General features: G+C 45.7%; 1 protein-coding gene across 1 annotated transcript; it reads right to left on the bottom strand.

Moving 5' to 3' along the window:
• Window positions 1–31534: 31534 nt before the first annotated feature.
• Window positions 31535–71352, bottom strand: CCT2 (chaperonin containing TCP1 subunit 2). The gene is made up of 16 exons (XM_040409798.1): window positions 71212–71352; window positions 69486–69560; window positions 69242–69307; window positions 64146–64257; window positions 63871–63947; window positions 62751–62863; window positions 58948–59150; window positions 56021–56121; window positions 55808–55935; window positions 52928–53031; window positions 48084–48203; window positions 47038–47166; window positions 46844–46947; window positions 43118–43217; window positions 41582–41723; window positions 31535–31846 (listed from the first exon to the last, which is right to left on the bottom strand). Exons 1-16 carry the CDS (start codon window positions 71212–71214, stop codon window positions 31816–31818), a joined length of 1608 nt encoding a protein of 535 aa, XP_040265732.1. The 5' UTR covers window positions 71215–71352; the 3' UTR covers window positions 31535–31815.
• Between the last annotated feature and the right edge of the window lie 737 nt (window positions 71353–72089).

The following is a 72089-nucleotide window of genomic DNA, read 5'->3' as shown; positions in this document are numbered from 1 at the left end:
CATTCACTGCTAGTCTAACCCAAGAGGTCTGGAAGATGGTAGGGTCACACCTTGGCGTATCTACCCCATACAGGCCCCAAACCAGCGGCAAAGTCGAAAGATTGATCGGGGTGTTAAAATCTAAATGCTGAAGATGACCAGGGAGACAGGGCTTAATTGGGTTCAGTGTTTGCCTATAACCCTCTTTTCAGTTAGGCATTACACCAAGGCCCCCACACAAACTAACCCCATATGAGATCTTATTTGGAACAAGGCCAAGAATGGGACAGTATTTCCCACAACAGTTACAATGCATTATGAATCTGTTGCAAAATATGTGATAGCCTTGAGCAAGCAATTGTCTAATATAATGCACAAGTTTTCTCTTCCATTCCAGATCCTAACTCCCTGGAGGGAAGCACCACTCTCCAAACCTGAGAGAGTGGGTGGTGGTCAAGAAACACGTCAGAAGCACCCTCGAACCACGATTCGACGGGAACCTTACCAGGTGTTGCTGACCACCCCAAACCTCTGTGTAACGCGAAGGGTGACCCACCTGGATCCACGCTTCACATTGTAAAAGAGTGTCAGGCTGTCCCCACCCGTCCAGGAACCATAAGCCATGAGGATTCACATACTGATCAAGACTTTGACAGTGGGCATATCTGCAGTATTCACGCCACTGGGTGATGAATGGGACAATTCACTGATACGGCACCATCAATTTTAGTCCAGGGGTGAAGGAGACTGAAACTCTGAGAGATTGTTGGATCTGTACCCACAGTCCCGTGAGTTCAACAGTATGCCTTATTTTGCAATACCCCTGGGACCTTTCTGAACTGATTGACCTGTCTAATTCTACCATCTTTCTCACTAGTATACACCAAGTTAAATCCAGATACAAACAAGGACAGGGAAGTAGCCTTTACATGTGGCAGGGTGGGCAGATGCCCCCTTGGCTCATGATATAAACAGATCAGGACCCTCGGCAAGAGGGACACTGGGCTAATGTCACATGTTTTCTAGCAGGACACACTGTTATTGTCTCAAGTACAAACCAAAGGTATGACATTTAGTCCACACATACACTCAGGTTGCAATGATTCAAAAACAGACAGCCACGTGCAGTGTATTGGTGTAGATGCTGAGAACGGAAAAGGATCTGCCCTGTAACAACCGTACTGTACAGGATCTCCGGACAGGTTTATTAGCTAACGACACCGAAAGTCAGTCAAAAGGATATGAGTTGGCGAAAGGGACACAATTAGCCAAACTAATTACCCGATTATTCAATGGCACAGCAGTATCAGTTCCAGACGACATATACTTAGTTTGTGGACACAAAGCATACAAATGGTTATCCGAGAATGTCACAGGACTGTGCACCATCGCCAGGCTTACTCCTGCTACCTTTATAGTACCACACTCTGAAATTGACATAAATGCAGTACCAAAACACACCTTGTATCGTAGGGCCAAAGATAACACACCCAGACCAAATGGCAAGCCACATGTAGTAGAGATGAGCATTACCAACAAAATTGTTAGTTCCATCTTCATATATCCCATGATAATGCAGATGTGGGATCATCTGGTAGTAGCAACAGACTACCTGGATGACCAAATATGGGAGGTGATGAGACTTATGAATACCTCAAACATTGTGCAAAACCAGTTAATCATCGTCACCAACCAACACACATTAGTTCTAGATTATGTTACAGCTAAAGATGGAGGTATGTGCCAGATTGTGGGACCCTCTTGTTGCCATTACATAGACCCGCAGGGTAATTTGCAAGTTAAGGTAATTACCCGATTATTCAATGGCACAGCAGTAACAGTTCCAGACGACATATACTTAGTTTGTGGACACAAAGCATACAAATGGTTATCCGAGAATGTCACAGGACTGTGCACCATCGCCAGGCTTACTCCTGCTACCTTTATAGTACCACACTCTGAAATTGACATAAATGCAGTACCAAAACACACCTTGTATCGTAGGGCCAAAGATAACACACCCAGACCAAATGGCAAGCCACATGTAGTAGAGATGAGCATTACCAACAAAATTGTTAGTTCCATCTTCATATATCCCATGATAATGCAGATGTGGGATCATCTGGTAGTAGCAACAGACTACCTGGATGACCAAATATGGGAGGTGATGAGACTTACGAATACCTCAAACATTGTGCAAAACCAGTTAATCATCGTCACCAACCAACACACATTAGTTCTAGATTATGTTACAGCTAAAGATGGAGGTATGTGCCAGATTGTGGGACCCTCTTGTTGCCATTACATAGACCCGCAGGGTAATTTGCAAGTTAAGGTGGATATAGAGAAGATGGCGGATTTAAGAGATAAATGGCTGGATGCACATAAAGCTGATAAAGATACATGGTGGTCTGATACCTTCTCTTCCCTTAACCCCAATAACTGGTTCAAAGGTATTGGGGGTTGGCTCATGGGAATTGTCCAAGTAATATTGCAGGTAGCCCTAATAATATTGTTGATATATGTAGTGATTAAGCTCGTTCTTATTTGTGTGACCCGCTTTTCAAAAAGAATGAAGAAAACTGATGAACAACCTATTATGCTCCTCTACGATGAGGAAGGACAGAAGGAAACATCATTCAACACAGCTCCCCCTCCTCACAATGATGCCTGGCTGAGATAGGGTGAGATGAATCCCAGGGAATTACCACAAGTCCGAGCAACCGGGAGCCTACCTATAAGGGGTAGGTTGTCGCCACTGCGGGTGAAGAGGATACGAATGGTATGCCCAGGGGATTTGCTAGGCGAAGGGAAAGTCTACAATCAAGTTTCCAAGGGGGGACTGTTATGGACTATTGATACAAAATGGATACTTGCTTGTTGAGACTATGTTTAGCTAGATGGCGGCCAGGCATTCAGCCTACACACTATAAACTAGAATCTTACTTTGTGTTTTATCATGTGTTTCTTTGTGGTTTCCGTTCAGCTCAAGCAAGCAGTTACAAAGAAAGAAGAAGTAACGGTTTCACCCACTAGCAAGGGGGAGGGGGGAGGAATTTCTTCTGGCAGTCAAGGTTACAGAAAAGTATAGAGTTCATAGCCAATAGAAAAGATATACTTTATCTTTCACTCACCCCCCCTCCCACTTCTCCCTGTCGTAAAAAACTATGTATTGTCTGCTGTTTCCAGAAATAAACCAGAGATACTGTTTAACTCTGAGCTGTGGGTTGACTCAGTTTTGATCTCTCCGTGCACGTACATTAATTAATTTGGAGCAGTACATCAACCGAACTGGCAGCTTGGCCAGAACCAGAACATTAATTCATAGTTTTGATGCCTTCAGTGTGAATCTACAATTTTCATAGTCATGAAAATAAAGAAAACTCTTTGAATGAGAAGGTGTGTCCAAACTTTTGGTCTGTACTGTATATAGAGGGACAAACGCTATTGGAATAACAAATTGCAACTGGTGTGATATACCTGTTGCCCAAAAAAAAATCTGATTGAGGGGTGTGATATACCTATAATATACTTTCTAACATAGAAAGTATATTATAGTGCATTTGTATTGTGCAGCAGTTGTGTGCGGTTCTTCTACGATACCACAGGTATATAGAGGGACAAGTGCTATTGGAACAACTATTTGCAACGGGTGTGATATACCTGTTGCCCCCCCAAAAAAACTATTGAGGGGTGCGATATAAATGTTTCCACATAATACTGATTAAGGGGTTTGATATACCAGCTTCCACAAAATATTGATGTGAGGGTGCGATATACCTGCTTCCACCAAATATTGATTCAGGCGTTCTATATACCGAATAGAAATATGTATAGGAGAAGGGCACTCACTATATGGGAATATATGGAATTTATTGTACGGATATCCACTTAAAATACAGGAATTAGCACCAATATCACACAATAATACAGTTAAAATGGCAGAAATAAAATCACATAAAATTGGATAAAAAAGCCTAGATGGCCAACCTGCTGACTAGATGTAACAAACCATATATCCACCATCTGATATATAGTCCGTAAGTCCACACTTAAGATTATACAAGCCTGTTGCGTCGAACAAGCTCCAAGTTGTAGGTAGATCGACAAAAAACAGGATAATTGTAGTGTCGGTGAACTTCAATAACGCAAATGATGCGATATCACTAGTATATTCCAGAGCCTGTTATGTGGCTAATGAGTCCTCACTTAATACAGTGTTTCCTCTATGTTCCAGACCCCTATTATGTCCCAAGCACTCCAGATATATGGGCAAACAATGCAACTGATAAGTAGCGGGATAAGTCTAATCGGTCCCAGGAGACTGAAGACGTCTTCCAGGAAGCGGCTACAGAGTCACGTGGGACGCTACGTTTGACTCGGATATCTCGCGGGACGCCGCGACAGCTAACAGCAACACTGCAAGGCTGTTCCGGACGGGCTGACATAGGAGATAGCTGGAGACTCCAGGAGCGGTAACGTACACCGTGTATTGCAGGATAGTCTATTGCTCCAAATTAGACTTATCCCGCTACTTATCAGTTGCATTGTTTGCCCATATATCTGGAGTGCTTGGGACATAATAGGGGTCTGGAACATAGAGAAACACTGTATTAAGTGTGGACTCATTAGCCACATAACAGGCTCTGGAATATACTAGTGATATCGCATCATTGCGTATTGAAGTTCACCTACACTACAATTATCCTGTTTTTTGTCGATCTACCTACAACTTGGAGCTTGTTCGACGCAACAGGCTTGTACAATCTATAAGTGTGGACTTACGGAATATACACTCACCTAAAGAATTATTAGGAACACCTGTTCTATTTCTCATTAATGCAATTATCTAGTCAACCAATCACATGGCAGTTGCTTCAATGCATTTAGGGTTGTGGTCCTGGTCAAGACAATCTCCTGAACTCCAAACTGAATATCAGAATGGGAAAGAAAGGTGATTTAAGCAATTTTGAGCGTGGCATGGTTGTTGGTGCCAGACGGGCCGGTCTGAGTATTTCACAATCTGCTCAGTTACTGGGATTTTCATGCACAACCATTTCTAGGGTTTACAAAGAATGGTGTGAAAAGGGAAAAACATCCAGTATGCAGCAGTCCTGTGGGCAAAAATGCCTTGTGGATGCTAGAGGTCAGAGGAGAATGGGCCGACTGATTCAAGCTGATAGAAGAGCAACGTTTACTGAAATAACCACTCGTTACAACTGAGGTATGCAGCAAAGCATTTGTGAAGCCACAACACGCACAACCTTGAGGCGGATGGGCTACAACAGCAGAAGACCCCACCGGGTACCACTCATCTCCACTACAAATAGGAAAAAGAGGCTACAATTTGCACAAGCTCACCAAAATTGGACTGTTGAAGACTGGAAAAATGGTTTCTTGAACATGATAATGAGTTCACTGTACTAAAATGGCCCCCACAGTCACCAGATCTCAACCCAATAGAGCATCTTTGGGATGTGGTGGAACGGGAGCTTCGTGCCCTGGATGTGCATCCCTCAAATCTCAATCAACTGCAAGATGCTATCCTATCAATATGGGCCAACATTTCTAAAGAATGCTATCAGCACCTTGTTGAATCAATGCCACGTAGAATTAAGGCAGTTCGGAAGGCAAAAGGGGGTCCAACACCGTATTAGTATGGTGTTCCTAATAATTCTTTAGGTGAGTGTATATCAGATGTGGATATATGATTTGTTACATCTAGTCAGCAGGTTGGCCATCTAGGCTTTTTTATCCTATTTTATGTGATTTTATTTCTGCCATTTTAACTGTATTATTGTGTGATATTGGTGCTAATTCCTGTATTTTAAGTGGATATCCGTACAATAAATTCCATATATTCCCATATAGTGAGTGCCCTTCTCCTATACATATTTCTATTCATTCCATAGGACGGGCGAGTCTATTTGAAGTGTGCACCCATTTTGTTGTGCTCTATTGGTGAGCCACCTAATATAGTATGTTCTATATACCGGTTTCCACAAAATACTGATTGAGGGATGCGATATACCTGCTTCTACAAAATACTGATTAAGGGGTTCCATATACCTGCTCCCACATAATGCTGATTGAGGGGTGCGATATACCTGCTTCCACCAAATATTGATTGAGGCCTGCGATACACTGGGTTCCACAAAATACTGATTGAAGGGTGCGATATACCTACTTCCACCAAATATTGATTCAGGGGTTCTACAGGGAGTGCAGAATTATTAGGCAAGTTGTATTTTTGAGGATTATTTTTATTATTGAACAACAACCATGTTCTCAATGAACCCAAAAAACTCATTAATATCAAAGCTGAATATTTTTGGAAGTAGTTTTTAGTTTGTTTTTAGTTTTAGCTATTTTAGGGGGATATCTGTGTATGCAGGTGACTATTACTGTGCATAATTATTAGGCAACTTAACAAAAAACAAATATATACCCATTTCAATTATTTATTTTTACCAGTGAAACCAATATAACATCTCAACAAATATATATTTCTGACATTCAAAAACAAAACAAAAACAAATCAGTGACCAATATAGCCACCTTTCTTTGCAAGGCCACTCAAAAGCCTGCCATCCATGGATTCTGTCAGTGTTTTGATCTGTTCACCATCAACATTGCGTGCAGCAGCAACCACAGCCTCCCAGACACTGTTCAGAGAGGTGTACTGTTTTCCCTCCTTGTAAATCTCACATTTGATGATGGACCACAGGTTCTCAATGGGGTTCAGATCAGGTGAACAAGGAGGCCATGTCATTAGATTTTCTTCTTTTATACCCTTTCTTGCCAGCCACGCTGTGGAGTACTTGGACGCGTGTGATGGAGCATTGTCCTGCATGAAAATCATGTTTTTCTTGAAGGATGCAGACTTCTTCCTGTACCACTGCTTGAAGAAGGTGTCTTCCAGAAACTGGCAGTAGGACTGGGAGTTGAGCTTGACTCCATCCTCAACCCGAAAAGGCCCCACAAGCTCATCTTTGATGATACCAGCCCAAACTAGTACTCCACCTCCACCTTGCTGGCGTCTGAGTCGGACTGGAGCTCTCTGCCCTTTACCAATCCAGCCACGGGCCCATCAAGACTCACTCTCATTTCATCAGTCCATAAAACCTTAGAAAAATCAGTCTTGAGATATTTCTTGGCCCAGTCTTGACGTTTCAGCTTGTGTGTCTTGTTCAGTGGTGGTCGTCTTTCAGCCTTTCTTACCTTGGCCATGTCTCTGAGTATTGCACACCTTGTGCTTTTGGGCACTCCAGTGATGTTGCAGCTCTGAAATATGGCCAAACTGGTGGCAAGTGGCATCTTGGCTGCTGCACGCTTGACTTTTCTCAGTTCATGGGCAGTTATTTTGCGCCTTGGTTTTTCCACACGCTTCTTGCGACCCTGTTGACTATTTTGAATGAAACGCTTGGTTGTTCGATGATCACGCTTCAGAAGCTTTGCAATTTTAAGAGTGCTGCATCCCTCTGCAAGATATCTCACTATTTTAGACTTTTCTGAGCCTGTCAAGTCCTTCTTTTGACCCATTTTGCCAAAGGAAAGGAAGTTGCCTAATAATTATGCACACCTGATATAGGGTGTTGATGTCATTAGACCACACCCCTTCTCATTACAGAGATGCACATCACCTAATATGCTTAATTGGTAGTAGGCTTTCGAGCCTATACAGCTTGGAGTAAGACAACATGCATAAAGAGGATGATGTGGTCAAAATACTCATTTGCCTAATAATTCTGCACGCAGTGTATATACCTGCTTCCACATAATACTGATTAAGGGGTTTGATATACCTGTTTCCACAAAATACTGATTGAGGGGTGCAATATACCTACTTCTACAAAATACTGATTAAGGGGTTCTATATACCTGTTTCCACTAAATACTGATTAAGGGGTTCTATGTACCTGTTTCCACTAAATACTGATTGAGGGGTGAAATATACCTGCTTCTACAAAATATTTATTAAGGGGTTCCATATACCTGCTTCCACCAAATATTGATTCAGGGGTGCTATATACCTGTTTCCCACAAAATACTGATTGAGGGGTGCAATATACCTTCTTCTACAAAATACTGATTAAGGGGTTCTATATACCTGCTTTCACAAAATACTAATTGAGGGGTGCAATATACCTGCTTCCACCAAATATTGATTGAGGCCTGCGATACACCGGCTTCCACAAAATACTGATTGAGGGGTGCGATATACCTGCTTTCACCAAATATTGATTCAGGTGTTCTATATAGCTGTTTCTACAAAATACTGACTGATGGGTGCTATATACCTGCTTCTACAAAATACTAATTAAGGGGTTCCATATACCTGCTTCCACAAAATACTGATTGAGGGGTGTGATATACCTGCTTCCACCAAATATTGATTGAGGCCTGCGATACACTGGCTTCCACAAAATACTGATTGAGGGGTGCAATATACCTGCTTCCACCAAATATTGATTCAGGGGTTCTATATACCTGTTTCCACTATATACTTATTGAGGGGTGCGATATACCTGTATATACAAAATATTGATTAAGTGGTTCTATATACCTGCTTCCACAATATACTGATTGAGGGGTGCGATATACCTGCTTCCACCAAATATTGATTGAGGCCTGCGATACATGGCTTCTACCAAATACTGATTGAGGCCTGCGATATACCTGCTTCCACAAATACTGCTCTTCTCTAGGGACTTTAGCACAGCGTCATTTTGAAAATGACAGGCAGAGGAAGAGGCAGGCCGTTCCGCAAAGGTGGTAGGGGTAGGGCAGGTGCACCAGGCCGGAGCCTAAGTGGGAAGTTGGAGAAGGTGCGTGCGATTACATCAAAGGACGCACCAGAGTTGGTTGAGTGGCTCACTCAGCCTTCCACTTCTGCACCCTCCTAATCCTCTGTATCTGCACCCTTCTCCCTCTCTGCTGTGTGCACTCCCAAAGACATATATTACCAAATGATCCACTAACCCAGGAAGTTAATTCAATTGTTCCAATAGCCTACTGACTATAATTTCCCGTTTCTGGTCCTATCATTAAAATATAACTTTTATTTTCCTTTTAATAAACTATATTCAACACAGAAAAAACACACTTTTAAAAGGTATATGGAGGACTTGGACCTGTGGGCTCAGTGTCTATATCCTCAAAAAGGACTAATGTTATATTGTGTTATTCAGGAGGACTTGCTCTTTCCCACATATATATCATACACAGGCTACTTGTGTCTAGCCCGTGTAATTACACTTGGATGTCTATAGGTGTCGCCTATTACCAGGTCTATGACCCATCACGCCGCAATTGTTGCTGATTGTTTCGTTTTAGTCTCAACCTAAATAGTATGTCCTACACTGCCTATTTTCAGACTACTTGTCATACATATATTCCTGCTCTGGCCCTCAGGGGGATCCGGCGTCTGCAGATCGCCTTTCCCTAAGTCATTCTCAGCCCTACTATTATTATTAAAATATTAGAGACACAGCTCCCCCAACATGTTTCACCGCATCAGCGGCGTCTTCAGGGGAATGGAGCTACTATCAACACGAGTGTTTACTGACTCCACCTCTTTATATCAGTGGGGTGGGTCACAGTTGAGAATCGCCTATCGCATTGCAACCTCGTGTTGACTGATGTCTGTTGTGGCCAATCACATATTCCTTCCGAGTAGACACTGCGCTTGCATCTAATGTCTACTGATTTCCCTGGGTATCATCTGCGCATGCGTCCGATGTTTAAACTTTCTCCCACTACTATGAGTTTGTGCGCGTGCGTGACAACATAGACTAATTTTCAAAAGGTATTCTGCGCATGCGTCCGATGTTTAAAACTTTCTATCTTACTGTGAGTTATGCGCATGCGTGAAGACATAGACATACTGTCAGCTAGAACTCAACCTCATGTGCGCATGCTCTGGGACTTGGGTTTCCTTATTTCCCTATCTTCTGCGTCCGGTGTTTGCTGGTTTTCACTCTATAAGCTTGTGCGCATGCGTCGGGACATTGGTTTAGGTTCGTGTACTTCGGGACTTTAATTACCTTCTCTCCATGTCCTCTGCGCTTGCGCCTGGTGTTGGAATGCATTTACCTCTGGTGAGTTTGTGCGCATGTGTTGGGAAATAGACTTATTCTCGATTCTTATTTCACCGCCGGTCAGGGGGTATCCGAGCTTGAACCTATTGTTCTGTTCTTTCCATTAATGTGCGCATATAAATGCTAATATTCCTATGCTACTAGATATCATTAATATGGTGCCCCTATCATATTTCCAATCTTTATAGGGCTGCATTTCGACCTGTATCACCTCATTTATGTGTATGTTATTGTACATCACACACTATGATATTAATATTTTTTTTAAAATATTTTTTCTCCCTGTAGCCCAGCATTAACCCGAAACCACCAGACCACCAGGACAGAGGTCCCTCACGGCGACCAGTCATATCCCACACAATGGATCCCCCCGGAGCCACCAAACCACCCGCACATAGACAGACTTCCAAATCCCTAAGGTCAGTTATAATATGACCATATTTATTCATAATTTTATTATTGTGGAGATTTTATTTCCTTTTTTATTTGTTATTGGTTTTTAGGATACGCTCTCAGATTCACCCTTGAATATGTTATGGCCAGTATTTTTTCTGATCAAACCCTTGATCTAGTTATTTTTATATATTTATTGTAGTCATTTCCTACAGTCTTTCCTTGTATCTAGAGAGAGGAATATGTAGAGGATATACTTACCATACAGGTCTATGACCTTTCTACCATTTATTTATTGCATTTAATTTATTCTCAAATTCAGGTATCATATGAATGCTGCATATGTGAAGCCCTCGTTCAGGCCAACTGGACTCATTGTGTTGAGTCGTTGGATCCATCTGGCTTCATTCTGTAACAATTTTTTGTCAAGATTGCCTCCCCTAGGGCCCATAGTTACTTTCTCTATGCCCCAGAAACGTAATACTGATTTATTATTCCAATGTACATATTTTATATGTCTTGCAATGGGTGTATCTTTCTCTGTTTCTATTGAGCTTAAATGACCTGATATCCGCCGCCTCAATTCCTGAGTGGTTTTGCCCACATATAATCTAGGGCAAGGGCATGATGCTATATACACCACTCCTTGGGTTTTGCATGTGATCAGTTGTCTGATTTCATACACCCTTTTGTTGGCTGGATTGATAAATTTTTTAATTCGTGGGATGTATTTGCAAAAGGAGCAGTCTCCACACGGTGATGACCCTTGATACTTTTCTCTATTTAAAATGTTACCTGTTCCTTTTTCCTTTTGGTAGCTGTGCACCAATTGATCCTTCAAGTTGGACCCTCATATGTACGTTATGCTTGGATTGCTGGTAAGTACTGATCTTAAGTCACTGTCTGACTGTATTATATACCAATATTTCTTTAGTATATTATGTATCTCTTTATTATACCCGTCAAAGGTGCCTATACATCGGATGAAGTCATTCCTTTTTTGAGGTGAGGGTTTCAGGAGGTCTTCTCTGTTTACAGTCTTGGCTCTATTATAAGCTTTTTTAGGGGGGCAGATGGATATCCCCTCCTTTTGAACCTCTCAAAAAGATGTCCACTTTCCCTCTCAAAGGTCCCTTCATCAGAGCAATTCCTACGGGCCCTTAGATATTGGCCCGTAGGTATTCCTCTCCTAAGTGGCTCTGGATGCCAGCTAGTTCAGTGTAAATAGCTATTGGTGGAAGTTGGCTTCCTGTACACTTCTGTATTCAGACGTCCGTTCTCCAGGATTTTGATTTTTAAATCCAGGAAGACTATCTCCTTTTCCTGTATTTCATATGTATATCTCATCCCTATATTATTAGTGTTTAGTGTTTGAGTGAATTCTTTAAACAGTGATTGTCCCCCATCCCACAGGATAAGGATGTCGTCTATATACCTGCCGCAAAAAAGAATGTGACAGGTATATGACGACATCCCCTCCGTGAACACCAAATCATTTTCCCACCACCCCAAAAATAAATTAGCATAAGTGGGGGCACATGATGTCCCCATAGCGGTTCCATTAATCTGCCTGTAAAAGTGCCCTTGAAATATAAAAAAATTGTGCTCCAAAACAAATTCTAACATAGATAGAACAAGGTGATTGTGTTGGTGAAAGTTCCTACTTCTTGTACTGAGGAATTGGTGAACAGCTTTAAGCCCTAGTGAATGTTCAATGTTACTATATAAGGATTCGACATCCAAACTTTATTCATAGTATTTGACGTTATTGAGATTTCATAGATTTTCAGGAGGAGGTCTTTTGTGTCCTTAATATAAGATGGAAGTGTAGTGACAAAAGGTCTCAGTATCTGGTCAATATATTGACTGATCCCCTGAGTCAGATTGTCATTTCCGGACACTATTGGTCTTCCAGGAATAGGAATTTTATCCTTATGCACTTTGGGCAGTGCATAAAAAGTGGAGATGGTTGGGTCTTTTTTAAGAAGATACAGATATTCATCTTTTGATATTAAATCTCTAGATCTGGCATCACAGAGTAGAGTTTTCAATTCATTTGCATAGGCCTTAGTGGGATCGTTCGGGAGTATTTGATATGTTTTTTTATCCCTCAGCAATCTCAGTACCATTCCAACATAGTCATCCCTATTTTGGATGACTATGTTTCCACCCTTGTCACTAGGCTTAATTATGATATTTTCATTCTTGATGAGTTCTTCAAGGGCCTCCAGTTCCTGAGTGCTTAGATTGGGTATAATCTGGTCTTTCCTCATTTTCAGAGATTTAATATCCTGCGTCACAAGATTCACAAAAGTGTCAATCTCTTTAAACTGTACAAAAGAGGGGGTGATTTTTGACTTGGGTTTAAGAGACGAGAAAGGGGGGTCTGGAATGATACATTGTCCCTCATTTTCTTTTAATAGGTCTTCCAGTGTCTGGACACATCTCCTTTCATTTTCATACATCTTTTTTAGGTCCCATTCTTCCTGTTTATGGACCTTATGTAAGGCCAACTTCCGTGCGAAAAGATTAACATCTTTTATCCATATGAATTTATCACACTGTGGAACAGGTGAAAATGTCAGGCCTTTTTTAACCACCTCAGCCCCTATGGCTTAAACACCCTGAAAGACCAGGCCACTTTTTACACTTCTGACCTACACTACTTTCACCGTTTATTGCTCGGTCATGCAACTTACCACCCAAATGAATTTTACCTCCTTTTCTTCTCACTAATAGAGCTTTCATTTGGTGGTATTTCATTGCTGCTGACAGTTTTACTTTTTTTGTTATTAATCGAAATTTAACGATTTTTTTGCAAAAAAATGACATTTTTCACTTTCAGTTGTAAAATTTTGCAAAAAAAACGACATCCATATATAAATTTTGCTCTAAATTTATTGTTATACATGTCTTTGATAAAAAAAAAATGTTTGGGTAAAAAAAAAAATGGTTTGGGTAAAAGTGATAGCGTTTACAAACTATGGTACAAAAATGTGAATTTCCGCTTTTTGAAGCAGCTCTGACTTTCTGAGCACCTGTCATGTTTCCTGAGGTTCTACAATGCCCAGACAGTACAAACACCCCACAAATGACCCCATTTCGGAAAGTAGACACCCTAAGGTATTCGCTGATGGGCATAGTGAGTTCATAGAACTTTTTTTTTTTTGTTACAAGTTAGCGGAAAATGATGATTTTTTTTTTTGATTTTTTTTTCTTACAAAGTCTCATATTCCACTAACTTGTGACAAAAAATAAAAAGTTCTATGAACTCACTATGCCCATCAGTGAATACCTTGGGGTGTCTTCTTTCCAAAATGGGGTCACTTGTGGGGTAGTTATACTGCCCTGGCATTCTAGGGGCCCAAATGTGTGGTAAGGAGTTTGAAATCAAATTCTGTAAAAAATGGCCAGTGAAATCCGAAATGTGCTCTTTGGAATGTGGGCCTCTTTGCCCACCTAGGCTGCAAAAAAGTGTCACACATGTGGTATCTCCGTATTCAGGAGAAGTTGGGGAATGTGTTTTGGGGTGTAATCTTACATATACCCATGCTGGGTGAGATAAATATCTTGGTCAAATGCCAACTTTGTATAAAAAAATGGGAAAAGTTGTCTTTTGCCAAGATATTTCTCTCACCCAGCATGGGTATATGTAAAATGACACCCCAAAACACATTCCCCAACTTCTCCTGAATACGGAGATACCACATGTGTGACACTTTTTTGCAGCCTAGGTGGGCAAAGGGGCCCACATTCCAAAGAGCACCTTTCGGATTTCACAGGCCATTTTTTACAGAATTTGATTTCAAACTCCTTACCACACATTTGGGCCCCTAGAATGCCAGGGCAGTATAACTACCCCACAAGTGACCCCATTTTGGAAAGAAGACACCCCAAGGTATTCGCTGATGGGCATAGTGAGTTCATGGAAGTTTGTTTTTTTTGTCACAAGTTAGTGGAATATGAGACTTTGTAAGGAAAAAAAAAAAAAATAATCATCATTTTCCACTAACTTGTGACAAAAAATAAAAAATTCTAGGAACTCGCCATGCCCCTCACGGAATACCTTGGGGTGTCTTCTTTCCAAAATTGGGTCACTTGTGGGGTAGTTATACTGCCCTGGCATTCTAGGGGCCCAAATGTGTGGTAAGGAGTTTGAAATCAAATTCTGTAAAAAATGGCCAGTGAAATCCGAAAGGTGCTCTTTGGAATGTGGGCCCCTTTGCCCACCTAGGCTGCAAAAAAGTGTCACACATGTGGTATCTCCGTATTCAGGAGAAGTTGGGGAATGTGTTTTGGGGTGTCATTTTACATATACCCATGCTGGGTGAGAGAAATATCTTGGTCAAATGCCAACTTTGTATAAAAAAATGGGAAAAGTTGTCTTTTGCCAAGATATTTCTCTCACCCAGCATGGGTATATGTAAAATGACACCCCCAAAACACATTCCCCAACTTCTCCTGAATACGGAGATACCACATGTGTGACACTTTTTTGCAGCCTAGGTGGGCAAGGGGCCCACATTCCAAAGAGCACCTTTCGGATTTCACTGGCCATTTTTTACAGAATTTGATTTCAAACTCCTTACCACACATTTGGGCCCCTAGAATGCCAGGGCAGTATAACTACCCCACAAGTGACCCCATTTTGGAAAGAAGACACCCGAAGGTATTCGCTGATGGGCATAGTGAGTTCATGGAAGTTTTTATTTTTTCTCACAAGTTAGTGGAATATGAGACTTTGTAAGAAAAAAAAAAATCATCATTTTCCACTAACTTGTGACAAAAAATAAAAAATTCTATGAACTCGCTATGCCCACCAGCGAATACCTTGGGGTGTCTTCTTTCCAAAATGGGGTCACTTGTGGGGTAGTTATACTGCCCTGGCATTCTAGGGGCCCAAATGTGTGGTAAGTAGGTAAATGACCAGTGAAATCCGAAAGGTGCTCTTTGGAATGTGGGCCCCTTTGCCCACCTAGGCTGCAAAAAAGTGTCACACATGTGGTATCTCCGTATTCAGGAGAAGTTGGGGAATGTGTTTTGGGGTGTCATTTTACATAGACCCATGCTGGGTGAGAGAAATATCTTGGCAAAAGACAACTTTTCCCATTTTTTTATACAAAGTTGGCATTTGACCAAGATATTTCTCTCACCCAGCATGGGTATATGTAAAATGACACCCCAAAACACATTCCCCAACTTCTCCTGAATACGGAGATACCACATGTGTGACACTTTTTTGCAGCCTAGGTGGGCAAAGGTGCCAAAATTCCTTTTAGGAGGGCATTTTTAGACATTTGGATACCAGACTTCTTCTCACGCTTTGGGGCCCCTAAAATGCCAGGGCAGTATAAATACCCCACATGTGACCCCATTTTGGAAAGAAGACACCCCAAGGTATTCAATGAGGGGCATGGCGAGTCCATGAAAGATTGGACAAGTTAGCGGAAATTGATTTTTTTTTATTTTTTTCTCACAAAGTCTCCCTTTCCGCTAACTTGGGACATAAATTTCAATCTTTCATGGACTCAATATGCCCCTCAGCGAATACCTTGGGGTGTCTACTTTCCAAAATGGTGTTATTTGTGGGGTGTTTGTACTGCCCTGGCATTTGAGGGTCTCCGCAATCATTACATGTATGGCCAGCATTAGGAGTTTCTGCTGTTCTCCTTATATTGAGCATACAGGTAATGAGATTTTTTTTTTTCCGTTCAGCCTCTGGGCTGAAAGAAAAAAATGAACGGCACAGATTTCTTCATTCGCATCGATTAATGTGGATGAAAAATCTCTGCCAAAAAAAGAAAAAGGAGGGAAAGGCGTCTGCCAGGACATAGGAGCTCCGCCCAACATCCATACCCACTTAGCTCGTATGCCCTGGCAAACCAGATTTCTCCATTCACATCAATCGATGTGGATGAATAAATCATTGCCGGGATTTTTTTTTTATATATACAAAGTGTTTGCCAAAGTATATGAACACCGCCACCTCCTCAGCTCATATGCCTCGGCAAACGTATCTTTTACTGCAGAGGATAAATCTCGTCTTGCAGCGCCGCATACAGCGACTTGCGTGTAATCTGACAGCAGCGCAATGCTTCTGTCCGAATTCACATCAGTGCTGCAGCTAGTCGATCGGTTGGTCCACCTGGAAGGTAAAAAAAAAAAAAAAAACAGGCCGCAACGCAATAAATTTATTAACTTTTGAACAGAACATATAAACTTTTTTTAACTTTTTTAACTGAACGTTAACTTTTTTACTTACCGGTATTTTTTTTTTTGTTTAGTTTTTTTTACCTTTATAGAACAAACCTCTCCTTCCCCATGGGACAATGTGCAAAGCGCAAATCGCCCAAAGATGTGGCGAAGTACGTTATGCACTTTATCCCAGGTGAAAGGAGAGGTTTGCAGCAGCTGTGAGTAAAAGGGCCCTAATAGCCCTGTGTGCTTGTCCTGTGAGATGCAATCCCTATGCTAAGTGTACCTGTGTGTGGTACTTCCGGAAACACTCTCCATAGCATAGGGCAGGGTGGTCAGGACAGTCAGGACAGAAATAGCGGGTGTCACGCCTTATTCCACTCCTGCTACAGACACAACATCTTTTTTGGGGTGACGGTTGGGTTGAGGTACCAGGAACGACACTGGGGAAATGTCGCTCGTGTAGACGGCTAACTACACTGGTGGATGGGGCCACGGAACCTCCTGGATAAAGGAGGTTCTCGATGATCTCTTCCTGGAATTTGAGGAAGGATCGTGTTCTCCCAGCCTTACTGTAGAGAACAAAACTATTATACAGCGCCACTTGAATTAAATATACAGACACCTTCTTATACCAGCGTCTGGTTCTGCGGGAAACTAAATACGGAGACAACATCTGGTCATTGAAGTCCACCCCTCCCATGAGCGCATTATAGTCGTGGACACAGAGGGGATTTTCAATGACACGGGTTGCTCGCTCAATTTGTATTGTCGTGTCTGCGTGAATGGAGGAGAGCATGTAAACGTCACGCTTGTCTCTCCATTTCACCGCGAGCAGTTCTTCGTTACACAAGGCAGCCCTCTCCCCCCTTGCAAGACGGGTGGTTACAAGCCGTTGGGGGAAGCCCACGCGACTAGTTCACGCGGTGCCACAGGCGCAAATCCGTTCTAGAAACAAATGCCTAAAGAGGGCCACACTTGTGTAGAAATTGTCCACATAAAGATGGTACCCCTTGCCGAATAAGGGTGACACCAAGTCCCAGACTGTCTTCCCACTGCTCCCCAGGTAGTCAGGGCAACTGACCGGCTCCAGGGTCTGATCTTTTCCCTCATAGATCCGAAATTTGTGGGTATAGCCTGTGGCCCTTTCACAGAGCTTATACAATTTGACCCCATACCGGGCACGCTTGCTTGGGATGTATTGTTTGAAGCCAAGGCGCCCGGTAAAATGTATTAGGGACTCGTCTACGCAGATGTTTTGCTCTGGGGTATACAAATCTGCAAATTTCTGGTTGAAGTGGTCTATGAGGGGCCGAATTTTGTGGAGCCGGTCAAAAGCTGGGTGGCCTCTGGGACGGGAGGTGGTGTTGTCGCTAAAATACAGGAAACGGAGGATGGCCTCAAATCGTGCCCTGGACATAGCAGCAGAGAACATGGGCATGTGATGAATCGGGTTTGTGGACCAATTTGACCGCAATTCATGCTTTTTAGTTAGACCCATGTTGAGGAGAAGGCCCAAAAAAATTTTAAGTTCGGAAACTTGGACTGGTTTCCACCGGAAAGGCTGGGCATAAAAGCTTCCTGGGTTGGCGGATATAAATTGTGTGGCATACCGGTTTGTCTCTGCCACGACTAAGTCCAAGAGCTCCGCAGTCAAGAACAGCTAAAAAAATCCCAGGGCCGAACCGTTTTGAGCCGTCTCAACCCGAACTCCAGACTGGGCGGTGAAAGGGGGAACTAATGGTGCGGCTGAAGTTGGTGACTGCCAATCAGGGTTTGCCAGCACCTCAGGGATTCTAGGGGCTCTACGGGCCTGTCTGTGCGGTGGCTGCGACGGGGTAACTACTGCACGTGCCACCGTACCAGCTTCAATTGCCCTTCTGGTGCTCGCCACGTCACCATGTTGTACGGCAGTGCTGGTACTAGGTCCAAGGAGGGATGCGCTGCTGGTGTATGCCTCACCACGTGATCCGGCAGCGACAGCCCCACTCTGCTGCTCTTGAAGCGGATCCTGCACAACCTGTAGTCTAGCGACACGGGGCCTGGTACGCCTGGTGCTATCAGGGACCTCCACCTCCTCGTCCGAACTTTGAGTCAGAGAGCCACTGCTTTCTACAGGTTCATATTCTGACCCGCTAGATTCGTCAGATGAGGGTTCCCATTCCTCATCCGACTGGGTCAGAATCCTGTAGGCCTCTTCAGAAGAATACCCCCTGTTTGACATTTTGGACTACTAAATTTAGGGGTATTCCCTGAGACTACCCAAGAAAAAAAGCAAGCCTGTCTTACAAAGGGGAGGCTAGCGAAGTACCGGAGGCCGCTGCGGTTGATAAAAAATATCAAAACAGATTTTTTTATCGCCGCAGTGCGTGTAAAATGAATGTGCAGTGATCAAAAAAATATATATTTTTTGTCACTGCGTTGGGGCGGGCGTGGGTGAACGCACGTGTGGGCGACCGATCAGGCCTGATCGGGCAAACACTGCGTTTTGGGTGGAGGGCGAGCTAAGGTGACACTAATACAATTATAGATCTGACCGTGATCAGTTTTGATCACTTACAGATACTATAAAAGTACAAATGCTGATTAGCGATACGCTAAACAGCGAATAAGTGACTGCGGTGCGGTGGGCTGGGCGCTAACTCACGCTAAACTACCTAACCAAGGGGCCTAAACTAATCCTAAAACCTAACAGCCAATACTAGTGAAAAAAAAAAGTGACAGTTTACACCGATCACTTTTTTTCCTTTCACTAGTGATTGACAGGGGCGATCAAAGGGGTGATCAAAGGGTTAATTGGGGTGCAGGGGGGTGATCTGGGGCTACAGTGTAGTGTTTGGTGCTACTCACAGTTCAGTCTGCTCCTCTGCTGGATCCAACCGACGAAAAGGACCAGCAGAGGAGCAGAGAAGCCATATAACAGATCATATTTACTAATATGATCTGTTATATGGCTTGTGATTGGACTTTTTGAAAATCGCCAGCCTGCCAGCCAATGATCGTTGCTGGCAGGCTGGTGACGAACTTGTTCTTTAACTTTTGCCGGCCCGCGTCTCGTGAGATGACGCGTATATGCGTGACTGTGCACAGCGCTGCCACCTCCGGAACGCGAATCTGCGTTAGGCGGTCCGGAGGTGGTTAAGGAGTGTTTTCTGTGCTGTTGTTAGTACATGTCCAGATAAGTTGATAATTTGTCTATCATTCACTTCCTCAATTGTTGTTATATCTTCTATTTGCTGTAACCCCATTTCTCTCGATCCCTTAATTGGATCCCTGCCTGTCCTAAAAAAAGGGGGGCTATTGGTGCATTTGGCTGAATATTCATCTGTTTTGTCGATGCATGGCTCACCGTTGTATTCTGAGCTGCATTGACTCCAGCATTTGCTGACTGACCAAAGGAGAAGGGTTGTGTAGATGTGGAGATAGATGTTGCTCCCAAAGATGAATTTACATCCATATTGGTCATTGTGTGGCTTAATCCCATGTAGGGTTGTCTTATGGCTACTGTGGGGCATGATTGTGAATTTGATCTATTTTCTTGGGCAGGCCTTTTGGGTTGTTGATATCTCCCTTTCTTTATTTTTCGTTTATTACCTGTTCTTAAATTGGGGAGACCACTACCCTGTACTGATCCTTCTGTGCCTGATGTATCTGTATCAGAAGTCTCTGTCTGACTCCCAAAGACACCACCACCACCATAGGCCCTCCACTCAAGTCAGAGGAATTATTTTCCCAACCATTCCCAGACCTTACTGATGCGCAGCCATTCTTGGCATCGGATGAGGAAGAGGAGGTAGCAACGGCCGCCACCCAGCAATCTGACGACAGTACCCAGATCAGCCCAAGGAGGGTGGTCACCGCTCTTGCTGCCTACTCCGAGATCTCTAATGTCAGTGGTGGAGAAGGTGACGATGATGACGTGTCGATGGACGTCACGTGGGTACCCACAAGAGAGGAAGAGGAGGGGAGTTCAGAGGGAGGGACGGAGAAGAAGATAGGGAGGAGAAGGAGGGGAAGCAGGCAGAACTCGCAGTGCACAGGAGGCAAAAAGCAGACTGCAAATCTATCTGGAGCGAGCCATCCACCATGCACGGTCACATCTTGCGCTCCCAGGACACCGGCACATGGCTCCGCATAAGTCGTGGTAAGCCCAACACTCACCTAGGGACGACCGGCCTTAAGAAGGCACCTGGCTTCCCATCACCGAGCCCAGTGGGAGCAACGCCATCAGGACCCACAAAGCCACACTCCCAGAGCTCCACGTACTGCCTCTTCTCCTTATCCTCTCTCCTCCCATTTGTCCTCCGCTCCACTTTCCACCGTGCCGTTGTAAGGTTCATCTGGCAGAAGGTAGGCTTCCGTGGCCCAAATGTTCGAGCGTAAAAAGTTTATGATGCCAGATAACCCTCTTGCCCAGCGGCTGACCGCTGGCTTGTCGGAACTGCTAGCCCGCCAACTACAGCTATACAAACTGGTGGACTCGGAGGCGTTTTAAAAACTTGTGGTCATTGGCACACCGCAATGGAAAGTCCCCGGTAAGGAAATATTTCTCCCAGAAGGGCATCCCAGAGCTATATGGCTACATTCAGCGGCAAGTGAATATATCTCTTGCACACAGTCGATGCCAAGATACATCTGACCACAGACACGTGGTCTAGCAAACACAGGCAGGGAAGGTACATAACTTTTACTTCCCACTCGGTGAACCTTTTGACGGCCGTCAAGCATGTAACCCGTGGCACCCGTGTGGATTTGGTGTTACTGCCACGAATTGCATGCAGGCCTGCCTCTTCTTCTCCTCCTCCTACTCCATCCTCTGTCTCCTCCTTGGCTGACTCCTCCTTTTCCACTGCTACTGCCTCTTCCGCTGCACCCCCCAAGCTCCCCATAACCTATTCAACCTGCCAGGTGAGACGTTGCCATGCTGTGCTGCGGCTGTTGTGCCTGGAAGCCAAGAGCCACACCAGTTCTGCACTGATTTCAACTCTGCGGTCACAGGCCGATCAGTGGCTAACCCCGCTCAATTTGACAGTTGGTAAAGTGGTGAGCGACAACGGTGCCTATCAGCTGAGCGTGCTGAAACAGGGCAAAATGACATACATGCCGTGCATGGCACACGTCCTGAACTTAGTCGTGCAGCGATTCATTGGCAAATAACCCGGGGTCCAGGACGTCTTGCGGCAGGCCAGGAAAATCTCTGGCCATTTTAGAAGATCTTACACAGCCATGGCTCGCCTTGCTGAAGTGCAGTGGCGGCACCACCTGCCCCTCAGACGTCTGATTAGTGACAGCCCGATGCTCGATAGGCTGCTCCAGCAGCAACGTGCCATTAACGACTACCTGTACGAACTCTGCAGCAGGACAGGTTCTGGGGATCTTGGTTTCTTTTCACCGTGCCAGTGGCTGCTCATGCACGATGCATGCAGACATCTGCGGCTATTTGTTGAGATCACCAAACTGGTTAGTCGCAGCCAGGGCGCCATGAGTGACATCGTACCTTAAGGCCTTCTTTCTGAAGCGTGCATTGCGTCAAGTTATTGATCAAGCCGTCGAGGAGCAGGAGCTGGAAGATAAGGAAGTCGCAATGCTGAATGAATTCCCAGGGGGAACTACTCCATCTGAGACAAGTCAGCAGGAGTCTGAATAGGAGTCAGAGTAGGATCGTGGCTGGGGGGAGGAAGAGGAGCAAGAAGAGCAGGCTTTGAGGGAGACTTTAAACTTTTCGGGGATCGCTGGTGTTGTCCGTGGCTGGGGGGAGGAGACCGACGACGACATTCTCCTGTGCGATGAGCAGGAGCCAGGGCGTTCCACCGCTTCCAATTTAGTGCAAATGGGGGCCTTCATGCTCCAGTGTTTGAAGAGGGACCCCTGTATAAAAAGCAAAAAGAGCAAGAACCAGTACTGGGTGGCAACGTACTTAGACCCCTGGTACAAACACAAAATTGCAGACATGTTACCAGCATCACAGAGGGCTGTCAGAATTCAGCATCTCCAGGCCTTGCTGCAAAAGATGCTGCATTCTGCTGTTGCGGGCGATGGAAGATGAATTTCCATCCACAGTGAAACAGGTGCGGGTACCAATCCTACCGCGCCTGCAAGAAGAGGGTGGTTTAAACATGTGTTGGTCACTTCGGATATGAGATCATTCTTGCAGCCAACCCATCGACAGCTGCCCTCCGGATCCAGCCTCAGGGAACGCCTAGACCGACAGGTGTACGACTACATCGGGTTAACGGCCGATTGTTAATTGTTATTCAGTGACCGCCTAATGTACCTCCAGCCACATAATCACTTGTTCTTTTCTGTCAGAAGAATGCCTAATTTTTGGGGCCTGTACTGGCCTACAGTAAAATTGTTATCCAGTGACCGTCTAATATACCTCCAACCACATAATCACTTGTTCTTTTCTGCCAGGTGAATGTCTAATTTTTGGGGCCTGTACTGGCCTACAGTAAAATTGTTATATAGTGACTGCCTAATGTACCTCCAGCCACATAATCACTTGTTCTTTTTTGTCCGGTGAATGCCTAATTTTTGGGGCCTGTACTCCACTGGCCTGCAGTAAAATTGTTATCCACTGACCGTCTACTATACCTCCAGCCACATAATCACTTGTTCTTTTCTGTCCGGTAAATGCCTAATGTTTGGGGCCTGTACTCCACTGGCCTTCAGTAAAATTGTTATCCACTGACCGCCTAATATACCTCCAGGTACATAATCACTTGTTCTTTACTGCCCAGTGAATGCATAATTTTTGAGGCCTGTATTCCATTGGCCTACAGTAAAATTGTTATCCACTGACCGCCTAATATACCTCCAGCCACATAATCACTTGTTCTTTTCTGTCAGGTGAATGCCTAATATTTGGGGCCCATACTCCACTGGCCTACAGTAAAATTGTTATTCAGTGACTGCCTAATGTACCTCCAGCCCATAATCACTTGTTCTTTTCTGTCCGGTGAATGCCTAATTTTTGGGGCCCGTACTACCGTGACCTAAAATAAAATTCTTCTAGGCTCCAGCAGGGCACATTTTGAGAGTTTCCCTTTAAGATGCATAAAAATGGCCCCTGATTAAAATACATATTTTTTGTGGGAATTTTTGCCATTGATCCCCCTCTGGTATGTCACTGTCCACGTAGCGGGACTACAGTATTGGTGCACTTCTAGTAAGTATTTGGTGGCTGCAAATATGACCTAAAGATTTTTCAGGTTCTCCTGCCATTAAAGTGAATAGGGCCTGCCGCGAACGCGCGGTTCGCAAACATTTGATCTCGAACGCGCGTTCACGAAACGTCCCGGTCGATGTTCGTCCATCACTAGTAATGAAGCAGAAGCAAACTTGGCCCAGGATGTTGACATTGAACTGGTTGAAAAGGCTTTTATACCTTTTGGTGGAGCCATGTTCTAGGTCTGGTAACATAAAGCAATAGATTGATTTTATCCATCTGGCAATTGACATTTTTGTAGTCAATTGTCCTCTATTCGAACCAAAGAATTGAATGAAGAAATAATCAGAGTTCTGAAATTCCTTTGTGGCTTCAAGGTAGTTAAGAACGCATCTGCGGAAAGGGACTTCTTTAGATCCCGTTGGGAAGCAAAAGGAAGGGGGCGACACCTCTAGCTGGCAGTTGAACTTTGAAACCACCTTTGTCAGAAAAAAGGGAAAATGTCTGAGAATGATTCTGTCGCCTTTAATCATTAGGTATGGGGCCTTGCAGGAAAAGGCTTGAATCTCTCCTACTCTCTTTGAGGTAGTTTTGGCTACTAAGAAAGCCATTTTAAACATTAATAATTTGATTAGAATCTGGGTGATAGGTTTAATGCAGGGTCCATTAATGTAGATAGGACCAGGTTTAAATTCCAAGGAGGAACAGATGATCTAACCATGGGCTGAAGTCTACTAGCTCCCTTAATAAACCTTTTAACTAAATCAGCTAACTTGGACTCCAGAAAGACACTTAAGGCTGAAATCTGCACCTTAAGAGATCTTTCACACAAGCGAGTCCCTTATGGGAATTACGCTCTGTATGAGAGAACGATTGTACGTTCTGGACTTAAGAAGCACATGGCACTATTATGATTGACAATGTTGTGTGCCTCTGCATGACCTTTCTGTAATGGAATCATACTGTCAAAAAGCTGTCAGTATAATTCCGTTACAGAGAGGTCACGCAGAGGCACACAGCATTATCAATCATGATAATGCTGTGTGCTTCCTAAGTCCTGAACGCACGATCCCTCTCTCACATGGAGAAAGGGATACGCTCGTGTGAAAGAGCCCTAATAGTACTTAGTTTTACACCCCTAGGTAATCAGCCTATAGGAATTCTAGAATGATTGCCGTATCTATAGGCATAGAAGGATCCCACCTATCTTTATCAAAATCTAAAAAGGTTTTCCATGAACTAATTTTAGACGTTACAAGCTTACGACTAAACATAATAGTAGATATTACTGGTTCAGACAAATCCTTGCTTCTTAGGATAGCCTATTCAGTCTCCAGGTCGTCAGATGGAGCTGTGTGATTTTAGGATCGCAGATCGGATCCAGTTGTAGGAGATCGGGAACTGATTAAAGTGTCCAGAATTAGGAGCAGTGGAAACTATGCCCTTTTTGGCCAAAAACGAGCTAAGGATCACCTTCCATCGTCTTTGTTAATGTCCTGAGAATCAGAGAAAATGGAGGAAAAGCGAACAGAATCCCCTCTGGCCAAGGTCGAGAAAAGGCATCCACAAACAGTGGTTGGTAACTGTGTAGGATAGGGAGCAAAAGCTTGTATCGGTTTGTTTACCCTGTCTGCAAAAAGGTCTTTCACAGGGTACTCCCATCTCTCCGTGATCTGCTTGAAGATTTTCTGATTCAGACACCATTCTCCTTCTCTTAGGGGGTTCCTGCTTAGGAAGTTAAAACTTAGCTTTTCTTTTCCTTTTAGGTGAACTGCTGAAACTAAGGCCTCTTGCACACGAACAAGTGAGCCCTGTGGTCGTGCTGCGGCCCGCAAAATGCGGGCCGCAATGCACGAACACCATCCGTGGGGCAGCCGCAGCGGATCGTGGACCTATTCACTTTAATGGGTCCACGATGCAGCCGTTCCACAAAAAGATAGAACATGTCCTATCTTTTTGCGGAAAGGAAGAACGGGGCGAAACCCCACTGCTCCCGTAGGGTTCCATTCCGTGCTTCCGTTCTGCATCTCCGGATTTGCGGACCTATTCAAGTGAATGGGTCCGCATCCGTGATGCGGAATGCCCACAGAACGGCGCCTGTGTATTGGGGATCCTAAGGCAAGATTTTTTTTCACTGACACATTTGCTAGAGTACAACTCCTTGTCCCCCCTTGCTTGTTTAAGTATGTTACAGTCGTGATATTGTCTGAGAATACTTTTACGTGTCTTTCTATGATTCCTGGGCTGAGGGCACTGAAGGCCTCCCAACCTACTGAAAGTTCTCTTACATTTGATGATGCTTGCATCCTGGAGGAATCCCACCTGCCCTGAACCATCGGCATCATTGGCTATTATGTTGTTGCTCGGAAGAAATTCTTTCGTTGAAAAGGAAACCCTTACCCCTTACCCTTTTTTCTGGTCTGTCCTATTTTGTTTTTGGGCACAAAAGTTACGTCTTTGCTGAAAGAACTTTGATTCTACCGGGAAAACTATTAAATGTTCGTATAACTGATTTATCCAGAGGGACAGAGAACTTGCCGTGCAGGTGGCCATAATGCTAGGTCTAAAAATGGTAGTAGATGATTACAATATTTTTTAAAAGGGACTCACATGTTTTATACATAGGATCTCTAAGTAACCTTATGTATTCAAAAGGAAGGGAAGATTTTTTGGAAATTTTGGCTACTGGAGTATCTACTTTTGGGCATTTATCCCATATGGTAGAATCTTCCTCTGCAAACAGATATTTTCTTTTAAATATCCCAGAAACCCCAGTTTTTTTGTCCAGATCCTGCTATTCTTTAGTAATAGGTTTAGAAATACTGGCATGAAGTGGAAACACTCTCTATTTTCTCCTAGGCCTTAGAACATAAGATCCTGGACCGATTTTGGTTGTCTTGCTTCTTCCAAATTCATAGTGGCCCTAATGGTTTTTAATAGGGCTTCTGTTTCTTCAAAAGAAGAAAGTGAATGCCTAGAATCTTGCTCAGAGGACTAGGAGTCTGAATTTGAGACAAATTCACCTTTATCCGCATCAATATCTAAATCCAGGTCTGGGGAAGCCTCAGCTCTAGCATATGAGGTGGAAGGTTTAGGAGCTAGTGCTGACATTGTAAAATCCAGAGCTGAATTTACTCTTTGATTATAATTCTGATGTTATCAAGCAAGGAAGGAGACACTTCAAAAATCAGCTTGTCCGTGTATTTGAGCAAAGTGGTTTTTTTTTTATAAGAAGAGCCCAGGGCTTTCTTGCAAATGGTGCACACTCTGGATCGTTGAGATCCTTCACTGCCAGGTGTTTGAGACTCCCTTCCCTAAAGAAAACATTAAACCATAATCAGGGTCCCGCGGCCGGTGACTAGATAATGACCCACCACAAAAGGGTGATAAAGAAAATTAAAACACCATAAATAAGTGCATCAAGGCTAATATACATGTATGCTCCATAGGAGGAGACTTACGGGTCTGAGGGCTCTGGGTGGATCTGCAGGCTTACGTACCGTCTCTGGCTCTAGTCCCAACATCATGAGAAAAGCAGGAGGAAACCAGCAGAAAAGCCGGCACTTCTCACTGCACGCCACAGTACTTGTGGGTTCGTCTCTCTTACGCTCGTTGTCTAGGGGAAGAAGGAGCACCGTGGTTCTGAGACCTTGCCTGCGTCATTCAAAGGGAGACAAATCTGGTCTTATAGCTGTCACTGTCTGACCTAGCCTGGGCCAGCCTCCACCGGAGGACTTATGCCTAGAAGGGGGGGGGGACTGGTAATTGTAGCCCAGCGGCACCCCTGCTCTACCACAGCCCTCCTGAACTGTCAAGGAAACTTTACACAGGCCGGGCAGATTCTTCTTTAGCAGGCACCTCTGCACCTGGATTAGGTAAAGGGGAGTGGGCTCTTATCGATTGACTTTCATGTTGTTTTCTTTCTCTGGGGAGACAGTAACCTCCTGCTGGGTGCTGTTGTGGAGACGTGGGGAAAAAGATCCTCAAGCAGTTATTCTTTATTGCTCGCGGCTTTCTATTGCATCACATCACAACTGCTTATTGCATTACCTGAAATTCAGAAATGTACTGACAAACACTGTTAGTCACAGTCACACTAGATTGCTCACTGTTAGAAAGTAAGTTTGCAAAAATTATTATTTATTGCTTGTATTTACATAAACATATTTCAATGTTTTAAATGTAAGATTACATTGAAAAGTTCTAATTAAAATCATTTTTGAAAGAAAGTAAGTTATAGTCACGTCATATTTACTGAAAATCTATTGCATCGTGCCAGATGCACCAAAGGCCTGGTTGCCATGACAACTATTTGGCATCTCACAATTGAGTTTGTGGGAAGCCTCCCAACCCCACCACTCAGATTCCATGGTGGCTATTGACTGCAACAATTGATGGGATAAACTGCCAGGATCAGAGCTATTTCTGATTTCAGTAGTTAAAACAGTGTGCCAGCTGTAAATGGCACTGGCATAGCATGCAATATTACATCGCTGACCGTTAACTTGTTACTTACAACGAATATGGATGTATATTGTGAGCTTTACTTCTATCAGCATATGCTTCTGACTGGAGTTTCACATTTCCCCTGAATTGTAAAGGGACTTGCTTCCTCATACCACACCTTGAATGCTTTTAATAAAGAAGTCAATATACACTCACCTAAAGAATTATTAGGAACACCATACTAATACGGTGTTGGACCCCCTTTTGCCTTCAGAACTGCCTTAATTCTACGTGGAATTGATTCAACAAGGTGCTGATAGCATTCTTTAGAAATGTTGGCCCATATTGATAGGATAGCATCTTGCAGTTGATGGAGATTTGAGGGATGCACATCCAGGGCACGAAGCTCCCGTTCCACCACATCCCAAAGATGCTCTATTGGGTTGAGATCTGGTGACTGTGGGGGCCATTATAGTACAGTGAAACCAATTTGAAATGATTTGAGCTTTGTGACATGGTGCATTATCCTGCTGGAAGTAGCCATCAGAGGATGGATACATGTTCTCATTCTGTTTACACCAAATTCGGACTCTACCATTTGAATGTCTCAACAGAAATCGAGACTGATCAGACCAGGCAACATTTTTCCAGTCTTCAACAGTCCAATTTTGGTGAGCTCGTGCAAATTGTAGCCTCTTTTTCCTATTTGTAGTGGAAATGAGTGGTACCCGATGGGGTCTTCTGCTGTTGTAGCCCATCCGCCTCAAGGTTGTGGCTTCACAAACGCTTTGCTGCATACCTTGGTTGTAACGAGTGGTTATTTCAGTCAACGTTGCTCTTCTATCAGCTTGAATCAGTCGACCCATTCTCCTCTGACCTCTAGCATCCACAAGGCATTTTTGCCCACAGGACTGCCGCATACTGGATGTTTTTCCCTTTTCACACCATTCTTTGTAAACCCTAGAAATGGTTGTGCGTGAAAATCCCAGTAACTGAGCAGATTGTGAAATACTCAGAGCGGCCCGTCTGGCACCAACAACCATGCCACGCTCAAAATTGCTTAAATCACCTTTCTTTCCCATTCTGACATTCAGTTTGGAGTTCAGGAGATTGTCTTGACCAGGACCACACCCCTAAATGCATTGAAGCAACTGCCATGTGATTGGTTGACTAGATAATTGCATTAATGAGAAATAGAACAGGTGTTCCTAATAATTCTTTAGGTGAGTGTATATCAGGTAGCAGTGGATCTGAACCTCTATGTATTTCATAGTAATAGAGCAAATGTGGTCAACCCAACACATTATAGTCGACTTAGGTGTTGCACTTGACATCATCCCTGGTTCACATACACTACTCACAAAAAGTTAGGCATATTTGGGTTGTGGGTGAAATTTCAGGATGAGCCTAAAGCACACTAACTTTAACAGGTGAACCTAATTTGACTTTCTCTAAACTTTTAAATGCACATGTCCAATGTTTCAGTACTTTTTAACAGTCCTCCTCATCATGCTGTTCACATTTTGACATCATGAAACTAATAGGACACCTAACAATTGATCCACAGTACCTCACCATTGTGAGGCTTCAAGCAGAATGTTCTCAGACAGAAGTGGCCACTGAGCTTAAAGTGTCACCAGCAGATTGCAACAGAAATACAGAGAGATTGAAATAGTCACAAAAAGGCATAGAAGTGGACGTCCTTTGTTCACAATAAAACGGTCATCAGTGTGGGATGTGGCCAATGTCCTGCAGAACCGGATGATGAATGCCACAAAACTCCAGGCACATTTAAGGGAAGTGAGAGGCATCCAAGTGTCACATCAGACCATTCGAAACCATTTACATTAGCGTGGTCTGCGTGCTAGACAATCTGCAAGGCGTCATAGTCTTGCATGGGCCCGGGAGCATCTACGCTGGACGAGGGACTAGTGGCCCTCAGTGCTGTTCACTGATGAAAGTCGATTCACACTGAGCAGAAATGATGGCCGCCAACAATTTTGGAGACTCAAGGAGAACGCTATGCATCAGCCACTATTGTCACCAGATGAGCCTTTGGTGGTGGTGTTACAGTGTGGGTAGGTGTGTCTAGTTAATACAGAACTGCCCTACTTTGTGAATGGTAGTGACAAGCTCATACTACTTGAATAACATCATTAATCCAGTCATTGTGCCTCTGCATGAACACCACAGCCTAATTTCATCTTCATGGACGACAACGCGCCAGCTCATAGAGGAAACGGCTGCTGGAGACTGGGATACCTCAAATGGAGTGGCCTGCACTTTCTCCAGACCTGAATCCCTTTGAAAACCTATGAACGCCCTGTAGAGGCTCATAACTCTGTACCCTAGAACCTCAATGACCTGAGGGTCGCCCATCAAGAAGAGTGGGATGCCATGCCTCAGCAGACAATAAGTCGACTTGTGAACAGCATGAGACGTTGCTGTCAAGCTGTAATTGATGCACAAGGCCACATGACAAGTTATTGAGACACTGACATTTTTGTGGGGATATACCCACCACTGTTGTCGGCTTTTGTTTCAACAAGTTGTTTAAGATGAGGAAATAACCACTGCATGCTTCTACTTAAATGCCCTTCTTCCATGATATAATATCACTGTAGCGTGAACTTTTTACATTTGCTATAAATTTCACCATAGAGCCAAATATCCCTAACTTTTTGTGCAAGAAGAAAAAATGAACCGCAGCACTCCCAGGTCTTCAAGAAGTAGTTTGTTTATTCACCAAGATCTGCGACGTTTCAATTCATAATAAAATGTTAACAGTCTTCCCAGCTGTCAGAGGGACACTTGCCTCGTCACCGATGCAGCCAGTCACTGGCTGCAATGGCTATGTGACACACATCAAATCAGATGTTGATGCAAAAAGACCAAAGAACTGTGGTAGTGTGGCAGGAGCTGTAACCCAGAGGCAGAAATCAGGTATGTACGATTCCCTCTGCGTGTCTGGCCACATGGGGAATTAATAACCCCTTTAATGTAAAATCTCCCTGTTTAGTTGCATTATATGGAGATTAAAAACTGTCTAGAGCACATTTGTGTCAAGCAGACACATGTAATACAGAAGTTGTTTATTTGATGCAGCATATACCTTTATATCAGTGCTGCATGTGGCATGAATCCACATTGTTCTTATTGCTTTGAGGATTTGCTTATCTCCATAAATGAACAAAACCCAGTTTTGAAATAAAAAAACATGATATTCTGCTAAAATTACACCATAGAAAGAGGAGCCTGTGGTTTAATTTTATTTTTTTAAACATATACTACTCTTAAAGAAATAATTTCACGTGAATATTTTTATTTTTCAGTGCTCCGTCATGAAAGAGTATGCATATGACTCAACAAATTTTAAGTAAGAAAAAGAAGTTTCCTTCTAACAATAAATAAACCACCAGTGTGGGTGTTATCCTCAAGTGCCAAGATGACGTAGTCATACAGCCTTTCTTCTGCCTGGTTCATCAAAAAGCGTCCAAGTGCAGTCTGCTCCACAACTGATATCAGGTGAAATGTTTAACAGGGGTGATGATCAGGGACACGTTTCCTATATGAAAAAATTTACAAAAGTCAACATATGATATGCAAAAAATTACAGAAAAAGCAAATATATACAGATACTGCACGGGAGGAAACAAAAAAAAAATTGAGGAGGGGTAACTCCCCAATCACTAAATGCCAGTAGTTATCAAACCAACTAAATAAGTAAACACTGAAATCCTGGTTATTTGGGATTTTTTCAGGGCCATAAAGAATGTTTGTTGCATGTAGCACTTAACATAATGCCAGCCTGAGCAACTGTAAAGAACCTGGATTTAGGGCCCATTCACACGTCCGTATGTGTTTTGCGGATCCTCAAAACACGGACACCGGCAATGTGCGTTCCGCTTTTTGCGGACCAAACATCGCCGGCACCCTCATAAAAAATGCCTTTTCCTGGCATGTTCTATTTTTTTGCGGATCCGGAAGTGCGGATAGCACATTCCGGCCCCATTAAAAATGAATGGGTCTGCACCTGTTCCGCAAAATTGCGGAACGGATGCAGACCCATTTTGCAGACATGTGAATGGACCCCAATACCTAAAGATGTAAGAGAAGCAATTCATAAATCCAGCCACACTGTCACTAAATGGCCAGGGCCATTATATAAACTATGGACAAGTCGTATAATTTACACTATATTAGACGGTTGTGGTAACAGAGCAGAAAACTCATTCCAATCACAACTGCATTTACAGCACAGTGGCTAAGTGGTTAGCACTGGGTCCAATTTGAATCTGACCATGGACAACATCTGCATGGAGTTTGTATGTTCTCCGTGTGTTTGTGTGGGTTTCCTCCGGGTACTCCGGTTTCCTCCCACACTCCAAAGACATAGTGATAGGGAATTAAAATTGTGAGCTCCACTGGAGAGAGCAAACATTTATAATATCTGTAAAGCTCTGAAGACTATGTCAGCGCTATATAAATGAGAAACATAAAATAATTTACATTCCCTTTAACATGTCCAATGTTGAACTGTAACAAGACTAGCTCTCAAGAACAGATTGTTCTATTGGTATCTGCTTTGAAACAGCAGACTTCATAACCACCCAAAGATATTTAAAGGGGTTCTGCAGTTTGTTTAAACTGATGATCTATCCTCTGGATAGATCATCAGCATCTGATCGGCGGGGGTCTGACACCCGGGACCCCTGCCGATCAGCTGTTTGAGAAGGCAGCAGCGCTGCGGACTTCTTACTGTTTACCACAGGGCCAGTGACGTCACGACTAGTATCAATGGCCTGGGCACGGCTAAGCTCTGTTCACTTGAATGGAGCTTAGCCCCGCCCAGGCCAGTTGATACTAGTCGTGACGTCACTGGGCCTGCGGTAAACAGCGAGAAGGCCGAGGCACTACTGCCAGCGCCGCTGTCTTCTCAAACAGCTGATCGGCGGGGGTCCCGGGTGTCGGACCCCCGCCGATCAGATGCTGATGATCTATCCAGAGGATAGATCATCAGTTTAAACAAACTGCAGAACCCCTTTAATGTTTCAACCATAGAAATATTCCCATCACAGAAAACAGCAGCAATGGTTGTCAGCGCCAATATAAAGACTCAGTCTTCCCACACTAAGACATAGCCAAGAGCTGGAGGGAGGGTACCGAGAGACACAGTGGTGTATGGAGAATTATTTTTCAGGGAACGCTCCATGGGAAAAATTGGATTTTTTGTACTCACCGTAAAATCCTTTTCTCGTAGTAGGCATTGGGGGACACAGCACCATGGTATATGTCCAACTACCACTAGGAGGCACTAGACACAAAAAGTGTTGGCTCCTCCCCGTTGGGCTATACCCTCTCCACAGGCACAAGGCTATTCAGTTTGTACAAAAAGCAGTAGGAGAGAGAAAAAAAAGCAAGGAACCAACAACTCCCGTACCGGGAAAGATCAAGAGACCAGCCCGGAAAATCGGAAGTAAAAACATAGGGTGGGATCTGTGTCCCCCAATGCCTACTACGAGAAAAGGATTTTACGGTGAGTACAAAAAATCCAATTTTCTCGTGCATGGCATTGGGGGACACAGCACCATGGGACGTCCCAAAGCAGTCCCCGAGGGTGGGAAAAGAACAGCCATGCCACCGGTTGGGTATACAGGTGCAGGAGAACCATGTGACCCAACAGGAGAAAACACGGAATGGGCAAGAGGTTCCATAACAAGGAAGAAACCTCAAGGAAGAATCAGAGAAGACTGTCAGCACCCCAGGAAAAATGCCTGGAAGAAAATCCCAAATGCAAGAAGGCGGCAAAAGGGAACACCGAGCTCAGCCAAGGGCTGGAGAAAAAATTAGGACAGCACCGCGTGTTGGGACTACCTAACGCTCTAAATTGTCTCAGACCCAAAGAGCGAAAAAACCTGTGGCCAACCCCTGACAGGCCAGGGGAGAAAGGAAACAAGGAATTACTGGAAGCCAAACGAGTGAGTGAAGCCGTAGCAAGGCTCACATGTGAAGGGAGAAGGTCTCCCCTCACCGCAAGGCAGATGATGAAGTTATGCGCCCTATTTAAAAGGCGAAAACCCAAGGCTGCTAGAGGAAACCGCCAACCCTTGGAGAAGGAGGGGGTTGTAGGTAAAAGCCAGGAAAAAAGAGTAAGACCTGCGTCCCAAAAACAGGAGATGAGGCCCGAGCCTCGGAAAACAAGATATCACTGTGAAGCGTAAGACCAGAGGAAACTCTGGGCATGTGAAGCATTAGGGAAAAAAGGAACCAGATACAGGCCCAGGAAATCTCAGCAGGACACACTGGACTGAAAGACATGGAAGTAGAAGGAGAGTACTCCAACCGCCTAAGGAGGAAAGGTTCTACAACAGGAGGAGGTCCCTCCCGAAGGAGACCATACGGCGGAATTGCAAACCGCTGTGCTAAGCCACTCAATACCAGGTACTTGACGTGGGAGGATGGGAAAAGAGACACGAATCCCAAGAAGACCACAAGGTTATTGGAACCCAAAAAGGGAACAATCAACCCAGGCCCCGATCCCCCCAAAAAAAAAAAACGATTGCCATGCAGAACCTGAGTGGTCAAATAAACGGGGACCAGGGACTCCAGAAGGAGTACCCGGGATGGGCTCACAAGGAACCAGGAGCTGAACCACCAGAACACAACGCAAGCCAGAATATCCAGGAAAGGAGAGATGAAACTACCATAGGGGAAGGGACCTTGGCCATGGACAACTACCCATTCCAAGAACAGTGACTAGCAAACTGTATACATTGTCCCAGAGAGGACAAGTACAGCAGCTCGGGATGTACCACTAAATTGACAGACATCCATATGCATAAGGAATGCAGAAAGTCGCCATGAAAAAGCCGGGTGAGACTACACAGAAATGTAGAAACCAGCCGCGACCGGCGTACTGAAAACTCCCAGGGGGGAGAAAGTACCTGACAGGTGCAAACGACGGCAAGGTCCAAGGGGACTGCCCCTCTGTCATGTAGTACAACTAAGCAGAGAATATAAGGGAATACCGAGAACACCTGGACCCAGAAGGAACTACGGGACCCTGTCCGATGCCAGAGCAACCAGCTGAAAAATTACCTACCAGGCAGGTGTGTGGCGCTCAGTGGTCCTGTCCCTGACCCGTCAGGGAGGACGTCCAGCGATGAAAAATGCTGATGACCCCAGAAGGATTCCATGTGGCAGAGGACATCCAGCGATGACCGAAAACTGCTGCAGCGGCCGATGCTCACCAGCTACGTGCCCCAACAATGGTAGAAGATCCAGTGGCGATCCCTGTACTCCACCAGGAATAGGCCATTCTGTAATAGGAAACAACGCGAGTACTCCTCTATAACATGGGGTAACGCGAAGCGCAGCAAACCGTAGTACCTTATAGAGATGGCAAGAGCAACCCTAGCACAAAGGCCAACAACCACCTGGCCATGGTGTAGGGAGCATGGTTGTATGTGGACCACCCGCCAGATCAGAACAGATCAGCCATATACTGGAGCTACAATAAGTAGCACTAGACCGACAAGGTGGGGGTTGGGCTGGCCCACCCCTGCCAGATATGGAAACCATGCACATGCAGAACCAGGATGGCCTGTTGTAGACAGTGCCCTGAGAAGTACAAGGAGACCATTGAGCACGACAGAAACGGAGTGGAGATGTATGGAAGAACCAAAAGGGTGAAACCAACATCCGCAGCACAGATTAGAACCTGGGGGCAGAAAGCACCCAGTAATACAGAAACTGTATGGGCCACAGATTGCACCATAGGGCCCAGCACCTTGAGTAATACAACCACACGCCTAAAATATAGGTAAAGTGGCTGCATGTCTAAGGAGAGTGGAAACATAGCCACAGAATCTGGGAATGCTACTGCATTTGGAGGGTACAGGTACTCAACCTGTAAAGTAGAAATATGGCTGCGTAGTGCAGAAAACGACCAGAAAGGTGTAATGGGTACAGCATCTGGAGATGGTAGAGGTACTACCTTTAAGATCGGAGCAATGTGGCCACATGGTGCACCCTAGAACCAGAGAGGTGCAACAGCTACCGCATTAGCAATGGTACCTATATTCCGCCCGGGAAGGGGAAAATAGGGCCGCACGGTACCACAAAGAACAAGACAGGTGCACACTACAATCAGGTAGGTGAAATGGCAACTGAAGGAGGCCCTCTATTTCGCCAGAAAAAAAGGGAAACAGGGCCGCATAGTACACCATAGAGCCAGACAGGTGTAACGGCTGCAGCATCAGAGACGGTGCAGGAACTCTACCTATGAAGGGAGTAAGATGGCCGTTTGGTGCACACTATGATGAGGTAGGTGCAATGACCACAGCAATTGGAGGAGGCCTCAATATCTCGTCCGGCAAGGGAGAGAAAATGCCACATGGTACACCATAAAGCAGACAGGAGCAACAGCTACACCATCAGGAAATGGTGCAGGTACTCTACCTATGAAGGGACCAAGGTGGCAGCTTGGTGCCGACTAGAACCAGACAGAGGCAATTCTACGGCAATTGAAAGTGGCCTCTATATCTCGCCCGTAGGGAGAAATGTTGCCGCATGGAACACAATAGAGCCCGCCAGGGGTATTAGCTACAGCATCGGAGATGGTGTAGGTACTCTACCTATGAAAGGGAGCAAAAAAGTCTGGGAACAGACAGGAGCAATTGCAACGGCAATTGAAGGCGGCCTGTATATCCCGCCCGGAAGGGAAAAATGATGCCGCATGGAACACCATAGAGCCAGCCAGGAGTAATGGCTTCAGCATCAGGAGATGGTGTAGGTACTCTACCTATGAAAGGAGCAAAGTGGCTGGGAACAGACAGGTGCAATTGCCAAGGCAATTGAAGGCGGCCTGTGTATCTCGCCCGGAAGGGAGAAATAGTGCCGCATGGAACACCATAGAGCCAGCCAGGAGTAATGGCTTCAGCATCTGGAGTAGGAGTAGGTACTCTACCTATGAAAAAGAGCAAGGCGGATGGAAACAGCCATATATAATTGCTTTTCCTTACCAACCAACAGGAGGCGCTTGCCAAGAACAGGGACCCCCTGTTATGAGGTAGAGTGGCGAACACCAGCACCAGGATGGGGACCCGGTGGAAACACTCTCAAATGTGTAGAGCATAGCCCCTGGTATAGGGGAACCAGGAAGGCTTGTCAGGTACAGCCTATAGCAGTGGTGCAGGTACCCCCCTGTTAAGGAGAAGGCGTACGTACCAGAGACACCAAGTAGGTGACTCATTATGCTAAATACGGGGACGGCTGCCTTACCTGTGCTGTTGAATACCTGTGCAGTCAGGGGAGCGCCATCCGAAAATCCACTAGAGGGGATACCAACCCTGGGTAGGAGAGGTTCCTCCGTGCACGTTAGTCTTGACCTCACAGAGGCTTCTGTATGGAGGAAGACCGCCTGATGCTCTGTTCCGAGGGAATCGGTGCAGAGGTGTCCCCCGAGGCAACGGATGGGGTGACGGGAAAGGATTCGTCACCAGCCTCAGGCCTGTCCTGGGGAGGACCCGAGGATGCCGAGGAGGGGTGGAATCCTGTTGAGACCACCCAAGGTTGTACTGTGAGCTACCCCTTGCCGGACCCGGTATCTGAGCATGCCTCATCTGCAGGGAGGACCCTGGGAGGGCATAGGTGGCCGCAATTGGATAGGTAGCGGTCCAGCAACTCCGCCAGGGATTGGGAGAGTCGGACAAGGTTCCCATGACTTTGACAAAGAGGGAGACCATTCAGAAGGGACCTACACAAAAGGATTTGGTCAGGGGACACAATGGGGTCTGGAAAGAGGTACTGCACACAAGCAGGGACAGGCCGACCGCATGGCAGCCTTCGTAGACAGCGGACGCACGTGAAAAGACGTGGCGATCCGAGGAGAGGCTGGGAGAGGAGACCCTCATAGAGCAGCCAGCAGAGGCTGTCATATCTGGACCCGGATGCCATGTTCCCCAAAGAGGTGCTGCAGCAGCTATAGAGGCTGCAGGAGAAATGAAGCAATTGAGGAGGGGTGGGGGGGAACGACTTGAGTGATCCCTATGTACAGCATTAGCTGCCTTCACACAGTACATAGGACAATGACCTAAAGGGGGTCTGCAGTTCTTTTAAAAATGAGGATCTATCCACTGGATAGATAACCCACGATAGACCAGTAAAGGGTGGAGGAGATAGCCCCTCCCGAGGGCCGGGCGGGGTCAGAAAAAGCCCGGGAAGCAAGGAGGAGGGGCCGGGAAGATCGCGGCCTAGCAGGCCCAAAAGCCGGGGCCTCGATTTATGAGGCGGCCGGGAATGGAGCGAGGGGGGCGGGACGAATCGCGGCCGACCGAGGGGCCTCCGGACCCACAAAACTAGGTGAGGAGGGTGGGGGGGGGGGAGCGACGCCTGGGGGTGGGCGGAACAGGGCAAACAGAGCACCTGGGAGCCGGGAACGGGCCATGGAAGATGAGGCCTAGTCCCTGCAAAAGCCGGGGACTAAAGTAGCGGGGAAGGCCCAGGAGAAGCGACGCCTGGACTGTGTGGCCAGGGAGGAGAGAAAAAACCAACCAAGGGGGAAGAGAAAGGTGGAGGAAGATGGAAGCTTCCCAGGACCCCCAGCTAAGGTGGATCCCACCCCCCTGGCCACAGGAGGGAATCTAACCCTGGGGCAGGGACAGGAGGAATATACTCACTATACTCACCATCTGATGTCTTCGGGCGCCGCAGGGTCACCCCTTCGGCAGACTCAACACGGGAACCGTGGGAATGCCGGCAAGCCACTGCGGATGCAGTCTGTGGGGACTGGGTGACCGGCGATGGTACAGAAGTACGCGCCCGCAGGGGGGGCAACTAAAGTGGAACACGATGGAGCCCCAGCCTGCAGCAGGTATAACGGTGGAGATCACCGAGACCTGCAGAAGAGAGAAAAAAAGAATAAAAAATAAAATAAAAAATAAACAGCAGGACCTGCAAAAAAGCAGGACAGGTCTGCCTCCTACGGACACTAGACAAAAACTGAATAGCCTTGTGCCTGTGGAGAGGGTATAGCCCAACGGGGAGGAGCCAACACTTTTTGTGTCTAGTGCCTCCTAGTGGTAGTTGGACATATACCATGGTGCTGTGTCCCCCAATGCCATGCACGAGAAATATGTATTCAAACTAAATCATACCAGAATTCTGTAGCTAATTCTGCTGGTTTAATATGCATACTATTTTACCATGGAGCATTGCTCGTCTCCTCGAGAAACTGTACCCTCTCCAAGCTGCATTTAATAAAACTAGTACTCTGCTCTGTGCTGATGGAGGGCAAAAACTTTAAAAAAAGAGTGCTGCCTACAGGTGACCATTTTTGGTTTGGCTGGTACGAGTTTTTAAGCTGTGTTCGCATCACTTTTTTTTTTTTTTTAAATATACCTTTGGGTGAAAAAGGATGCAAAGGTGTAGTATACTATGCTTTTCCGTCCTTCATAGTCCAGAAAAAAATAAAAGGTATACTTTTTTTTTAAACAATGGAATCCTATGGAGACAGATGCTACTCTATGGTATCCATTTGAGGCATCCTTTTAACGCATACGTCATGTGCATATATTAACTCCTTAAGAACGGAGCCACTTTTCACCGTAAAGGTGTTTTCCGAGATATTTTCATTGATGACCTATCCTCAGGATGCGGGGAGATGACCATCACGTAATTCATTGGGTAATGAGTGACGCGTTGAAGAGCGCTGTGCGATACGTGCGGCACCCTGTCATAATGTTTCGAGCATGCACAGTCATACTAAATGCACGCCAATGGTGAACTGAGATGCTTGGTGGATATGCTCCCTTGGCTCCCGCCCTCTGTGAGGTAATACACGTTCTTTTGATTGAACACAATTGTAAGTAATATATAGTTGATTGAGAACAATATGGTATTGGAGGTTTTTAATCATGGGGCGTTCATTTGATTGGCCTCTTCGAAGTATTGGGAGGTGTTACATGCACTATATAGGTTTGTGATCTTTCACTGGTTATTATGCTCGACAAAGGCTACCTCGTAGCCGAAACGTTGCATTTTTGCTCTGTTTGTACACATTTCTGTAAGTTCGAAGAATAAAGAGGAACTTCTGGAGATGCTGCCATCATCTGTCATTTGATTACTATCCTCAGGATAGGTTATCAATATCAGATCTGTGGCTGTCAGACATAGAGCTGGTCGTTATGGACATGGCGATTTTATTTTATTTTTTTTCTACTCTTATTTTTTTTCCCCACTGTGGGACTTCAACTTTTGGGGGTTCTGATCCCTTCTACAATGCATTACCAATACATCCTGTATTGTAATGCATTGATTGTCAGTGTAATACACCGACAGCCTGCCTATGAGACCCAGCCAGAGGGGTGGATCTCATAGGCTTCCATTGCCGTTCCAGCCATCGGGTCGCCGTCTCCGCAGCACGGGGACCTGATGGGGTGGGGGAAAGTGCCTGTACCTTCTGCAAACCCTGTGCATGCTGTGGTCAGTGTTGACAGCAGCATACAAGGAGTTAATACGCCGGCATTGGGACTTAAGTCACTCCCTGCAGCACCGTACATGTAAGGTACTGGTATCCTACGTGTTAAATATAGGACAAAAAAAACAAACTGATTTGAACACAGCCTTAATCTGCATATTTCACAGAAAGGTGCATACTGAAGATGACAGCACATTCACCCCTCTACTAGCTATATCAATTCATACATGACTGTATATACGCCACAGATGCTAAATGAAATAATGTAAACGTAAATTATACAAGTTTGGGAGTCTAGTTGGGATTATCTCATGACTAATGTAAGAAAAGAAAATCAGACATCATATAGCACATGATAATCTTTCCAACAAAGCTAGAACCAGCCCTGTACCTCACATGGATCCAGAGATCTCCCCATTCATTGCTCTGCTAGATTTATATCAAGCTGATGGCTAAAGGGCAGTGTCTTTTCTGCTGCAGCTAAGGAGGCGTGTCTCAGCTCTCCCTATCACAACAAGGAGGCGTGTCCATGCTCTCCCTATCACAGCTGAGGGGGGGGCAGTTGAAGGATGGAACTGAGCATGTGCGGCCTTCTCAGTGAGCAGGTCAAAGAAATAAGAAAAAATAAATAATTTTTTTTTTTTTTTTTAAAACACAGCAGGTGGAGCTATACAGATTCATTCTATTGAATAAGTCAGTGGCTATGCTAAATTTTCTATTGTATTCAATTACAAAAGTATTCAGATCCAGGTGCTGGTTTGAAAACTGGAGAATATAAGATCTTCAGACTATTACTTGAACTATATTTTGCACATACGTTACCTTGGTGCAGCTTTGATAATGTTGTCCACACGCAGGATGACTTCAGCAGCTTCAGCTGCACTCAGCAAGACTTGTCTCTTTACCTGGAAGCTCTCAGTGATACCCAGCTCTCCCATATCTCCTATAATGCCATTTCTCATATCTGAGAAGCAAAAAGTGGATGGTTTAAAAACAATCAAAGAATACTTTGCACATTATGCAAAGGCCTCAACGTAATGTGCTGCTATGCCTGTGAAAAGGAGGGCAACATGACTTAACTACATCTGTTAGCTTTGGAAAAGATTAACCAGACAAAGATGGAAATTTAACCAGTTACACTTAATAGGACACAATGTAAAAAACCCTAACAAGTCATCTTTTAACCCTTTCACTACCTGGAGGTTTTTCTTCCATAACGTTTTTATATTTCCGTTCACATAGCTGTATGAGGGCTTATTTTATGCGGGACAAGTTGTACTTTCTAATTCCACCAGTAATTATGGCATAAAATGTAGTGGGAAACTGTAAAAAAAAAAATATATATCCAAATGCGTTGGAATTGGGGGAAAAAAAAACAAAAAAAAAAAAACACTGACCCATGCCCTTAATTGTCTGGGTCAGAACAATTACAACGATACCATATGTATAGGCTTTTTATGTCTAAATGTATTTATTTTTATTTTTTATTTTTTTTTAACATCACCATATTCCGACCCCCATAACATTTTTCATGTCTACTGAGCTGTTCAGGGGCTCTTCTTGAGGGACAATCCATAGTTTTTATTGATACCATTTTGGAGTGTGTCTGACTTTTTGATCACATTATTACATTTGCTGATTTTTACCCTTTTTTCCGTTGCATCGTTCGACGTATTTGCATTTTTAAAAAAAATATTTTAATAGTATGGGCGTTTTCGGTCGCGGTGATACCCATGATGTTTAAATTTTGTTTAGCAATTTATTTTTTTATTATACGGAATGGAGGGTGATTTAAACTTTTATATTTTTTTTTATATATTTTTGTTTGTGATGATTTTGAAACTCATATATGAGCCTATAAATTATGTTTTTTTAAAATATTTTTCCATATATACTATCAGGGATTTTTAAAATGGGGCTTGGATTGGAAATTGTTAATTTCTTATCCAGGCCTGCCATCTGGTGGCCAAAATAAGAATTGCAGCATGAACACCATCAGCCTAGTCAGCGAGGCTCATAGTGTTCAGCACAACTACCGATGCCTCTATTGGCCGCACGGGGCATTGGTAGGGTTTTTGCGCATTTAGATGCCGTGATCTCACCGCGATCTGCATTATTGCCGATCACGGTAATTAGCCACAGGTCTCTGCTGTTTGAAACAGCAGAGACTTGCCAGCCATGATGCCTGCTGCACGTGCGAGCAGACGCCATGTTCGCACATTGCTCCAGCGCCGTAGCGAAAGGGTTAATATATTCCTTTCCTCTGATTCTATGCAAATCTTCTTTCTTAAAATCTTATATAAGACAGTTAAAGCTACACTTCCATATTAAAGCATGTTTCTATAGGTTAGTACGTACCAAGCCCATAGGTAGACTTTCCATCAATGTGAGCTGCTCTCAGTTGGGCCACCAGGTCAGCACTGTCATAGCCAGCATTGTCTGCTATAATAGTTGGAAGCTAAAACACACACACAAAAAAAATAAAAAAATACAATAAGACAGCAATACAGTTAAAACCAAAGCAGACAGAATAATAAAGAAATCAAAATACACTGCTGATGGGATGTATAAACAGATATGAGTTAGGACACACCTTTACATCCCATGTTTTTTTTTATTTTTTCTACATTGTAGATTCCTATTGAAGATATGAAAACAATGAAGGAACACATGGATAAAGTAATAAACTAAAAAGTGTTAACTGCTTGCTTACCACCACATGACGGCGCTGCAGATCGCTGTAATTGTGCTGTCAGTAGACAGCTGTCGTCACAGTGAAGATCCCAGAAGGGGTCTCAGGGCATGTGAACCCTGTGACATGCTGTTCACAGTGAAGAAAAGCGGGCAGGGTGCACTCAAGGAAGATCCATGATGTGAGAGCGCCCCCTGCTGGTTATGACATTAAAGGGGTATTCTGGCTATAACAAGTTATCCCCAGTCCACAGGGCTATTACTAGTCAGGGCCCCATTCTCCCGATAGGTGGGGGTCCCAGCAACCTTCGCCACTCCAGCTGTTGTGAAACTACAACTCCCAGCATGCAAACATGCGCGACTGAATAGAGCATTCTGGGAGTTGTAGTTTCTCAACAGCTGGAGTGACAGCGGTTACTGATCCCTGCCTTATAGATTCAACATAAAGGTCATTTACAACATCTGTACTGGCAGTACGGTGCCATAGAACCAGCAATAGAAAAATAGGCCCCCAAATTCAAAATGCACTGTAGTCTTGCGGTGGGCCCAGCCAGTAGATAAAGTACAGAACTAGCATCCATTTTCACAGTACAAACATACGGTAAATCCTTTGTAACAGAAAAAAAATGCTAAAAAAAAAAAAGGAAAAATATTTTTCACAATTTTCAGTTTTTCCTTCAATATTTCTTTAAAAAAAATATTTATTATATCTGTCTGGCACAAAAGAAAGGTCTAAGATGTCCCGTCAACAATATCAAATACATGTAGGCTGGCTCAGAAATTAATCCGTTATTTGCAGTTAAATAGACAGAAGGGAGTAAACATAATGAAGTGGTTAAACAAGCCAAAATAGGTGTTATATTTTAGATTCTTCAGAGTGGCCCCCTGTTGCTTTGACGACAGCTTTGCACGCTCTTGGCATGCTCTCAGTCAGTTTCATGAGGTTGTCGCTTGGAATGGTTTTCAATTAACAGGTATGTCTTATCAAAAGGGGGAGATTTATCAAAACTGGGGTAAAGTAAAACTAGCTTAGTTGCCTATAGCAACCAATCAGATTCCACCTCAGATTTTTTTCTGAGCTCCCTTGGAAAATGAAAGGTGGAATCTGATTGGTTGCTATGGGCAACTAAGCCAGTTTTCCTTTACACTAGTTTTGATAAATCTTCCCCCCCCCCACAGTCAATTTGTGGAATTTCTTGCCTTCATAATGTGTTTGCCATCATCATTTGTGTTGTGCAGAGGTAGGATTGGTACACAGTTCCATACAATGTTTACCCCCTATTCTACTACTGTTCTAATCCATATTATGGGGAGAACCACTCAACTAAGTAAAAAGAAACAACAGTCCATCATTAAGACAATGAAGGTCAGTCAATCTGGAAAATTTCCAGAACTTTGAAGGTATCCTCAAGTGCAGTCATGAAAACCATCAAACGTTAGGATGAAACTGGCTCTGGTGAGGACCAACCCAGCAAAGGAAGACAGCTGCAGAGCCTCACAAACTGCAAATTAGCAGAAACTCAAATTAGACCCCACATAAATGCTTTACAGAGATAAAGTACCAACAAAGGTATAAACATCTACTGTTCAGAGGACACTTCGTTTTTTTTGTCCAAATTGCTGAAAAGTGCTTGGGCCAACGAACACAAGGAATAGGCATTAGACCCGTGGAAGTCTGTACTTTGGTCTTCGGAGTCTGAATATTAGCTCCAACCATGTCTGTGTGAGACGCATAAAAGGTGAGTGGATGGTGAGTTTCTACGTGTGGGATTCCCACTGTGAAGCATGGAGAAGGAGGTGCGATGGTGTGCGAGTGCCTTGCAGGTTATAGTGTTGGGGATTTATTCAAAATTCAAGGCACACCTATCCAGCATGGCTACCACAGCATTCTGCAGGGACATGCCATCCCATTTGGTTTCTGCTTAGTGGGACTAGCATTTGTTTTTCAACAGGACAAGGACCCCAAACACACCTCCAGGCTATGTAAGGGCTATTTGACCGAGGAGGAGAGTGATGGAGAGCTGCATCAGATGACATGACCTCCACAATCACCCGATGGCTTCGGATAAGTTACACTAAAAGCAGCCAAGTGCTCAGCACCGCTAAAAACTCCTTCAAGGCTTCGGAAAACCAATCCAAACGGCTACCTCATGAAGCCGATTAAGAGAATGCCCAGAGTGTGCAAAGCTGTCAAAGCAAAACTTTAGTCCATATGTGTTCCTTCATAATTTTCTAGTATTCAATATGAATCCGCAATGTAGAAAATATAAAAATTAAAAAAATATGGAAAGAAAAGTTATGTCCAAACTTTTGACTGGTACTGTACGTGCACTTTTTGCAGTGAAAAATAACTGCTGAAGGGCAGCAGGATTTCACAAAATCCTACTTGCTACAATGATCAGTCATGTAGTTTTTAAAAGGAACAATAGATCAAGAAATGAATGAATGATATGATCAAAGTAACACAGGACAATCTTGACCCAAATATGCCAATCCAAGGGGTGTCCCAAGTGAATGCCCAAGGGTGCAGGGGGGCTCGACAATCTTTTTGTCATGCAGAACACAGGGCAGAAAGGCTCATACTGCATCCAGTTGTCTTACAGCCAGACATGGAAAAGTGAAATACAGGAGGGGGGGAAGGGGGGGGAATAGCTAATTGCCTTGGACACAGATTTATTTTATATTTCTCAGCTGCAATAAAATGAAAAAAAAAGGATAAAAATGCATAGGAAAAACTTAAGGGGCGAATTGCTGGTGTTGTTTAAGATATTTTTTGTGAATGTTGTATGTTTTGTGCTTCTTTAATAGCATGTCCAACAGGTCACGTAATAGGGAAAGTCACCTTTTTCCCCACTGACTTAAGTAAGAACCTTAAAGCCTTACATATAATAATAAAAAAAATTGACCATCGCATCTCCAGTCAACTGGTCAATTGGACACTATATAGTATATTCAAAGAACGTTTACACTGACCCCACAGATTAAGCAGCAGAATGCCTTTAAGTACATTGGCAGCAAGAACAATCCCAACTTCCACACTTGCGGCAGGACGGATCCGACAGGCTGTTCACCATGTCAAATCAGTCCTTCCGCTATTTCGCCCTGCCGCCGCTCCGTCCCCATTGACTATAATGGGGACGGGGGCGGATCTCCGGCGCAGCACGGCAAAAGCCGCCAGACTAAAAAGTCCTGCATGTCCGACTTTTTAGTCCGGCGGCTTTCGCCGTGCTGCGCCGGAGCCCCGCCCCCGTCCCCATTATAGTCAATGGGGACGGAGCGGCGGCTCGGCAGCACGGCGAAATTGCGGAAGGACGGATCCGACATAGTGAACAGCCTGTCGGATCCGTCCTGCCGCAAGTGTGAAAGTAACCTTACTACAGTTATTCTTCTTACCATTTGTAGTGCTCTGCCAAAAGATTCCATTGCCACAGATTCCTTCCCTGGTGTTCTGTTAGCGAGATCTGTTACAGCATTGGCCATCAACATCTCTGAGCAGCCTAAAGTAAGGTTCAAAGCAGTTAGCATAATAATTTTTTTTAATGAGAATGGGAAAAAAAAGGAGCAAATAAAAACAAACATTCATGTACCTCCTCCATAAACCGTTCTGCTATCTTTCACAGTCTGAGCTAGTACACAGAGTGCATCATGAAGTGACCTCTCCGCTTCATCCAAAATCTGCTGTGTTGCACCACGAAGAACAATTGTGCAAGCTTCTCCTGGAAAGATAAAGAAAATAAAGCCATTTCATTAATAAGACGACCCAAATGTAATACAGAGCCAAGGTATAAAAAGAATCATCCTAGGGGTATTCCAGAATTAGTTTTAATTAGCCCCGTTAGTGTATGTGATACTAAAGAATCATAGGCACCGGCTACGACACTCCATTCTGGCACCATGGCCTCATTGACAAACTTTCGGTCCCTGGCTTGTTTACTTCCAGACGGAGTCAGGTTCAGCCACAGCCAGTGACGTATAGTACAGTGGTGGTCTCAGTAGTGACGTATAGTAGTGTCATGTCTCTACTGAGGCCAGTCACTGGCTGCAGCAGCAAATGAGACCCTGTCTGGTAGTAAACAAACTGGGGATCGGGAGATTACCAAACAGAGCCAGGGCACAGAACAAAGTGGCGGGGAGCAGATGAGCATGCTTCTTTTATTAGCTACCACACAGTAAGGAAGCCAATTAAAAAAGGTCCATAATCCAAAAGTGTACTCCATACACTTAATACACAAATGTCACAAGATTTTAACAAGTGGGGGGAAAAAAAACAAAATCAGTTTCTCATCTGTAAAAGAAATTATATACGAGTGTGTTGTAATATGCTTTATAGTAGTGTACACCAGAAAGTTGCAAGCTATAGTCTAAACCAAGGATCAGCAACCTTCGGCACTCCAGCTGCTGTGAAACTACAACTCCCAGCATGCAAACATGCTAGTCTGTTCTCACAACTCCCACTGAAGTGAATGGAGCATTCTGGAAGTTGTAGTTTTAGAACATCTGGAGTGCTGGAGGTTGCTGATCCCTGGTCCAGTAGGAAATTCTGTAATCCAGTCACAGTAGGGTTACAATTTGTTGCTTACAAAAAAATAAAATAAAGCTTAAACACAGAGAGGGGGAACTTGATATTACTCACCCATGGCAACACCTGAGAAGTGAATCAACTTATCTTCCCCGATCATTACTTCTTCAATAAGTTTACAGCTTCCAAGTTTAACCAGCTCGGGATGATCAAAAGTGGATGCTATCTCTCCACCTGAAGCAAAAGAGGAGCTTTCATTCTAACAAAGCCTGCATCAACTTAAGGCCAGAAACACACAAGTGAGGAACTCGCAGCATGTGTCAGTGCTAGGTCACGTTCTGACCTCTGCTCCTCTGACAAGATCACACATATCTAACAGGAGCAAAAAACACAACAAAAGAAAACCACAAAAAAAAAAAAAAAGATTTTTTGTGAAACTCACCTGTAAAATCTTTTTCTCGTCTTTTCCATTGGGGGACACAGACCATGGGTATAGCTTAGAGATATTAGTAGGTGGGACACTATGCAAATACAAAAGAGCTCCTCCTCCTCGGGCTATACCCCCCGACTCCACCAGGAGAAGCTCAGGCGTTGCACAAGCAGTAGGAGAAGGAGCAAGAAAAAATTATGGAAACCATCGGACCAAGCCATAAGGTCCAACCATAAACAGAAACTGAATTGAAGACCCCTCCTGCAACAGGCAGAATGGGTGGGAGCTGTGTCCCCCAATGGAAAAGACGAGAAAAAGATTTTACAGGTGAGTTTCACAAAAAATCTCCTTTTCTCGTACTTTTTTCCATTGGGGGACACAGACCATGGGATGTCCTAAAGCAGTCCATGGGGTGGGAAAAAATATCAGCACCGCCAGGAGGAACGTCCAACGGTCAAACAGGAACCACAGCCTGCAAAACCCTGCGGCCAAAGACCGCATCAGCCGAAGCCAGTGAATGCAACTGATAAAACTTTGTAAAGGTATGTAAGGACGACCAGGTGGCCGCCTTACACAGCTGAGACGCAGAGCCACGATTGCGTCTTGCCCAGGAAGCCCCCACCGCCCTAGTGGAGTGAGCGGTAATCCTAGCCGGGGGAACTCTACCACAAGCGCGATAAGCCGCGGAAATAGCCGAGCGGATCCAGCCATGAACGGCGGACGGAAGCAGTAGCCGCGAGATACACCTTCAGGGCCCGTACGACATCCAGGGAATGCAGAGTGCGTTCCTTGGGGTTAGCCGGAGAAGGGCAAAAGGAAGGCAGGACAAGATCCTCATTAAGGTGGAAGGGAGAGACCACCTTGGGCAAAAAGGAGGGGACCGGACGGAGCACAACCTTATCCTGGTGGAAAACCAGAAAAGGCTCCTGACAGGAAAGAGCGGCCAGCTCCGACACCAGTCTGATTTAAAAGCTTGTGATGGGATTTGAACTCACAGCTTCTGCATAATAGCCCAGAACTTTAATCACTACGCTATGTAGCTGTGTGAGTGAGTGAGTGAGTGAGTGAGTGAGTGAGATTGATTCAATGGGGATAGCCACCAACGGAGAGCTGCCCGAACCCGCTGAGACAAGCGGATGCGATCGTCTAGACCCCGAGAGGTTTTGTCCCAGAGGGAAAGGATCTCCTGTTGTAACAAGAGAGTGTGAAACTGGGCATATGGAACGGCTTCGAAAGAGGCCACCATAAGACCCAGGACCCGCATGCATTCCCGTATGGAGAGGAACTGGAATCGCAGTAGATTCGACACTGCCCCCTGGATCTGGGAGGACTTGGAGGGAACACTCTGGCAGACAAGGTGTCCAAAACCATTCCCAGGAAGGGGAGCTTCTGGGATGGGAGCAGAGAGAACTTTGGAAAATTGATTATCCAGCCTAACTGTTCCAGAGTCTGAACAGTGAACCGGACGCTGTCCTCGGCCTGCGGAAGCGAGGGGGCTTTTACCAGGATATCGTCCAGATAGGGCAGCAAAGGAATGCCCCTGGTACGAAGAAGCGCCATGATCGGTGCCAGGATCTTGGTAAAGACCCGAGGGGCGGTTGCCAACCCGAAAGGAAGGGCGACAAACTGATAGTGACGAGCCCCAATGGCGAAGCGCAGGAATCGTTGGTGAGATTCTGCGATCGGAACATGCAGATAAGCGTCATGGATGTCCACGGACGCGAGGAACTCCCCTGGAAGAAAAGAAACAATAACGGAGCGGAGGGAGAAAAAACGTTTCGGTGGTCTGGACGCGAACTCTATCTTGTAACCAGACGTTACAATCTCTAGAGCCCATGCGTCCTGAACATAAGTCCAAACCTGCTGATAAGAAAGCAGGCGGCCCCCCACCACGAGGGGTGGGGGCGCCACTTCATGCAGAAGATTGCTTGGGAGCGGCAGGGCGGGTCGACTGTGTCCTCGGGTGCCAGGTAGGCTGGGGTTTAAAAGAGGGCTGCTTGCGGGAGTCCTGTGACCCTCCTGCAGAGGAAGCAGGCGACGACTTGTTCGCAGAGAAGCGGCGAAAGGACTGGAACCGAGAACCAGAAGTCCTCACCCGAAAGGGGCGCTTAGCCCTAGCCTGGGGAAGGTGAGTGCTCTTGCCCCCAGTAGCGGCAGAGATGAACTCATCCCGTTGAGCCCCAAAAAAGTCTGGAACCCTCAAAGGGGAGGTACGCAAGGGAACGCTTGGAGGAAGCGTCAGCATCCCATACCTTCAACCAGACCTCCCTGCGTTGAATGACAGAGAGGGCCGAAATGCGGGCAAAAAGGGGACCAACGTCCATGGAAGCCTCACAGAGGAATTTGGAGGCCTGGGACATCTGGAGAACCAAATCCAGCGTGTCCGCCGATGCACCTTGGTCTGCCAGGTCCTGGTGATGGCGCTGCAGCCACATTGAGAGAGCTCTGGCCACCCATGCCGAGGCAAAGGCAGGTCGCAGGGACGTGCCCGCCAGTGAGAATATGGATTTTGCTAGAGAATCTAGGCGCCTGTCCACAGCGTCCTGCAGAGAGGAGCCGTCCAGGACAGGGAGGGTCGTGTTTTTGGCCAACCTAGCTACCGGGGGGTCCACCCTAGGGGGAGAAGACCACTTCTCCGCGCTGTCCGCCGGGAAAGGATAGAGAGTATCCATGCGTTTTGTGGCAGAAAACTTCTGATTAGGACGGTTCCATGCCCTGGCTATGACAGCGGAAAATTCCTCATGGACCGGAAAGACAGCAGCCTCCGGTTTTTTGGGAGGAAAAAGCGCAAACTTCCTCCTAGTGGAAGGAGGAGAATCCCCTTGGAGATTAAAGGTGTCGCGGACAGCCGCTACTAGATCAGCCACCATGGTGGAGAGCTTTGGCGGAAGGTCCCGCTCCGTGACCTCGTCCGAGCCAGACAATTCCCCTTCAGACCTGCACTCCCTAAGGGGGGGGGGGGGAGAGGAGTCTGAGAAAGCTTCTAGCCGAGGGGGAGAAGCGGAGTCATCCGAGGAGGGATGCTGTCGCTCACGCTGCCTCTTAGTAGTCAGGCGTCCTCTGCAGGAACCACTGTGAGGGGACGGAGTGGTTGGCGCCGCAGGATTGGAAACGGACATACGTTCTATGAAAGACATGGCTGCCTTGGCGAACAGGGCCAAATCAGCGGCTGCGCTGGGTCATGGCAGATGCCCAAGCGGGGGCCGCAGGATCCGCAGTGACCGGGTGGGGGGGGGGGGGGTCTGGACTGGGCAAGAGAAGGGGGAGAAAGGTGATTCTGTCCAGGGCAGGAGGCACAGGCATCAGTGACCGAAAGTGGGAGCAGACACTCCAACAGGACCCCATTGGGGTCTGAGAAGAGGTCTTACCGGACTTAGTCTTAGGCATGATGGTCTCTTCACAAAAGTGATTGGAATCAGTACAGAGAGAAAAAATCCTACCGCTCAGGCAAGAGCATCAATCCAGAGACGAGCAGGGGAGCAGCCGTTCAGTGTGAGAGCTTCTCAGCAGCAGCAGCAGCAGGAAGGAGCTGGAGTTCCGATTAGGCTCCGCCCCCCGACTGCGATTAGGCTCCCCCCCCCCCCATCGCATCATAGAAGCGGGAAAAGAACTCTCTGTGTAAAGAAGGGAAATAAAATGGCCCCCGGCGCCGCTCAGCGTGGAAAAAACTAAAGTAAGGCGTCCCCAGCAAGGGGGATGGCAAGCCTAGAGAAGCGGAGACCGGAGGGGGAAGTGCTCAGAGACATGATATGCCGCCAGAGAAGGAGCAGGGACATCCAGAGACGCCTGCCCAGTTAAGTGCCTCCATGACCCTTGCGCCCCAGACAGAACAACAATGCCACCTAGATCCCCATTCACCCAGGAGGCCCATAGGTCTCAGAGCAGAGAGGTAGGGAGGGAGGGAGGAGGGGGACACACAGAGGTGCAGCTTCATACTTATCTGCTCCTGCAGATCTTCTCCCTCGACTCCAGGACCAGCAGGGATGCACCTCTTCAGACATCTGACTCCTTCTCAGGAGTGCAGTGCTCTGGTGGAGGGTGGCAGCAGGTGACCCAGGAGCTGGTGGGATGCCGGAGCTGACAGGTCGAGCCCGGATCCACTTGCCTTCTTGGGGGGATAATGGAGGCAGCCTGGCAACGTCCAACAAACGGCGGCGGGCACTCCATGGGGGACCAGGAAGGCGCAATGCCGACCTGCGTCCCCAGCTGGAAGAAAAATAACAAAAGGGAGACGAATGAAAGTGTCAACCTCCTTCACCAGACACTAAGCAAAGACTGAGCTTCTCCTGGTGGAGTCGGGGGGTATAGCCCGAGGAGGAGGAGCTCTTTTGTATTTGCATAGTGTCCCTCCTACTAATATCTCTAAGCTATACCCATGGTCTGTGTCCCCCAATGGAAAAAAGTACGAGAAAAAACGGCTACCAAATGAATAATTCTTTATGTTGTGTAACATGTGTGGCAATAATCTTGGATTTCAAGTATACCTTAAGTCTGTTACATCGGGGGGGGAAAACTAGAAGAAACATACCTGTAACAAGGGCCAAACGCTCAACTCCAGCAAAGTCTGCATGTTCTATTGCCATCACTCCGGCAGAGGCAAAGAGCTGCTCTGGGTAGTTATAAATCAGTTGTCTGAGAAAGGAAATAATGCAAAAACGAATGGAATCATATGCTTATCAATGAATCAACCATTTGCAATATTAGATTTTAGTAGGTAGCTAAGCACTGCTACTTCAGCCTCCCTGAAAGAAAAGGCTGATCTCCAGCAGAGGTCATTTAGAAAGGGGGTTGTCCATAAGCAGAATTTTCTGTGGCTTACATCTCTCCAATATTAGGCTATGCCAGTGCTTCTCAAATAGTGGGGCGGGCCCCCCAGGGGGGGCGCCAGGCTCCGTAAAGGGGGGCTCGTTCAGGGCCGGCCTTTGGGGTGTCCGAATTTCTTCTGTATAATGCCGGCGCGTCCCTCAGTGATGTCACGTGCCTGCGCCGCCTGCTTTATGAATGAAGCAGGTGGCGCAGACAAGTGACGTCACTGAGGGACGCGCCGGCCGCCCGGGCTGGGGGGGGGGGGGGGGGGCACTGTGGATGGCACTGTTATGGGGTGGGGGGTCTGTGGATGGCACATATATAACAGTGCCAGCCACAGATCCCCCCATAAGTGTCCGTCATCCACAGATCCCCCCCATAAGTGTCCGTCATCCACAGATCCCCCCATAAGTGTCCGTCATCCACAGATCCCCCATAAGTGTCCGTCATCCACAGATCCCCCCCATAAGTGTCCGTCATCCACAGATCCCCCCCATAAGTGTCCGTCATCCACAGATCCCCCATAAGTGTCCGTCATCCACAGATCCCCCCCATAAGTGTCCGTCATCCACAGATCCCCCATAAGTGTCCGTCATCCACAGATCCCCCCATAAGTGTCCGTCATCCACAGATCCCCCCCATAAGTGTGTGTCCGATCCACATTTCTTTCTTTTTTTATTCTCTTATACGTTAATAAGGATACAGTGTTATGCAGAGGTGTACTTATAACAATTTTATAGACAAATGATACTATTTACAGTCGCGCGGGGGGCGCAAAATGTTTTCTTCCTAGGGGGGGCATGACAGAAAATAATTGAGAAGCACTGGGCTATGCTAAGATTATATTAGGAACACTGCTTAGAGGGATGATGATGACCTGTCCTATGGATAGGCAACTCATGCTAGACCCTTGTGCTTGAGTTTGTTAACCCTCCAGAATTTTTTATATTTCTGCATGAATTTGACCTAAAACTACATCACAATTGAGGAAAATTATCCAATATCACATGTATGAGCTGCAAAAGTATGTGATTTACTTTTAGCATCTGGTGTGACCCCCCCCCCCCCCCCCCCCCCCCCAATTGTGTAGTAATAACTGCAACTAAAAATTGATTGGTCCTGCACATTGGTTTGGAAGAACTTTAGCCCATTCCTCCGTACAAACCAGCTTCAACTCCGTTCTGTTGGTGGATTTCCTCCCATGAATTGCTCGCTTCAGATCCTTCCACAACATTTCTATTGTAATAAGGGCAGGACTTTCACTTGGCTATTCCAAAACTTTAATTCTATAGTTTTCTAACCATTCTTAAGCAGCGTTCAGGTGTCCGCTCACTGAGCGGAGGCTGAGCGCTGGCAGGCGGATGCATTCTCAGTGGATCCGCCTCCATTGAGAATGCATTGCGGCCAGGCGGCTGCGTTCAGGACCGCTCGTGAGCTCCTTCAAACGGAGCGCACGAGCGGACACCTGAACGCAGGTGTGAAAGGAGCCTTAAGCAGACTAATTTTGTGTTTAGGAACGTTGTCTTGCTGCATGACCCACGTGTTCTTGAGATTCATCTCATGGGCAGATATCCTGACATTTTCCTTTACAAAAAAGTTCTATTATGGTCTCAACAGTCCATGAAACATTGTTCCAGTAGCCTTCTGGCTTGTCCAGCTGATCTTTAGCAACAACTTTATTCTTGCAAACCTGCCATGCACACTATTGTTGTTCGGTGTACTCCAGATGATGGACTCATGAACATTGGCTAATGTAAGAAAGGCCTTTAATTGCTTAGGGGTTACCTTGGATTCCTTTGTGAATTCGCAGACTATTACACACCTTGCTCTTGGCGTGATCTCTGTTGGTCGACCACTCCCGGGAGGGTAATGATGGTTTTGAATTTCCCTCATTTGTACACAATCTGACTCTGGATTGGTGAAATCCAGAGATGGTTTTGTAACTTTTTTGAGCCTGATGAGCATCAACAACTCTTCTTCAGAGGTCCTTAGAAATCTCACATGTTTGTCGAAGTGTATTATGGCACAAACAAAGGTTGTGAAGATCAGACTTTGATAGATGGCTGTTCTCTACATAAAAAAGGTCGCCAACTCACAACTTATTGTCATCCCATTGATTGAAAACACCTCACTAATAGCACTGTCCAATTATCTGCTAATCTTAAAGGTTCACATACTTTTGTCTCTCACAGACATATTGGATCATTTTCTTCAATAAATATGGGACTAGGTCTAATATTTTTTACTCATTTATATAATTTGGTTATCTTAATCTACTTTTAGGATTAGCTTTACATCAAACTTCTGAAGGGTTCACAAACATTAAAGCACCACTGTAATCCAGATACACTGATATAAAATCGATAGAATATAAATTGGGGACCATTATCTTAGCCACCAGATTAGCACACTGACTAATGAACAATCTCTCTTGCCTCCTAAGAGAAGCTGAGTGCAGCCGGTAGGACAACTTAAATAATTCCTTAATATGTACTATTAGATAAATCAGAAAAATAGTGCCATCACGGAAAAAGATTTGCATCTTCTGAACTCCTTCAGTTAATATTTGTGTCACACACCCACACCATGCATACGTCCCTACCTGTTAATAAAACAGTTGATCCCATGTTTTAGAATGCGCTCCACTTTCTCCTTCATCTTCTCCTTCTCTGCTGACTCAATTTCGGCCACTTTTGCAGTAGAGTCTACACGTACCCTTGAGCCAAAAACCTGCATAGTATGGAATTTGTTAATATCAAGGTCTGCAATCCAAGTAAGGGGGAAATTGGGGTTAATAAAGAAAATAAATGCTAACCTTAATCTTGTCTGTGTCCATTCCTGTATTTGCAATAAGTATTTTTGCATTTTCAATACGCTTTGGTTGATTTACCCCAATTTTCTTGTCCAACAGGAAACCTAAAAAACAGCTGATATTATACACACATTCAGCTTTTTTTTTCTTTTCTTTTTTTTTTAACACTGGGGACAGAAAAAGGAAGAATATTTTTTTGGACAGCGCTGTGGAATATGTTTGTACTATTTAAGTGCTGGGTAATAAAGTTAACACTAGTAAGCACTTCAACGTTGCATCTAGACTGAAGAAATCAGTGCTGCTAGCATCAGGGCTCCAGATGGCGACCAAAATGGTCATAAATTCAACCTAGAATTGCAAAATGGCGACAAGACTTTGTAGTCTTGTCGCCATTTGCACCTAGACGCTCCGACGCTTTAAGAAGAACGGGATTTCATACAGCAGGCAGACTGCAATCCAATAACAGAGCTCCGCACAGTACAGAGCTCTGTTATTAGAGAGGAGGCTGTTGATTGGTCATAGTATCCACGGGCTGCCCTGCCATTGGCTGCTCCTCTCACACCCCCATTCTCCCGCGCTGAACACAGTAGCAGCTTGCTCTTCAGTTATGAAAACAGGGAGCCGCTCCATGCCGACTGCTCCACAGAAAAAGGTTAGCTTGAGAAGCGAATACTTAACATTCCACAAACAGTCACCCCTGCGCTGCCGCTGCTAAAGGCTAATCCTTATGTCTTTATGACCCTGATAATATTCAGCTCCGTGTGAGCTCCCTGCCTGGGCTCACAAAAATTATCTTAATAACGGAAGAAAAGGGTTAATAGGAGCCCCGCTCTGGTCAAGACACTAAATAGCCAGTGAACCATATCTCTCAATAGTCCGTGCTTAGTAGGAGGAGATAACCTCCCCTCCTACTAAGCACGGACTATTGAGAGATATGGTTCACTGGCTATTTAGTGTCTTGACCAGAGCGGGGCTCCTATTAACCCTTTACATACTTAACATTAGCAAGTGGCGAGATGACTGATCACCTCACTACTTGCCAATGGCTGCCGCTGCCCAGTATCCCCCGCCTACCTAACACTCGCTGCGAGTTTCCTATTTTATGCTGAAGTGTGTGTGTGGGGGGGGGGGGAACGACTTTTCTGGTGTGAGCCCGATAAGTGCGATTGTGACCAGTTCCATCGGTTGGCGCACGTGCGGCGGTATGAGGGAGCACTCCGCCATTTGTACAGCCTACGATGCGGAGATGCCACCACGCTGGGGAGGCTCAAGTGTGGCTGGCAGTGAAGGTGTTAAGGCCGCAGGGCTGCCGGTCATTAAAGTAACGAGCCTGGTATAACAGACTGATATAAGGGGCAGCCGCGCAGCCCACCTACTCCTTGCAGGACTCTGATCATGCAGCCTCCCTATCCGCCCTTCCCAAACTATGGGCCCACTTACCGGCTACAGCCCCCCTACTACAAACCCAAGGGGCCCTACTGGAAGCCTCCCTACAAGGGGGCCCCAGGGCCCATGAAGTCTGCCCTTCCCTTTGACTGCCTGGATAACTACCGGTGGGCTCAGCTGTAGGCCTTGCTCAGCCAGCTGGGGCCGGAGTTGGGGCTGACTGAGCCGCTCTTACACCAAAGAAGTAGGGGTTCAGGTGAACCCCAGAGTGGACACGTCTGTTCAGTGTTCACTGGGGCACCGTACGCTGAAGAGCCACAAGGGATGGCCCATACTGTGCCGTGTGTACTATGCACAGAGCTGCAGGGAGAGTGTGATGTCCTATTCACCCTAATAGAGCTCTATTAGGGTGGAAATAGTTATTAAATAAAAAGTAAAAAAAAACACCAAAATATTAAGTTTAAATCACCCCCCTTGCCCAATTTTACATATAAAATATATAAATACCAAAAAAATACATATCGCCACGCCCTAGAAAAAGTGTGAACTATTAAAAAAGGAAAAAACAAACAAAAAAAAAACGTGCAATTTGCCTTTTTTTTTTCACCTTGTCCCGACAAAAATTAGGTTAGGACTGTTCTATTATGGCCCAGACGTTCCATAAAATCTGGAACGCACGTGGCTTTTTTGGCGTTTTTATTTTTTTAACGTGGTATCTAGTATCGCAATACTTTTTTATGGTATCAAAATAGAGTCAAAATTTTGGTATCGTGACAACCCTAGGTAACACCTGTTCTTTATTTATTTATATTTTTATTATACCGTAATTGTATGTATTTTAAACTTGGCAACTAAAAATTTTAATTTGGCGACTTCATTTTTCAGGTTAGGAGCCAATGGCTCCTTGATATTTTTTTTTTAGTCTGGAGCCCTGTAGCATAGTAATCAAAAGTGGTCAACGTCCAGTCAGAAAACAAGAGCTCACAAGGCAGGGGCAGACAGTTGAATTGAGGAGGTCATCTGCAGCCGCTGGACAGGTACATTAGTACCCGATTCTCCCAGCGTTAATTACCACAGAGCATCAGATCATTACGTACTTGGCCAGCAGCAGCAGAGGGCTTGGGTGGCCCCCTGGGCATCCACCCACTAGGAAATTACCCTGTAGGGTCTATGAACACTCTGAGAACCCTTTTAGGAAAGACCAATGCAATGATAAAGACCCCCATATTCTACATTTGCAGGCAAACTTAGACTCCGTGCACTATGTTTAAGCCATACAACGAAACAAGGTCTTATGTTAAATGTATCCATAGGCCAGCAGGCGTCAACACACCATTTTTAATCTTATCACTGGTATAGGGAAGCGCAGCAGACTGCTTTCCAATACAGAAGACCACAAGAAAAATGACAAAAGGTATACTGTAAAAAAAAAAATTCAACTTGAGGCCTTGTGGGTGACAGATGCCACGGGATGTATAAGTCGTGAGCATGTACCTCCAATGGAAGCCATTAATGCAGGGTATACAGAGCTTTAGATAAAATACCTTCATCCAAATAAGACTCGGTTAAACTTCCTCCTAACTTCTTAATGACATGGATGGCTTCCAGATTTCCAGAACCCTTCAGCCTAAGCACAGCTTCAACAGCAAGTTTTGCAAAATGATCTTTATGATGAGTCAGGAGCTTAGAGGACAATGTGGTTCTGGAAATATTCAATAGATCAGCCTCGAACTGCTCTTTATCATTTCTGTGGAGTAATTATTAGAAAATAACATTAAAAAAATGTAACATTTATTTGTTACATTATGTGCACCTTAAGGCTCCATTCACACGTCCGTAGAATGGGTCCGGATCCGTTCCGCAACGTTGTGAAACAAATCCAGACCCATTCATTCTCTATGGGACAGGAATGGATGCGGAAAGCACACAGTGTGCTGTCCGCATCCGCATTTCCGGAGCGCGGCTCCAATCTTCCGCAATTGCGGACAAGAATAGGCAGTTCTATGGGGGTGCCGGCCGGGTGTATTCCGGATCCGCAATGCACTACGGACGTGTGAATGGACCCTTAATAGCAGGCATTCCAAAAAAAAATTATTGCTCTAAAGAAATTAAATTAACAGTTTTCTTAAAGGGTTTTCCCAGCTCTATCTTTCATGGAAGAGATGGGAATAACCCACAGTAAGAGCAGTCTTAGGCCTCTTTCACACGGGCGTTGCGGGAAAATGTGCGGGTGCGTTGCGGGAACACCCGCGATTTTTCCGTGCGAGTGCAAAACATTGTAATGCGTTTTGCACTCGCGTGAGAAAAATCACGGATGTTTGGTACCCAAACCCAAACTTCTTCACAGAAGTTCAGGTTTGGGTTAGGTGTCGTGTAGATGTTATTATTTTCCCTTATAACATGGTTATAAGGGAAAATAATAGCATTCTGAATACAGAATGCATAGTAGGTGATCAATTGAGGGTTAAAAAAAAAAATTAAAAAAATTAACTCACCTTCTCCTCTTGTTCGCGTAGTTCCCGGTCTCTTCTTTACTTCTTTAATGATGAGCTGTGGGCTAAAGGACCTTTGGTGACGTCAGATCACATGCTCCAATCACATGGTACATCACCGTGGTGATGGACAATGTGATTGGAGCATGTGATCTGACGTCACCACAGGTCCTAGCCGGTAGTTCATCTTTTAAGAAGTAAAGAGACAGGGAACTACGCGAACAAGAGGAGAAGGTGAGTTAATTTTTTTATTTTTTTTAACCCTCAATTGATCACCTACTAAGCATTCTGTATTAAGAATGCTATTATTTTCCCTTATAACCATGTTATAAGGGAAAATAATACAGTGAATAGACTGTCACCTAGCAACCATGCGTGAAAATCGCACAGCATCCGCACTTGCTTGAATATAGAATATAGAGCATGCTGCGATTTTCACGCAACGCACAAGTGATGCGTGAAAATCACCGCTCATGTGAACAGCCCCATAGAAATGAATGGGTCGGTATTCAGTGCGGGTGAAATGCGTTCACCTCACGCATCACATCCGCGCGGAATACTCGCCCGTGTGAAAGGGGCCTTAGGGTGGCAGTTACTGAAAACAAGCTTTTTCTGCAACTCCAACAGCAGTAAATTAGAGATACACAAACATCATAACACAGCAAGCTTTACTGTTTCCGTAACAATATAGATAGCTTTACAGAGCATCTCTCACCATGTACCTGAGTAATAAACCAAATAGGCCGGCAGCTTCATCACAGTCTGCTAATTCAAATGTCATCCCCCTGCAGTTCCGCGACTCTGTTGCTGAGAAATGAAGCCTCTTGTATTATGCAAATGAGCCGCTTTGTGCACCAACAGCTCCTTTCTGTATCATGGTTAGCTCTGAGTGACAGGGCCAGGCAGAGGCGATGTAACCTTGGCTGGCACACTACTGACTTCAGCCCTGGCAAGCATCGGTTACGTTCTGCACATGCACAGATTCCTGGAGTACCGGCCCACAGGTGAGAATGAAGGGCCGGGAGAGATTACATTGCCACCACCTGGCTATGTCACTCAGAGCTGGAGGCAGCGTTAACCGCGATAGGGAAAAGAGCTGTTGGTACCGGAAGGTGCAACGGAGACGCCCTCATTGCTCCAAATGGCTCATTTGCATAATACAAATGGCCTAATTTCTCAGCAAAGGAGAGACTGATCCGCAGGGGTACAGCAACATTTGAATCCGGAGGCGTGATGAAGCTACCAATTTGATTTATTAATCAGGTACATGGTGACAGATGCTCTTCCACTAAGGAAAGAAGAAAACTTTGTTGAATAAGTTTAGTAATAGATTATTACAGTGAAAAATCGGTTCCAAGTTTTGAAGTGGTTTTCCACTGTAATAATCAATTACCAAAGTTATTCAACGAAGTCTCACGCAACTTCATGAATAAGGCTACTTTCACACTCGCGTTTTGGCTTTCCGTTTGTGAGATCCGTTCAGGGCTCTCACAAGCGGTCCAAAACGGATCAGTTTTGACCTAATGTATTCTGAATGGAAAAGGATCCGCTCAGAATGCATCAGTTTAGTCTCCATACGGATCCGTTCTGAACCGATGCATGCGGTTGTATTATCTGAAAGGATCAGTCTGTGCAGATCCATGACAGATCAGCACCAAATGCGAGTGTGAAAGTTGGCTAACTTAGACTACTTTCACACCTGCGTTCAGTGCGGATCCGTCTTGTATCTGCACGGACGGATCCGCACTAATAATGCAAATGCTTGTATCCATTCAGAACGGATCCGTTTGCATTATTCATAAAAAAAAAAAAACGGTCCCGTCTCGACTTACATTGAAAGTCAATGGGGGACGGGTCCGTTTTCAATTGCACCATATTGTGTCAGTGAAAACGGATCTGTCCCCATTGACTTACATTGTAAGTCAGGACAGATGTTTGGCGCCGCATCATCAGGCGGACATCAAAACGCTGCAAGCTGCGTTTTAGTGTCCGCCTCAAAAGCGGAACGGAGACCAAACGCAGCCAAATTGATGCATTCTGAACGGATCCTTATCCATTCAGAATGCATTGGGGCTGAACTGATCCGTTTGGGCCGCTTGTGAGAGCCCTGAAACTGATCTCACAAGCGGACCCAGAAACGGCAGTATGAAAGTAGCCTTACTTCGGCTCATCTGAGCCCATACATTCTAATACTGTACGGAGACAAATCTCCGTATTATAACTAGGGATGAGCAAGTTTCATATTTTGAAGTTTTGTATGGGTTTGTGTTGTGGTATTTACTGAATTGCGTAATGGATTCCGTTACCACGGACCATAACGCAATTCCATGACTGAATGCATAACGGAATGCCTTTAGGAGGCATTCTGTTATTCATTCCATCATAATAGAAGTCTATGGGCTGCAAAACAGATCCGTCACGTTTCCGTTATGCAGGAGAGGACTCAAGCATTCCGTTATGGAATTGCGTTATGGTCCGTGGTAACGGAATCCATAACACAATTCTGTAAATACCACAACATGAACCCGCACAGAAACTTCAAAATATGAAAATTACTCATCCCTAATTATAACAAATTTTTTAGCGAAGCGGCTTCGGATGTAGCATCCAAAACTCGCTTCGCTCATCTCCAATTGTGAACATATGATGGTAAATATCCTGCACTTGCCCTGATACAAATATATTTTCAGATTATATATGGTTGGAAGTCCTGGTACCTTCAAGGGGTATCACATACAAAATCTAACCTTAACAGTGTATTCAGTTTGGGATAAATCTAAAAACCGCAATACTTGCATGTGCAAGTTTAATATACACACGGTATCATGTGTATAGATGTGAAGAGAATAACTCACCCATGATCCAATGCTGCCTTAAGAAGTGCTGCCCTGGCAACCTGGGTAGCTTGTCTCCAACCAGAAATAATAGTCTGTGGATGAATCTTCTTGGCAATCAAAAGTTCAGCTTCCTGAAACAGGCAGGAAAATATAAAAATGAATTACTATTGCATTCACATAGTGCAAGAGGTACATTTTTTAACCCTTCAACTTCTGACAGTTGCCAAAAGAGCAACTTAAATGGGTCCCGCCAATACTCCGTTCAAGCAGTTTCTTGTTCCCACAGGACCAAGAAGTGGCTGGGTCCCCTGACCACTGCGGCCACTCAGAGGCTTCAGCAGTCATAACGGCTTGAACACTGTCACATCAATGATGTACCACCTCAGCCAGTAATAGGTGTGCGACAGGGAAAGCAGTTAAACTAACCTGGTATACCAGAAGTAGAAGTTTAAACAAGATGCTCCCTGCAAGGGCCCTCCTCTCTCTGCAACAAGCTGTTCCAAAACGCCTCCACTCTGCTTGACAGCTCTAGTGGTGTCCTGGTTGAATGTTACAGCTGTCACTTAGTGGAGATGGGATGGGCAGGTCAAAGCAGACAGCGGAGGACACGACTTGTTAAAAACATCCATCTCTGACCTATGGATCGAGTAGAAGCAGCACCCCAGGTATGGTTTACAGGGGCTGTACAGTGGCCTAATATGGATGACCTATCCTCAGATTAAATCATCACCATCCGCTTTGACTGATAGCATCCCGCCGATCAGCTGTTTGAGGGTGTATAGTGGTTTGTGCGAGTGCTGCTCCCTCTTCAAGAGGTGGCACAGTGCAATTACAATGGCTCCCTTATATTCAACTGCAGCGCCGACACAAAGGAGACAACACGCAGGTAATTTTGAAGAGGAAGCAGTGTTCGCACAAGTGTCGCTACTTCTTCAAACAGCTAATCTGCGAGGGTGAGTAAGACCACCAGCAAGCTGATATTGATGACCTATCCTGGGGACAGGTCAGCAATATTATGCTACTGAACAACCCCTTTAACTGCTTTTCCAGTCACCCGTTTACTTCTGTAAGCAGTTTTCATGGGTCAAGATTTTTCACAGATTCCCTTTAAAAACAAAAACTAATGTACAGATCTTACTCTGAGCAACTCAGCAGCCAGCACGGTCACTGATGTTGTACCGTCACCTACTTCATCGTCCTGGACTTTGGACATATCTAAAAGGAAGAAAAACAGAAAAAAAAAGTCATGCATAAAAAGTCTGTAAATAATTCAGTAGGTTGCCCACCACAGAACCAAAATTAAACCACCTCAATTTACCAACTAAATGGTAATCTAATTTAGGTTCACTACCAACGTGAGGAGCATTGTTAGAGACTTATGAGAGAAGACTAAACTGCCGGTTTCTGACTTACCTACTAACACTTGGGCAGCAGGATTGTCAATTCCAATAGACTTCAGAATAGTCGCTCCATCGTTGGTTACAGTAACACTACTGTCTCTGCCACCGCTTATGAGGATCTTGTCCTGTTCACAGGAACAACCACAGTAGATCAGCACATGACACTAACAGATTCTCTATCACATAAGAGCTGCTCATGCCAACTTAAATCTTTATTAGAAATAACGTAAAGTAGTTAATCAAATGTCATCCAAACAGCCGCTGCTGCCACCAATGAGGAGAGAGGGGCGGGCGCACTGCACCACCAATGAAAGTAAATGTTTAATACAAATCCCTGGGCTGGCGGGGAGCTGCGATTAACGGCAGTTAACCCCTCATGTGCCACACCCGCCTCCTGTATTAAATGTTAATGATATTATCATTGGTGGCGCAGTGCGCCCTCCCCCCCAGTATTAAAATCATTGGTGGCGCAGTGCGCCCTCTCTCAACCCCCCAGTATTAAAATCATTGGTGGCAGTGGCCACAGGGTCCCCTCCCCCTCATTGGTGGCAGTAGCAGCTTCTGATCGGAGCCGCAGCAGTGTAATCCTGGGGGCTCCAATCGGTTACCATGGCAGCCAGGACGCTACTGAAGCCCTGGCTGCCATGGTAATATCCCTGCTGCTGTGTGTACTATGCACAGGACAGCAGGGAGAGTGTGAAGTCCTATTCACCATAATAGAGCTCTATTAAGGTGAATAGGACAAGGGATCAAAAGATCCCAAATTCTGGCCCCTAAGGGGGAAAATAGTTAAGAAAAAAACACACACACACACACACACACTATTAAAGGGAACCTGTCACCGGGATTTTGTGTATAGAGCTGAGGACATGGGTTGCTAGATGGCCGCTAGCACATCCGCAATACCCAGTCCCCATAGCTCTGTGTGCCTTTATTGTGTATAAAAACCGATTTGATACATATGCAAATTAACCTGAGATGAGTCAGAGCTTGAAAATATGACTCTTCTCTGGTCACACAAGTAAGATATGCAAATTAACATAAAAGAGTCATATGTATCAAATCTGGGTTTTTTATACACAATAAAAGCACACAGAGCTATGGGGACTGGATATTGCAGATGTGCTAGCGGCCATCTAGCAACCCATGTCCTCAGCTCTATACCCAAAATCCCGGTGACAGGTTCCCTTTAAGTATAAATCACCACCTTTCCCAATTTTACATATAAAATATATAAACAATAAATAAAACATTACATATTGCCACGTCCAAAAAATTTCAATATTTAAAAAATCTCCTATTCAGTGAACGCTGTAAAATAAAAACCGTGCGATTCGCCATTTTTTTTAGTCACCTTGTCCCTCCAAAAAATAGGATCGGACTGTTCTATTATGGGCCGGACGTCCCATAAAATCCAGAATGCACACTGCTTTTTTTGGCGTTTTTTATTTTTTTTTGCGTGGTATTGAATGGTATCGAGTATCACAATTCTTTTTTTATGGTATCGAAACCGAATCAAAATTTTGTTATCGAAACAACCCTAGTGTGGACTTGCAGCAACCATCCTGCCCAGAACATGCATGCACGCCCTGATGGACAGAGGAGACAGCTCGCAGAGACGAGTCACCCCTGACTGGAGAGCCACTACCTTGTTCTGGGGAAGGAACACTCGTCCGAGTGTCGAAAACCATGCCCAGGAAATCCATCCTCTGGCTGGGAACAAGGGAGGACTTGGAGTGGTTCACCAGCCACCCGAACTGGGATAACACAGACAAGGTGATGTGGAGGCTGGACAGGTTGTCCTCCCGGAACAAAGCATTCCCCAAAAGATCGTCCAGGTAGGGTATTACTGCAACTCCCCTGGCATGGAGAAGTGCGACGAGGGGAGCCAACACCTTTGTAAAGACCCTCGGGGCAGATGCGAGGCCAAAGGGTAATGCCGCGAATTGAAAATGTAGAGAACCTACCCTAATGAGACAGGGCTATAGGGACATGCAGATAAGCATCCTGGATGTCAATGAACGACAGAAACTCGCCCACCTCGAGGGAAGCAATCACCAACCTGAGGGACTCTATGCGAAAGTGATGGACACGGACGAAATAATTGAGCGCCTTCAGATGGGGTGAAGAGAACCGTCCTTGTTGGGAACAGTGAAGAGGTTCGAGTAAAACCCCTGAAAACGTTCCGAGGTCGGGACAGGAACAATCACTCCATGCACGTGAAGGGAATGAATGGTCTGAAAAAAAGCGGCCGCACAGGAGGGGGACCTGGGCGGCGACAATTGGAAGAACCGACCTGTGGGAAGGGTGGAGAATTCTATTTTGTAGCCGAAGGAAACTACCTCCAGAACGCAGGAGTCGTCCATGCTTGCGCTCCAGTGATCCTGAAAGGAGAGCAAACGACCCCCCACTTAAGCGGGGGGAAACAGTCATGCAGATGATTGCTTTGCAGACTGGGGTTTGGAAGACTTAGGGTGGGCGTGCGAGGAGGGCCTGGCCTTAAAGGAAGGACAATAAGTCTTTTTGTCCTCATGGGAGGAGGAATCCTGAAAGGAGCGAAAACACTGATTGCAATGCAGACATAGGACAGCGGCAGCGGGGACAGTTCAGGGACAGGAGAGAACTTTTCCCACCCGTGGCCTCAGCAATAAGCTCCTCCAAACGCTTCCCAAAAATCCTTCCACCCAGGAAAAGGAGTGATATGAGCGCCTTTTTGGAGGTGGCATCCTCTGCCCAGTCACGAAGCCAGACCATACGGCGGATGGCCAGAGTTAGCGGCCGCCCTGCTAGTGCGGCGGGCCAATTCCAGGGAAACAAAGATACCGAGATGCCTGGAGAAGATGAGAGGCAAGGAGATGGAGCTCCCCAAGTAGAATCCGGTGGCAAGGATCGAACCAGTTGTTTGGCCCAGACCACACAGGCCTTTGCCACCTATGACGCAGTAAAGGAGGGACGGATAGCGGAACCTGCTGCCGACGGATCAGACAAGGAAGCCGCGTCAGCCAAAGGAAGGGTAGTGGTCTTAGCAAGACGGGCCACCAGTGGCTCTACCTGAGAAGGGACAGACCACATATTAATGGACTCCTCAGAAAAAGGAAAGAGGACGCCCGAACTCTTGGTAGGCTGAAGACGCCTATCCGGTGACGCCACTTCTTGGCCAGGAGTGCGTTGAGATCCACATTGTTAGGGAAATCCAAAGAGGAGCGCCTAGAGCTGCGGAATTATACAGATTCCTGAGCCGAGGAGGAGGCGTCTTCCTGCACGTGTAGAGCGTCCCTAACTGCCCTGATGAGATCCTGCATGGCCACAGACAGGGCAGTGCTCTGCTCCGATCCGGAATCTGAGTCAGAGGTGTCCCCCCCGAGGCGGCGGAAGGTGCGGTAGGGGATGATTCGTCGCCAGCCTCAGACCTGTCCTGGGAGTGACCCGAGGATGCAGAGGATCGAGACATAGTTGTGACAACCCGAGTTCGTTTGCGGGACCTAGTGTCTGAACGTGAAAATGCCCCGTCCGCGGAGTAGTCCCTGAGAGGGGCAGAGGCAGCCGCAAGTTGGGCAGGCAAGCGGTCCAGCGACTCCACCATGGATTGGGAGAGTCGGGAAAGGTTCCCTATGGCTTGGGACAGGGAAGAGGCCAATTCAGGAGGGACCGACACAGGAGGGGTGGACAGAGTGTCCTGAGGGGGCCTGGGGACAAGGCACTGCGCACAGACAGGGTCAGGCTGACCGCATGGCAACTTTTTATTGCAACGGGCGCACGTAAAATACATGGCGACCCCGAGGAGGGGCTGGGAGTCTTCTCTGAAAGAGGACATGAGGGCTGAGTTGAAGCCTGAAAAAAAGAGTTTAGGAAGGCTGCAGGAGAGATCCACGAATGCGGACAAGATGGAGGCCCAGAAGCAGAAGCTAAGAGCAAACTCCGCCCACAGGGCAAAAGCCCGCGCTTGACTGGGATAGGAGGAGAGGAAACCCCTCCCAAGAGCCAAGAGTGGCCAAGAAAAAAACCGGGAAGCAGGAGGGGGGAACCGTGGGAAACCAGGGGCCCTCCGGCAAAGAAAGAACAGGTGGGGGGGCTCTTTAGAGAAAGCGACGCCCAGGGAAGGGAAAAAACGGGGCAAAAGGTGCACCTGGAACCCAAGGATAGGTCAGAGAAGATGCAGCCTAGTCCAGCCAGAAGCGGGGGACTAAAGTAGAAGGGAAGGCCGGGGAGAGGTATGGGTGGCCAGGGAGGAGAAGGGAGCCCAAGGGAGGGAAGAAAAAGTGTGTAGAAAATTTCACCACTTCCCTCCCCCCTGGAAAAACAGGGGGGGAAAGGTAAACTCCCCAGGCCCCCTGAATATCCCACCCCTGGCCAGAAGAGGGGAACTAACCCAGGAGACCCCATGGGGCAGGGACGCAGGGGAGAGTACTTACCATCCGACGTCTTCAGGTGCCGCAGAGTCACCCCTTTGGCAAACTCACACTGACGTGGGATTGCCAGCATGCCACTGCGGATGCAGTAATGGGGGGCTGGGTGACCAGCGAGGTACAATAGTACACGATCGCAGGGGGTGCTACTAAAGTGGAGTCCACGATGAAGCACCATCCTGCAGCAGGCAGAGGCCTGCAGAAGAAATATAAAATAAAATAAAAAAGAGAAAATAAAAAAGCAGCAAGACCTGCAATAAAAACAGAGCAGGTCATGTCTGCCTCCTATGGACACTAGACTAAAACTGGTTAATTTAGTGTCTGTGCAGAGGGCATAGCCCATCTGTGTGGGGCCAACACTTTTACTTTCTAGAGTCAGCTGGGCATATACACATGGTGCTGTGTCCCCCAATGCTATTCACAAGAAAAAAAGAAAAAAAAAATTAAGCACGTGAGGGACATATCTGCAAAAGTCTGATCATTGAGATCCCCACCAATCGCTAGAGAAGCACTTGCATATCACGCTCTCTCCTCGCTGCAGCCGGGTCCAATTCCATCCCTGCGGTGAGAAGAGTGCAACGTATGAGCTCTTCTCTCTACTCGTTTTAGCCATCGGTGGGGGTCTCAGCATCCAGACCCTCACCGACCAAACCTTTGATATGTCTCTATGAACCACATGCAAATCCAGGCAGTAAACACTTACCATGCCTTTTGGTCCCAGGGTACTTTTCACCAAGTCTCCAATAGCAATGGCCCCAATAAAGGAAGACTAGAACAAGAAACATTTCACGTAAAACTTCCGGTCACGTTTCTGGATTTCAGTGGTCTTATGAGCTATGTATAATCGTATTACTGTTATAAAGCATCACAAGCAAGAAGAAAGTCTATTAGGAAGAAGCTTTGTGTATGTGAGCGTATAAAACCGGTAAAGCAGACATAACCCTTACCAGGCGGGCAGTCTCCGCTCGTTCTTCATCAGCGCCTGATCTGAAGATGTTCACTGGTGCTAGCGACATGGAAGCCTGTACGCGATATGAATAGCAATGATTAATATTACACATCTCTACTAGCATCCATGGCTGAGGTGCACTGCTGCATTATGTAGCTGGCCGGGTAAATGATTAATGCTGGCGTCCCAGAAAACGCATGTATTTACTGAATGAGCCAACGGAGCACTTAGCATCTTACTCTAAGGCTACTTTCACACTGGCGTTTTGGCTTTCCGTTTCTGAGATCCGTTCAGGGCTCTCACAAGCGGTCCAAAACGGATCAGTTTTGCCCTAATGCATTCTGAATGGAAAATGATCCGCTCAGTTTGCCTCTGTTCCGCCGCCATTCCGCTTTAGAGGCGGACACCAAAACGCTGCTTGCAGCGCTTTGGTGTCCGTCTGATGAAACTGAGCCAAACGGATCCGTCCTGGCACACAATGTAAGTCAATGGGGACGGATCCGTTTTCTATGACACAATAGAAAACGGATCCGTCCCCCATTGACTTTCAATGGTGTTCAAGACAGATCCGTGATGGCTATAGAAGACATAATACAACCGGATCCGTTCCTGACTGGTGCATGCGGTTGTATTATTGTAATGGAAGCGTTTTTGCAGATCAGGTTTCCTAGGATTGCCAGTCATAAAAGAGATGGCACGTCGCTAGGATCATGGGGGTCTGACCTCTGAATTCCACTTCATGCACGCAGACATGTCTTATTTCAGTGTGGGACCAGAACCGCTAAATAAGGAAACCTTCCGTTGTGCGCTCCGCATTTTTCTCTCTACCATCAAAGAAATGTCATATGACGGATAATCTGCAGAGTAAACTGAGCTGTAGAGCCGATTTCAAATCCACTGGAATTTACGCTGCAGATTTCCACCAAGAATTTGGATTTTTGAGTACTTCACGTGGAGCAGACCCGCTCACTAATCTGCAGTATGGCGGCCATACTGGGACACTGTCAGCATGTCAGATAGGTGCCGGTCACACTGCTATTTAGAAAATGGGGCTCAGCTATTTTCACAGTGGTGAATGGAGGGAGGATACGCATACGGGGTGCACTCTCTTTCACTTTGGGGGTCTTATTGAGGAGATAGGTAGGGGTCCTACCTGACGCTGATGCCGTCAATGTTCCAGAAGGGACATACCCCTTTAAGGAGCTCATTACGCTAGGCTTTGAATTAGAGGTACAGTTAGGGGCCTGCATCTTATACGTCATCATTTGTGCCATCTTTATGGTAAAATAATGGCCACCATGACGGAAACCCGTTATAAGTCAGAGGGACCCTTGGGTGCTGTTTTCCATCATGTGACGGATCTGTCACATCCCACTATGAGGTCCCATGTGTAGGGTCCTGGCATCAAGCCCTATGTATAGCAGTCTGCAGACGCCTGCCACATAACCCAGTGAGCTATTGTTCCCTGGTATCAGCCCGGGTTCATCTATGGGATACGGAGGTGAACCCCTAAGAAATCCCTGCCCCACATGTCCATGAGGACTCGGCAGTGCTCCTTATGATGGAGCCGGAGGGTGGGAGCTGTCACCCCGAGCACCAGGCCCGGAGGAGGACACCATGTGCTCGGGCAAGGATCGGACTCAATCGCACATTCTGTCCGTTCTGGTGGCATCTGCACGTGCCCAGCAGCGGGCACAATACCCGGCATCCGCCCTACAACTCACCATCCTGAGACCACGGGGCGTACAATGGAGAACACGCTACCGCTCCAGACGCCAGTTGTAGACTGGAAGTGACGCAGCTAACGACAAGGAGGAGGTCGCAGAAAACACCAGAGTGTGGGCTGTGGCTCTCCACACTGGTGGCCGGCGTCCATCTTTGATATGGGAATACTTTAGAAGAAGGGACTGGAATTCTCGGGCTTAGACACACGTGCACGTTTAAGGGGCCCTTCACTTGCCGTTAGTGTACGTATGTCATAGAAATGGAATGGTATAGTTATGCAGTTTTTGAAAACGCGATACTGTTGCCAGTTTTAAAGATGGCTGCCTTGTAATTACAGTTCCTCAATAGCAGTGCATTTCCTTATAGGGAAGTAGGCGGGAAACACAAGAGTTTTACGAATAGAAAACAGGCAGGGGGGAGATTTATCAAACCAGATATATAAGAAAACTGGCTTAGTTGCCCATAGCAACCAATCAGATTCTGCCTTTCATTTTTCAGAGCTCCGTTGGAAAATGAAAGGTGAAAGCTGATTGGTTGCTAACAGTTTTAATACATTTCTCCCAGTGTTCTTCTTCCAACAGCGTGCATAGCATGAGCTTTGGGTCGATAGAGCAAAGGAAAACGTTCTGTAGTTGCCCATAGCAACCAGATTCCAGCTGCCATTAGCCCTATGGAAAATCAACGCGCATTGTGATTGCTTGCTAGCAGTATTGTTCATTAGGATATCAATATGTTGCTGTTTCGGCCATCTCAATGGGAGGAGGCCATGTTAATACAAAACAAATTAATTTAGGGAAGTTCAAGTCAGCAGTGGCGTTTCATTTAGAGGAGCAGAACAAGGAAAATACCAGAAATGCCGGATTTTGCATGTAACTGA

Source organism: Bufo bufo, chromosome 1 (assembly GCF_905171765.1).
Source record: "Bufo bufo chromosome 1, aBufBuf1.1, whole genome shotgun sequence".
NCBI lineage: Eukaryota > Metazoa > Chordata > Amphibia > Anura > Bufonidae > Bufo > Bufo bufo.
The sequence above is the reverse complement of the archived record's forward strand: the minus strand, read 5'-3'. Positions and strand labels throughout refer to the sequence as shown.

Excerpts from the sequence above, each read along its gene's own strand:
- CCT2 (XM_040409798.1), bottom strand. Across the intron at positions 53,032-55,807 it reads ATCAACTGTTTTATTAACAG|ACAACTGATTTATAACTACC; the intron begins GTAGGGACGTAT and ends TTCCTTTCTCAG. Across the intron at positions 46,948-47,037 it reads CAGAACGGTTTATGGAGGAG|GCTGCTCAGAGATGTTGATG; the intron begins GTACATGAATGT and ends ACCTTACTTTAG.